We start from the raw sequence: 69,015 nt of genomic DNA, 5'->3' as shown, positions 1-69,015 counted from the left end.
TTTGTTATGGCTCAAAGCTCTGTGAATCACACTCAGACTTGGATGCAAACCCTGGTTTTTTTTCCCTCGCTGTGGATAAGTCCTGACAGCAGTCTACCTACCTTGACAAACAGTTTTCCTCAGCTGCACATCTCAGGTTGTACATTGGGACTCTCTGGGCATAAGCGGAGGCTTGAATGTAGTACGGGTCCGGTACCAGATCAGGCAGACCTAAAACAACAATTATTGATTTATTTTCTAATTATAATACTGACAATAGATATGAATATGACGGTAAATAAAAGTGGTAAATACGACATGAATCAATCAGTAAATTGATATGTTTCATATACAGACAAACACAGTAACAGATGGCAAATAGATGCAGCAATGCTGAACCAAGACTGACAAACGGATTAATTAATAGACCGGGAGCATTTAAGCATCGTAAACACCACTTTATTGGTCATATCTATTTTCATTAATGTTGTTTTGAGAACCCAACTCTTACCATACTGATGATACCTTGTGCCATATCCGGGTCTCGATCTCCGGCTCGGTCTATCGTAAACGTCATAATGATTGTAATATGGGTTGTCACTATCAGTGGACTTGTAGGGGTCGTAGGGATCATCGCCGACCATCATGTCTTCTCTCCGGGGCAGAGGCGGCCTGACAGTGACCTTCTCCTGGGTATCATTGCTCTTCTGCGTCCCCGTGCGCTCACCGAGACGGTCATTGTGATGCTGGCGGTGCTCGTGCCCTCTCACGAGCCTTTGGAGCGAAGACGGGAGCCCGCGGGGGGGGTGCAGGTCGGACGCCGGCCGGGAAGGCTGCCGCTGCTGCTGGGCCACACGCTGCCTCGAGGTGTCCGGATGTCTCACGTCCGCATCACGAATGATGGTGACAGGTCGCGCCTGCACTTGTTCCTGAGCTGCGCCCCTGCGCTTCGGTGGCTGATACTCCGAGCCCTGGCTTAAAATGCTAAAAACCTTGCCGTTGTGTGACCACTGTAGCGTCTGCCGGAGAGCTTCTCGTTTGTTATTTCCCTGTTGGGTCCCTGAATTTGTCTGAGACTGGACAGCTTGCAGGAGGAAAACTAAAAAATAGACGCACGCATATGCGTAAAGTGGCGTGCCAAATATGCGTAATCCCATTATGAACGCAACTAAAGGAGATTTAACATGTGACAAAGCGAATATTTCAAATGAGCTGGGGTTGCCACTTGTCTTTGACTTAAATATCTTTCATCGCTATTTGAAGGATATTCATTGAGAAGAGAGGAAAAGCTAAGTTTAAATGTATCCGTATAAACCTCATATCGCTCTGCTCCTGTAGCCTGCAGTGAGATGATGATGAGAAGGAGGAGGAGGAGGCGGAGTTCAGCATTTGGCGGTTCTGAATCTGTTACACAAGTCTGGTGCTGTTGCTCATATAACCACTGAATGGATCCGCGGTGTGTGATCATTCCCAGCCAACTTTGATAACTGCTCAGTCTGGCTCTTTGAAAAGTGGTTCATGTGTGTCAGTACCAGGCAGTGAGACATATTTTCTTCCTCACAAAGATTATGCATATTTTGAATCATAACAGTTTGACCAAAAAACAGACAAAAAGATGGAAACTTTCTTCCATTAGGATTGGGTCATGAATAGCACAACCCATTTCCACTGCTGTATATTGTATTCATTTTTTCTTTGACAAATCGACAGTGTCATGACAAATAGCTTTTTCCTCTGACTGTTGGATGAACTCACAACCTTATTGCAACACACTCTACCAGACGTCTCTGCACTCCACTTTCTCATTGGAGGTTTTCACAAACCCTAAACATCACTCTTTGATGGCCCTGCAACATTTTCCCTTTTTTTTTTCTGGGAAACCATCTCCCACAAATCCCCCTCCGCCCAGTCCTGTCTGTGTTAAGCTTTGCTGACAACGTGAAAGATTCATCACGTGCATTTCTATAGTAATCTTCTATAAAGTCATAATTTGTCTGTTCTGAGCAATAAACTAAATGAGGCTGCCGTGATACTTGATATCTGCATTACTGCGTCTGGTGCAGACTGGTGACCCCACGCTCCTCTCCTGATGAATCTCAGTCATTTGCTGCAGCCCAGTCAAATTACAGCCCTGCTGTTAACACCAGAGGTATAATGCATAGTTTGGTCAACTTAATCCAGGGTTTCCATTTTCCTCTGTCTGTATCAAACCAAAAGAATCTTTCTAGCATCTACACAACAGACCGCAGGACGGCTGCTGCTAAACCACAGCAAGTGCTCAAAAGGATTTTACAGTTTCTCAAATCACAAAGTTTTTTGAGAGCTACAGACTTGAAAGCAACACATTTGGATGATTTGAGAGTTTTTGTTAACATGTACAATTTGAGATTGGTTATGAGCTACTATGTATCTTTAAAAAGAAAGCAAGTAATGATCAAATAATCCGCTGTGATAACAGATCATCAGGGTCCTATATCCCGACACTATAGGGGCAGATGACTGCAAATAACATTGGAGGGCTGCATACTACCTGAGGGAGTTGTTTGGGAAGTGAGGGATTGTGGTCTTTCCTTAGACAAAGAATGAATAATGTCTAGAATCAGATACTGGAAAAGCACAAACAATGTTAAAAAGCAATAATATAGATGCATTTCTACAGTTTTTGTTGTAAAATTAGATTTATTGTAGAGAGCAATGTGTCCTGTTCACACTCACAGTTACATAAAGTGCAACTTTCGTCTGATCTGTTTGTCACTGAGCAGCAACACTGGAGCAGCAGGGAGTCGAGGGCTTGCTCAAGGGCACCTCTGTGGCGGTAATGAAGGAGGGGAAAGCTCTGTTCTCTCACTCACGCTGCTCAAATGTAACCCTTCAGATTGAACTGACATTATCTCCCGGCCTTCACAAATCTGCTTCTCCAATGTTTAAAGGAATAGTCCGACATTTTGGTAAATCCGCTTGCTCACTTTCTGGTTAGATGAGAACATTGATACCACTCGTGTATGTTAGCTTAGCTTAGCACAAAGACTGGAAAAGACGAAACAGCGAAGTCGGCTCTGACCAAAGGTAATAGAACCACAAATTGTTATTTTTATACTTCCGATTTTGTTGGCTATGAATAATCAAACAAAATATGTCATGAAAAATTGTTTTATCACCTTTGGACAGAGCTAACCACCTATATCTCACCTGTAGATCAGTGGAGTGGTGTGAAACCATTGGTTCTAACGTCTATCATATCACCCACTTGCTGTGCGAGAACATGCTCGAGAACAGACAAAACAGGGGCCCTCTCATAAAAACGCTGCTCCGTAACATTAGTGGCCAAAAACTCCACATGGTACCTTTTAACATCGATTGTTGCATATTTAGTTGTGTATATTTAACACAGATGAAACTTGAGCAATAAAAACACAATGTGGTAGTGATTTATACATCAACACGAGCATTTATGATTGTTGTCTATTCTGCCCAAACAGTAGCCGAGAAAGAGACCAAGAACCCAAGTTGGAGTAAAAATGGTCTGAGAATGGGTTCTATTTCATGGTAAACTGATATCATGCTGGAATTGACAGTTCAACCAGTTGTATTGTTCTTGGATACCGAGGGCGCATTTCATCTCACTTTCATGTGACGTTACATTTCAGCTTGTGCAAGCTCTGAGGGCCAATCAGAGCGGAGTTATATGATCTCCTGAAAATGTAACCACCCTGCAGAAATATGTGAGTTGTAAAGATGAGTGGGAAATGTTTGAAATGATTAAGAAACAGGATTCCAATGGCTCACTATTCCAAAATAAAGACGCTTTTGTGAAACTTTGTGAGACTTGGTTGAACAATAATCAGTTCCTGGGGATTTAAAAAGTGAAAAGAGTCATGAATGTGGCTGTTCTTTTGTAAATGCTCCTTATTTTTAACCAAAATCTGATTGCGCTTGTGCTTGGAGGACCAAGATACCCTCGTCTGAATCTGCATACAGAGAGTGAAAACTATGTGTTCCTGGGTTTCCTCCTGTCTCTTCTTTGGAACACCACACAGACAGAACCAGCTGAACTGTGTCACTGATGATTTTCTCTCGTAATTCATTGAACTTTCTCTATGCGGAGTTCTTCTTCTCTCCAGCGAGGGCAGCACAGTGTTCTCCCAGCAAAGCTCAAGAGACACATCTGCAAGGAATTAGCCGAGTTCTTTTGTCCACGTAGCTGGAATTCAGCCCCATTCCTGATATTCTTTGGGCACTCGGTTGTGTTAAAAGAGTTTGAATACATTCAGGTCTGGGTTGCAGAATACGGAAGGAAAATAGTGTCGAGACCTCCTGCGTAAGACACGTCATTGAGTGAAGAAGGAAAAAAAGAGCTGCTTCCTTTCATGATGCTATATACCATAAAACCAACACCAGTTTTTCAATGCCGTCACTGAGTCGACATCTGGCAGACATTTACCACTTTGCTTGAGACGTGAACCCTACATTTAAACATTTACAGCAGCCGCCTTCTAGATTTAAGGCATACTTTATTAAAATGTGCTCTTGCATCTAATATAAAACCCCCATTGCTGCAGTTTTGGTGGCTTTCTTTTCTCAAACAAGGGCTGTTAGAAATCCAGCTTTAGAGTATCAGTTTGAAAAAAGGATTGTTTTCTCCAGTTCTGATTATTTTCCCATTTAAAACTTCATTTTCATGTCATCATTTTGACCAAACAGGACCACACATATCTCTCAAAAACATCCAGAACAAGCCGACTTCCTCTGGTCTCTTCCGTCAGAATCCTCTACTTAAACCCCACAAATTCCACCTCATTACATCCATTGCTTCTGTAAATTGACATCTCTCTACACTCTTACAGTTCTTTCCAGTTAGTAGATCTTACCGTCTACCCATTTGAAAAGCTCAGCTTACACAAATAAGCTCCGGTTCATCTCAGCGCAAATCTCTACGACAGAAACAGACAATTCAAATATTTTTCCCTCCTTCATAAATACTGGGTTTCCATTACTTTTGGAGCACCAAACTAGGGTTTGCACCACACACACACACACACACACACACACACACACACACAGACAGTCTGGTGGACTACGTGGCACTCTGCACATGCACTGTAGACTCTGCAGCCAGAAGGAGGAGCGCTTTATCATGACACAGCCAAGAAAACTTTACATTGTGCAAAGATTCATGCAGATGTATGTCCTTCCACAAACAGAGAAGAAGCGTACATTCCAGTGATAAAGAGACTTATTACTTTGACTTGTGATACTGTATGAGTCGTTATCTGCAGGGATTTATGTGGCTCTCTGTTTACCGAGAAAATAACAAACTGAACTGCAGGGCCAACTTTCTGATTGTAAAATGGTAAAAGTTACAATGTGACATGATGATTGATCTTCAGTCAAATTCAGATTTGTTTTTGGCCACTTGGCGGCAGTGGAAACAAGCTGTGGAAACACGGAAAACGTATCACTATTTAAAGGAATAGTTTGACTTTTTGGGAATATGCTAATTAACATGTTCCATCTCTTTACTGAGACTATTTGCTGGCCAGGAACAGCAACTTCTTGACGTCTTGGAGCCAAGTAATAGTCCGGTGCAATATAGCTCCCTGTAAAAACGTCTGACGATTTACGAGTGAGGTTTTTGTTTCGTGGTGAGCGTTAGAGATGAGGGCTGAAGAGAGGCCAGCTGTTTCCAGTCATGCTAGCTGTAGCTTTATGTTTAACAGACAAACATAAGAGCTTTATCAATCATCTCAGTGACTAACACTGTCGCCTCTCAGCGAGGTCACGAGTTCAAATCTCAGCACAGAAACGTGCTGTATGAAGTTTGCAGGTTCACCTCCAGTCTCCTTTCGCCCACATAGTATAAATGGTGAAGACAATCAACAAAGGCATTAATGTCTTTTCCCCACATCTTATGAATAAAATGTGACATTTTGACGATGAAGGTAAGTAAGTCCGTTTCTCATGCAGCAACAGAAATAGACTGAGGGAACACTTGTATATTTCTGACCAATCGTCTCTTGACTCACTTCGGGAAGTGTTTAACTGGAGGACGATTGCTCAATAATTAACGAAAGAGATGAAAATAGGACAACCGCGACTTTGATGGAAATATATTTTCAGATGCAATGCTTTCAAGGCCTTGTTGTCAGAATGAAGCAGTTATGCCACAACATGAATCACAGTTATTCTGTTTAAAAGAAAGAACGTCGGCTCCATCTACAGGAGACACTCTTGCACTTCGGCCTCCGTTGCTCCATTTAGGTAACTAAAGTCAATAATAATATCATAAACTAACTGAGCTGTTCTGTTAAGTTTAAATATATTCTGGGATGCAAAGTATCCCAGCTTGATCTTTTTTTCTATCACCATCTCCGCAGAAGTTTTTCATTTGACAAACATGCAATTCCTATATTTTGAAATATTTCCATGAAAGACTTCCTGAAGTGTCAGAAATATGAACACAGATTTGATGCGGCTCAGTTTCTTTAGTTTATTCATAGAACTGAAAATACAACAGATACATTTAAAAGTAAAAAAAAGCCACATAGAGAAGCACAGTACACATTTCAATGCATGCTTAAATTTCATCAGTTCCAACTTTCATCGGTGCCAATACTGGTGAATCCCACCATCAACATTTGCTACTGACTAAAGTTTAGTGCAATAGATTGAACACTGTAACAGAACTGAACAGATTTGCTGACACAAATTTCATGTTCATTGGGCAGTTTTTAAAACCATCGAATATTTGTTCATTTTTCAGCCAAATATAAAACACGTACAGTTGCATGTGCCCCCAAACCAAGGAAGTTAAGAATAATATATATTTGATATGATTAATGGAAATTGAAGATCGGTGCAGGGAGGCTGAGAAATACAATCAGACCCTAAAGCAGAACCATTGAAGGGTAGTGGTTCGGTCTGGAGAGCGCTTGTGTCACCCAGAGAAGAGCAGGTGTCCCGACAAGTAGCTTTTGGTGCTCAGGCCGGTGGTCCCATTGCTGGCCTCCACCCACACTTTGTCTCCCGCCTCCAGCTTGAGCACCGTGTCACCTGATGACAAGTGGTTGCCTCCCTGATAAACCTTGAAACCGTGCAGCACTGCAGTGTCATTGCACTTCAGGTCCACATCTCCCACACTGACAACGGATATGATGAGGAAGCTGAACTCATAGACGCCGGGGACGACGCATGTAAACAGGCCTGTCTGGATGCTGTAAAGCTGCTGTTTGTTGTAGATGACTTGACGGAAATGAATGATTTTCTCTGAGGATGGGTTGTACTCTCCCAGAAGGACAGAGAAGGCATATAGTGGCTGCGTAGCATTAGCGTGGCGTATTAGCTGTCCAGGAGGTCCTGGGGGTCCTATCGGACCTGCAGAGGAACACAAGTATAGATCTTAAAATACATAAAAGACATTTTTGATCTGGTGCTACATTATGAATTATTCAGTGGAGGGAAGTAACTTATTCAAGCACACACATGAGATACTTGAGTATAGTTTATACTTCTACTTCACGACATTTTGGAAATGTTATACTTTTTAACGCCACTACATAATTACTAGTTATTTTGAATATCGTTTTTATTCAAGTAAAAGTTCAAAGAAATTGGTGAAGGATAAAAATGAGCGTAATGTAGATTTACTGTATATGTGAAGATGCCAAGGCTGAGCGTGTTTGTTTTATATGTGGGGTAAATGTGTCTTAATGATGTTGTACGTTTGGTTTTTTCAGCACTATCTACAAGGCACAAAAGGCTGAACGGACGATAACTGAATAGATTACCTCGTTGTCCTCGAGCCCCCCGAGGCCCTCGGCGTCCTGCTGGTCCTGCTGGTCCTGCTGGTCTGGCTGATTCGTCTGGTCTGGCTGATTCGTCTGGTCTGGCTGATTCGTCTGGTTCGCAGTCTGTATGTCAAGATATGGAAGTTAAACTTTTTCAGCCTCATCATTTAGCCAAACTAGCACATTTGTTCAAAATGTGCTAGTATCAGTAAACCCTGAGTGGAGTGAAGAACACCTCACCAAGATGAAAAAACGTTAAGTGTCATGGTCTGAATGTGAACTTTTTCTCTAACGTCATTGTGCTTTTCAAATTTGGCTACTGCATGTTAGTACTTGACCCGACCTCTTGTCCATTGACTTCATTACAGCTATCACCCGGGCCTGCAGGATCAAACACCACATATAAAGAACCATTTCCATACAAGTGATTGAGAAGAAGTAAACACACCAGGTTAAAAACAAAATGAAGAATACAGTAGGTGATGAATGAAAGTCTTCCCCCATGGTCAAAAAGTTAGGCGCCGCGCTGTTTTACCTGTGCATGATCTCTCCCTCCAGGCTGAGAGGTTCAGGCTTCGGAGGTTGGAGCAGCGGACGAGCCGGTTCGCCCGAGTGAGGACGCTGAAGGCGTCAGTGGGGACAGTAGTGATACCGGTGTTGTCACAGATGATCCTGGATAAGGAGGTCGCGGACAGAGCATTTCTCTGGGCCGCGGTGAAGACGCCCTGTTTCTCGTACCACAGTCTGTTTTTTCCAACAAGAGATTAGTGTCAACAGAGACTAGAGGGAGCGTTTGTTTTTGTGTTAGCATCACTTTATGCATCCACACACATACTGACCTGTCACCCTGGCGGGTCTTCTGGAACTGTGACGCGATGAGGCAGGCGAACAGAGGCCCCACTCGGCCGCCACGGACGAACGGCTCTGCCACGCCTCCCATCCAGATGTCGATGTTGTCGGCCGTACCGTAGAGCTGCAGCAGCCTGCGAGCCAGGCCGCCGTTGTTCAAGACCCGAGCGAGCTCCGCCTGATTCCTGGGCTGAGACAGGCCACAGAACCTGCGCCAGGTGTTGTAGCCTTGAGGAACAGCGAACAAGTCAGCAAGGAGAGGATGAGGACAATAAACAAAGAGAAGAATCATTACAAAAGGCTACAAATCAGAGTGAAAGGTTGTACCAGGCAAGCCGTGGTCACGGCCCCTCTCCATGTTCAGAGAGCCCAAGTCCAAAGCCAGATGCATCACAAACTGGAACAACCTCTCCCTCAGAGCGTCCACCAGCATGTTATCCTGAGTGTTTAGCTTAGCGGGACGGCCGATCAAACCACGGAGCAGAGGGTCAATGCCACCTGGAGAGATAGAATAAAAGTTAGGGTGACAGTTTGAGAAAGCGTGATTGATAAGTTGCTGCCCTTCTCTTTGTACAACTCACCCTCGAAGACGAGCCTCCAGGGCGTGAAGAAGGCCTTGAACAAGGGGACACTGGGGAACTGAGGGTTCTCCCTGTAATTTTGATCCAGGCGGCCTAAGAATGGCTGGATGGCCAAGTGGGCGAAGCGGTAAGCGGCTGTTGCAAAGACGTTGGAGATGCTGGGGTCCACGTTGGGATTGTAGCCGGGATAACGGCCGAGCTGTCTACGCATTGCGTCGACACCCACGATGTGAGGCAGATAGTCCCTGAACACAAACACCTGAGAGAGACAGAGCTCTATTTTGAGTAAAAGGGAGCGGAGTGTATGACACATGCTATTGAGATATAACAATACCATCATGAATTCTGACTGACTGGTTTACCTACCTGCGTGTAAGCACCCATGATCTTGCGGGCCTCTTGGTAGAGTGTCTCACTGTCCCACTGTGGGTTTAGTGTCTTCAGTGCACGGGCCAGGCGGTTATGCTCGCGCATAAACAGTGTGTGAATGGACGTCAGAGCGATGTTCTCGTCCACGCGGACATCACCTTACAGACAGAAATGTACACATCAAATAGCGTTCACTTCCTCTTCTGATTCATGTCGTTGGCACCTCTTTCGATTAGGAGTTCATGAGTTGTAGATAATGTTTAGGAAGACAACAGGTTAGAGGCGAGAGCAGGATATACATCAGTTTTTCACAACATAGCAACCCCAAATTCGTATTACTACCCTGAGAGCTTATTACTGATCTTTTAAGATTGAATAGATGATTCATTAAGCTGTTCATTATAGTGAACTTGCAAGATGACTAACCTGCAAGGAAACAGGGCACCTCTTCGGCGTTTGCGTCGTTGGTGACATTTCTGCGAGTGGCACACATGTTCGCCTCGAGTTGCACGAAGGGCAGCAGCTCACGCCTGTTGTCTCTGAACTTTGCATTCACGCGCAGCAGGCCGCCGTCATTTTCGAGGTCGCGAAGAGACAGGGCGAGCTTCTCATCAGAGCCGTACACTTGGCTGAGGTCCAGGAAGGCTGTCAGGGCGTTGATCTGCTCTCTCTTGTTGGGTTCTCCACCAAAATTGAAGGCAGAGTTTCCCGTCCCGCAAACAGGGGCGGATCTGAATGCAGGGATGCAGCTCTCTGGGCCAGTGGGCAAGCGGGGGTCGCCGGGAGGAATCTGTTCGTAGGAAAAAGACAAATGTTTATGGAGGGAATCTTTTAGTGATTACGACATCTCTGTGTTTGGGTTTGAGTTTTCGCACGAACCGCGATGGGGATGCATGGCTCAGATTTCTCACAGCTCTCATCACAGTTGAGCCCGTTGCTGAAGGAGCGGATGCTGGGGGAGAAGGGCGTGAAGGTGAGATCGTGGTCGTTCCACTGACCAAACATGGTCACCATGTGAGTGTACTCTGTGTCGTTGACAACGCCTGCGTCTGTTGTGCGTAGGATGTTGTTGGACACCTGTCGCACCTGAAAGTGGAGTAGAATAGTTATGTTTTCATTTTAAATCAGCATTTACGTGTGTTAGTCAAAGCGTGTTACTGAGATTTTAAGGCTGTACCAGTGGGAGCAAGAAGTTGTTGATTCTTCGGTCTTTGGTCCAGCCTATTGGTCGAGAGACGCCGTCTTCATATTCGGCAGGTAGCCAGCGGGTGAAGGGGGTGTTTGAGGAGCCGCGGCGAGTTTCAATTCTAAAAGCAAAACAGGGGACATGTTTGGAAATACTGCTTGAGAAATCCCAGGGAGGTGAGCACATCTTCTGCGGTGTACTGCCTAAGATGTTCGGGTGTATTTCAAAAGCATTTCCTCTGAATGTTAGCAACACTCAATGTCACAAACCCGACACGGTTTCATTAATTCACCACATTTCTACTTGGAACAAAGTGCTTTTTACCTACGTGTATGTAGGAAACTGTTATTCTAGACTAGAGGCAAAATAGTGAAAGAAAGTTGATAATGAAGACATTTTGGGAATGTTAAAATGTCCCTGGTAAGTTAAGTTGTTTGAGAAAAGGACTTAAATGTGAGGTTTTGTATCATATTTGAAAAATGTTTTGCATGTAAAAGTTTATCTGTGTTTTTCATGTTACAGAAGTCAAAATACAGAAAATAAACTGCTACATGAATTTAAAAAGTGAGTTTTTGAAACAGCATGTTATGTCACTTGAACGTTTTCTCTTACAAGTTGTTGCAGACGCTGCTGGCCGTGCGATACTTGTTCACGTTTGGCGTGGAGCGGCATGATGGAAGGCTGACTCGAGGTGAACATCCAGTTATTTCACCAAGTCTTTTCAGGTCCTCCGTGGTGAGCAAATCTGAAGAAATATGAAAGGCATTTCAAAGATGTGTCGATGTGTGTATGTCACATTACAAAAGAACATTGTGAGCACTTTGTTTGACCTGTCTTACCTGTTGCGTTGAGTGAGCGCTTGTGCACATGATTCACCCTCTCGTGCAGCAGACGGAGGGTTTGTGCCATGTAGTCTGCGGATCTCACGGCCGTGCGCGTGTCACCACGGGGTTGCTTGAGGAGACGAAGAGCATCGTGAGGACGCACTACCTCCCTGCGGACTCGTCTCAGACTCCTGGATGAAAAAAGTCACACAGTCAAAAAATGAAGTACTAACTGTGGGATTGTTTTGGAGCCCCTGTGCTTTTTTTTCTAGCAATTACTGAGCATTTCAGTGTAGATTTCTTTAGAATTAATATAAAAGATGATCTACTATTTTACTGTGTGCGATAAAATAATCGATAAAAGGAACTCACTCTTCTCTGGAGTACTTGTACGCGTCATCGACGATTTTCTTTGCGTCCTCAAAACATTGTTGAAGGAGAGGGCTGCCGAGATATTCTGCTGCAAAGAAACAACACGCTCATCAAACAGTTCATCAATTGGGACAAAAGGACTTAAAACGTGACCATGTAAGTAACACAGACAAATTTAGGTGGCGATCAGAGACGTGTTTACAGACTAAGGGATGTCGCCTACCTGCAGGTTTGGAATGGGCGGGAATCAGGCCGATGCCCAGCACAAGAAGTGCAGAGAAAAGCATGTCTAAAACAAAATAAATAAAAGTCAGTACAAAAACTGAATTCATTGTACTTGTCAACAGGCATGCACGGAAATGATGTCTTCAGCACCGATCGAAAATATCGAAGCATCCAGAGCAAAGAGCTGATCTCGTTACCTGCGTCTGTGAGGCTTTCAGATGCTCCTGGAGATGTGGAGTTAGCGGCGTTGCCATCGTCTTTATATTCTGATCGAGGGGCGAGGCCTGAATAGGGTTGTGTAGGTGAGGCTCCTGTCAGTAAGGAGCAGTTCCTTCTTCCTCCTCTATCTGCTCAAGGAAACCCTTCACTCTTATCAGTTATTGTTGGGTGTAACGTTTGAAAAATAAACAATAATTACCAGTAACAGTGATGGTGGTGATAGTGGTAACGGTAAGTCATAACAGTAAAATGGCATTATCAGCATGCGTAGTTGGCTTTTAAGAATTTTAGTATAACGCCATTTGAAGAAATATGTTTCTTGTTCACTGTTATTATTTTAATGTTGATGTGTTTAAGGAGCATTTCAGATGCATTTTAGAAGTGTGTTTACTTTTTGATATTGTTCCTCTTTGAAGGAATCATACACACTTTATTTTGACATAACTGGGCCGAGTCTTTTTTCACTGGAGAAATCATTTTTAGCCCATTTTTCTGTAACAACTTGTTTTCCTTCCTTTATTGATGGCAAACAGAAAATAGATTTGCAGCATTTGGACGGTTTTCTTTGTGTCACTTGTTTACTGACGTCGCCATGCTGTGGCTGTTGGCCTTCGGTGTTACCACACGCAAACTGATGGACTTGAGAAACTATTTGAAAAGGGGAAGAAATGCACTCTTGTTCCTCCTAACTAATGCACATAAAAAACAAGAGTTTATCTAGCTTTAGCCTCTGAATGGAACAAACAAATCCCTTCACCTCCCTTGGAATTCCCACCAGTGCAGCAGTATCAAATTAAGCCGTCAGCCGCAGAGCATCATTGGTAAATAAGTAATAGGCTGCATATGTGAGCCATGGCTGAGCAATGAGGAAAACGAAAGACAGATTAAATGTCAAATATGAGTTTACCCTGAAACTGTATGTGTGTGTGTGTGTGTTTGGGTGGAAAGCCCTGTGGCTGCTGGAGATACAAAAGCATTTTCATAGCTCTCACGCACAATTGTCACGGAAAACAAAACAAAGAAGAAGCCGTGACAAGCCTGACTTAGCCTGACTTAGCCTGACAAGCCTGACAGTAACTAACTGGAAGTCATTGCCAAGATCAATAACAGGTGTTACATAATGTACTATTTCAGTCCAAAACACACCAGAAGACCTTAAAAGTCGAATTATCTATGAAAAAACAGCATCACCTATTTAATTAATTAAAGATTTCAGCTGTAGACTAACACACACAGCTGAGACAGGATGTTGTTTGGATTTTTTATTTATTTATTCCGACTGTATGTTTTGAATCAGGAGTCGAGTGATTTGAATCTTCAACAACCTGCAAATTGAGTCGTCATCCCACTGATCCGCGGCCTTCATTTCAACCAAGTCAGGTGCTGAAATGATTAAAGTCAAACGAAAAAAAATGTAAATTTGCACACTTCCAAAAATTGTATTGATGCAAAGCTTTGACATACAAGGTCTTTGTAAGGCATACGTAACAGATTTCACACTGTGGACGACCTCATCTGCTTTACCCGGCTGAGGGACTGGATATGCACACTACCCCCTTCTTTTAAAAAACAAAAAACAAATTCTACCTCTCCCTGTAGGTTCTCCCAGTATACGTCCTCTCCCTCCTACCTCCTCTACCCCCTATGATACCTCTGCTCCTCTCCCTGCCTTGTTCCAAATGTCCTCTTTTATTAGTCGATGACCCTCTGAACCCTCTTTCCCTTTCTAATCACTCCTATTCCCATGCATGCCCGGAAACATATGCAAACACACATGCAGACACTTACATACAGCCACACTAACACAGACACGGTTAGAGAAAAAACATAAAACAAGAAGGATTTTTCTTTGCAATGGGCAACTCTGTAAAGTCGCTTAAAATTTTCACCAAGAAGGTAAGGTCTTCTCTGCTGTGGTCTCCTTGAATCCCCTTGACTGGTGCATGTTTGTCTCATGGTGTGTCCCCAACCTGATCAAAAGCTATTTGACTGAACCCTGTACTGTCTGACTGGGTGTCCCTGTGTTTTGTGTTGCTGGAGTCCAAGCACATGGCAGAATAATTCAACAGTTTTTGAAGATAAAGCTTGTGTTTTATGCTGTAGTTTCAGATAATGTTCGGAATTTACACTCTTTATTATTAACTATGACTTTGTGGAAAACTCATTTTGCATGTTTAGGGCAGCGCTAATAATTATTCCGTTTTCTAACATGTCTTTTTGTTCGATACAATTTCCCTCTGTGCTCGTTAGTGCATGTCCGCATTCCCTAGAAACCCATTTTAGCCTTTTCGACAAAGGTCAGAGGAGTTGGTTGGTAGCAACAGTTGATGCCATCTGTGCTAAAAAGGTTGGAGTGGTGGAGAAGGTTTTCTTTTCTTTTTTTGGTTATATAACTGCGAGCACGTGGCTTCATGGTCATTTTTCTCGCACGATATACCCTCAGACAGCCTAGCTCCATGCATCACTTGGTCAGATCACCCAGTGGGCGTTCGTTCCTTTGGTTGGGACTGTAGGAATGCATGACCTGGCATTAGAACTGGCATGGTAACAGATGGAGTGTGAAGGTCATCTGCAGAAAGTATTATACAGTGTATATTTGCATTTAGTATGTGCTTGCATATTCATTTTTCACTATGCATGCATGCAAATGTGTGATATGGTGACTATAAAAGCATCTGTAGACGGGTAGCTTATGTCTGTGAGTTTTGAAGCAGCAGCAAAAATAGTGCCTTGGTAATTCGCTGTGACAGTGAGTCCACTCCACTCGCTTTTAGCTGCATTTTCCTCGACTGAGTTTAATGTTACACGGCGGTAATTGAAGACTTGACCGACATTTTCATGTTTTATAAGCAAGAGATGTTGCTGCCGAAGTAGATAGTAAAAGAATATGCGTTCTGCATTTTGCTTGAGATCAGGCCGCTGCTCTCTCTAATTCAAATACTAGCCAGAGCAATGGTTGGACCTTATTTGGCTTTATTGAGAAAGGGCTTGTTTTGTCCACTGGCGAGCAGCGATTGTCCGTTTTTAATTAACCTGTATCTTTCTCTGTAATTGGGATGACTGCTGTGAGAACTCTTTTAGCCCCCTGGTTAGTCGTCTAATGGGTGATTATAATGAAATGAGTGGCTGGACTTTAGCCTCATCTTCTCGACAACGCCATTATTCTGTAATGTGCACACCAAAAAAACAGAAATTCAAATAACTATCCCAGTCTTGTTGATTATAAATACACTGCATCATTCCTTTGATTCCTCTCCCTTCAGACACAGCACGACCATATTACTACCACCACATTTAGACTGGGTCATGAGTTAGAATCATAATGCTGCCAGTTAAATGTGGACTTATGTGGAGTCTGTTGTTTCTTACCATTATGGATTATGGATACAGTCGCCATTGTTGAAAAGTTGAGGAAGAGGTTGTACGGACATAAAAAAATAATAATCTTGCACATCATGCGAGAGCATCAGTGACTACAAGTGATTGAAAGTACTTTAGTTTAACATGTAAAGGAAATGTAGGATGAACAACACGTTTTTATGCAGAAGAAAGAATATTTTAATTCTCATCAATTTCAATGAGAGTTCAGTTTGCCTGCTTGTTAACAAAGTGCAGGGTCACTTTTCTGTCAGCACATCATTGTGTTTGCAACATCCACAGGACAGTTGCACTCATTGTCTCAAGTTCCCTCTTTGGTGGATGTCATAAAAAACAGAAACCAATGAAATGTTGTTGGTCAACCTCAGAGTTTAGCAAGAAATCCTATTTCTCCAGTGGATTGGTTAGACTGCTGTTTGTATTTGACAAGAGAGTGCTGGCAAATTCAGCTTTCATGATCAAACAATTCTGTATCATCAAAAGGACAAGAATGTCATCATAACCAACAATACATTAAAATTGAAAAACGCCAGGTTTTGCAGATGAACATTTCGTGAGCTGGAGCTTTAAGAGCGCCTCATGCCCTGTTAGTTTTACGAGTAATTACTATGGTCCAGGAAGTAGAGCTGTTCTGGATAATGCATGAGTCATTTATGCCGGTCCCAATAACAATTGCTTGGTTTAGGAATTGAACAATGAACACGATAAGGAAGCAGTGCACTTCGAACAAGAGATTATGTATTCAAGGTGTCTTCCACCAGATTGATTACGCAAAAAGGGGTTTCCAACATGCAGGAAATCTTATCCGATTTGTGATTAACTCCGATCACTTTCATTTAAGGCCATGCATATGAAAAGCTAGAAAAGAACTGCAGGAGATTATGTGTCCATCCATGTGCAAACCTGAACCTCATGAACACAGAGACACAATTTGCACAAAGCAAATGAATATGAAATAGTACGAAACAACCTCAGTTCTTCAGCAAACATCCATGGACAAAAGACAAAGTTGGCAGTAAAAGAGCAAAGAAAAATGCAGCTTTCTCATTTACGGTAATAGACTTCCTGTCTGAGTTCCACTCACCACGGTGAGAGCCAAAACGACTGAGCTTGCACGCACAGCCGAGAAGTGTTTTGGTATTTGTTCTTAAACACGGAAACTCTTTTCTTATCATCTTTACCGAAGCATTAACAAATATTTAGGCTTTTCATGCCATTAAATAATCAATGCATTTTAAGCATTTTGAGTGTAAATACAACTGTGATATGTCTTGCTAAAAGCCAGTTTGAGGAACAAAAGGTCACATTGTTTTTTTCATGTATATTTCCTTTTTTCACACAAAGACCAATTCAGTTCAGAGAGCAATAAGCTTAATTGGAGACATGCTGTATGGACAGCCTATCCGTTTGTCCTCCCTTTTTTCACCCATTTCTGCATTCACATGTTTAGCTTTTAGACCGTAGTGTTGACACCATTGACCATTACATCCTATTACAGAGACGAGAACATTTGTTAGTACTCATAATTCTTCCATCATTATTCTGCTCTCATTATATGAATCATTTCTGTGCATTGAATGTGTTGTAACTCTGTCATGTTGTTCATTCTGTACACATGACATCACACTTCTGTCCATCCTGGTAGAGGGATCCCTCCTCTGTTGCTCTCCTTAAGGTTTCTTCCTTTTTTCCTCCCAGTTTGTTTTGGGGGAGTTTTCCCTGTACCGATGTGAGGGTCCCGGGACAGAGGATGTTGTATGTGATTGAATGAAAAGTTTGGAAAAATGTCCAGCAGAGCTAGGCAAAGGTAATATGATTTTATTTTGAGCAATGGGTCAGCATTTTAAAGAATCAAAATCTGCTGAAATGTCAAGTTCGGAGTTAGAGATAAAATCTAAATATTTACTGTAGTGTCAATATAGCTTTAATTATTGTGTACATACTAAGCTATTCATTTCCTCAGTGTCTCAAGATCCCTGTGGATAAACTGGACTGTGTCAACAATAAGCGGTCAAGTACAAATAGTATTATCACACATAAAAGAGATTTTTGTACTTCGACATTTACAGAGTGAGACTGTAAAGGTAAAGTTTGGTTTTATTTCGTGGGGATCGTTAACAGTCGAAAACAGCACGGACAAAAAGGCTCCAGCACCTCCATGTTGCAGGTAAAACACACTTAGCAAAGAAAAGTTTCTAATTCACCTGGAGCGCTACTTAAACTTGCAGATTCTGTCACAAATTCGGAGCATGCAGGACGCATAAATGCGCAGAGCATCAAAACGTTTTCACAAGCAAAGCTGACACGAACAAAAAGCACCTTTGAAAGTCAGAAGGAAGAAACTACGAGTGGAACGACATGTTGCAATGCTGTCATAGAATTACCGTAAAAACAACCATTGTGACGGCAAATACTTTGAAAAATTCCGTGGCACATGAACAATGCGATATACTGTCAGTCTCTTTCAGCACCTCTTGTTTGTGCTTCCTCTTAAAGTGTGTTATAGGCCGCTTACCTAACTACGCTCAACAGGAAGTAGAATTCTACGTTGCACAGATAGTCACCTCGAGCGGCTTTATGTTACTGTATATTATACAATTTAAGACTGGCACAATCCTCTGGAAGCTGCTGCAGAGATATGAATTACTGGAATGACACACTTGTTCTACCATAAAGTACTGGACATAAAGATAAGCCAAGAGACATATTCCGGGAACATCCCAAACCAAGATGCTTATGAGGCACCAAAACGTACGCAGTTAATCCAGGGCACATGAGGTAATTCGTTTGAGGCTATATACCACTCAGTACACACAAAAATAAAAGTGAGATGGCTTTGTCATTATCAGAACCTCACCATGTGGACAGCAAATGCTAAGGTGAGCCTGAGGGTGGCACCAGAGAAGCAGCCCTGTAAAACCTAAAAACAGGCCCGATCTGAAGCCTGAAACCCTGAACCCTCAGGGACTTAAGTAAAGTCACCTGTAAAACAATTGTGTGAGGGGCTGTGAGGGCCTGAAATGGTGTAAATACCAATGGGACAGCACTTTGCTGCAACATTTCATGCTACCCTGACAACATCATAACATGTCACGTCCAATTTTAGGTATTTAACATACTTTTTACTCTCCGATTTGAACGTCTTCTAGGATTTTGCCTCACGAGATGATATATGTAATCGTCAAATAATCTATTTGCTGCACTAATCTATAATAATAATAATTATAATAATAATCTATGCACGTTGAGGCTGAACGCTAATATGCTACATTTATCATGTTAACATGCCTACATTTGGCATAGTAAATATGTTAACATGTTAACATGCTGACATTCAGCACGTCATGGCAACAGATGAAATAGTTGTTGAGATTTTTCAGTCCAGACCACACTGGTGGAACGACCAGCAGGCCGACCGACAGGTTTTCGGGGGGTAACCTTGGTGTGAGGAACTGAATATGAAACTTGACTAATATTAGGTACAGAGAAAAAAACAGTTCCTCTGTGCTGAAAACAAATCCTGTCTTGGTGGTGGGCCCTGTCAAATATAAGCTTCAGTACACGCACAGTTCCCTGTGCAGACCTCAGGAGGGAGGACATTCAACGAGAAGCCTGAAGATAACAGATGATGGCCTCGCTCAAGATCGCTTTGCTTCTCTTCGTTTGTCTTGAAGCCTGTGGTGAGACGATACAATTAATTGTACTAGGATGATGAATTATGAAGTGAATCGTAAAAAGTCAAGTGATGAGACATTACAATGAAGATTATTATTGATGAATATTTCCCCCTGCAGCTCTGACTTCGGCTTTCAACATCGATGGTTTGCAAAATGTTCCAGATGCCCCGAAAGCAGCAAGTTGACTATTTTGATTTCTTGTTATATTCTGCATTCAAAACATGAACAACAAACGACACAAAGTATAATGTGTACACACCTTATCATACCGATAAGATCGCACTGAGACACGACTTACCAAACAACAAATATAACTTCAAGTAAAAAATACATTTAATGACAAGAAATTCAGGAATCTTCCATTAATTCTGAGAAAAGGTTTATGAAAGTATTTTGTATATTGAGTGCTAAAAGTGTGTATTATCATCAAAATGTATTTAAAGTATCAAAGTAAAAGTATATGCAAGTATAAACGTATATGTTATGATTACATATATGTAAATACATGTCATAGGTTGAGCTAGTTTAAAGATAGATGCAGTGTGGGAGTTCAACCGTCACAACTGAGATTTGCATTTCTTCAAAATCAGGAAGTGTCTTCAATTTTGCACAGTTCCACTCGTAGAATATTTAAAACTGAAAAACAACTTTCACATGTCTACTTCCTCATGAAACACTGTACATTCATGCATGCCAAGAATGAGGCAGCCAGGGTGCGTAAGTGATTACATCAGTCCATAGAGGTTGAAGTGTTCATTCGTTTTTCATTATGTGACTTCTATTTATAACCAGACCGGGGACGTCTGCCAGGACTGCACCCAAATATTTGAACTCCTTGCTGACATGTTTTCCAATGCAGACCTCCAGGTGAGTACAATAGTGGACTAAGCAGCAAAGACATTGCAGAGGACTAATATTAGCTCACTGATATTATTATTGATTCTGTTTATGTCTATATGCATAAGGCAAGATTAAAATGCACACTGTGAGAAGCTCTGTGGCTGAATAGTTTTCATTACATTCCACCTGTTCTTTTATTAGCTGAGGCCCGTTCGTCACAGTCAGTGGTGCATTCAGTGCATTCAAGCATGCACAATAAAGTTAAGGTCCCCTTTTCTTTTTGGTGCAAAGCCACTTCCTAGTTTCTGTCGAACAAAAAGTTGAAATGAAATGTTGAAATGAAATGTTGAAATGAAAGTTTCTCGCCTGACCTCAAAGATCCTCTTTCCTCTGAACTTCATCGGGTCTGTGAGAAATCCCATCTGAGTCCAAAGAGAGAAAAATTTAATTGGTTAATTTCTGATTGTTTTCACCATTTTGAACCACATATCATCATAGAAAGACATTTTACCACTCACCGTATCCTCTATTTCACCGTATCCTCTATTTTGCTGGAAACCATCAGTTTGGATTGCATAGCTGCGATTAGAAAAACAATGATCTCCAAAAGAAGTCACAGTTCTTAGATTATAAAAGCAAAGTGGAATACAATATACAATATATAAGACATATTACTTAGTATGGGGAACATGGGATTTGAACAACATATAAGACAATTCATGAAATCTTGGCAGGAAATGATTTATTGAACTACAAATGTAGTATGTTATCAATAATAGCACTTCAACTGTTCACTCAAGCCTTGGATAGAGGTTGAAAAAGGGAACGCTCAATAACATTAATATAATGCAGCTTTGTCCTGAGGTTTAAAGAACACACAGCACATAATTCAGCGCTTCTTTTCAGAGAAAGATGATGGATGGCATTGAACATCTGTGTGACTACCTGCCGGGACCAGCTAGTACTGCTAAACTCTGCAAAGACGAGGTGGAGAAGATGCTCCCACTGGCCATCAACGTCATTGCTGGTATCGTAGTAAGTTGCATGCTGAATTGATCGTCTTAGTTGAGGTTCATAAAGTACCAGTGCATCCTGTAGTCTTTGCTGTCGGTGTGTTCCTGAGGAGATGTCTATCCTCAACACATCGCTTTTCGCTGCAGAAACCAGCAGAGGCCTGCAAAGTCATTGGACTCTGTGGCTCCTGTGACAAGCAGGAGAAGATGCTCAGCTATTTCGTCAAGGAGGCCCTTCAGGTTGCTGCGAAAAGTGAAAATGTCAGTAAAGTACAAGTTCGAGGAACACATTTGAAGATATGTGTTTATATGCGTGTGTGTTTGTGTTGTGCTTTACGCCCTCTGCTGTTTGACTCAATCAGCTGCAGTCCACAACACAATGCACCTTCTGTGTTTTCCTGATCAAGACTTTGGAGGACTTGCTCCCTAAAGAAAGGACCGAGGTGAGTTACGCTCACGCAATATCTCTCACAGTATCTCTTTGTCCTGCACAACCACCGACACACATGCACGCAGATACCTAAATGCCTCCAGATGGCACTGATAACGTTTTGGCTGACACAATGCAACTTCCTCTCTGTCACTTGTTGCAGCATGCCTTGATCAAGCTGCTGGGGGAGATTTGTCATATTTTGCCCTCCGCCTACCGAGATGAGTGCCAGGACGTGATTGGCAAGTTCAGCAAGGCGGTGCTGGATGCGATCCTGAGCTACGCCACCCCTCAGGCCATCTGCACTCTCATCCAGCTGTGTAAGGGGCAGCAGGCTCCTCTTGTAGGTCAGTCTGCCTCTCCTTCAGTGTTGTGTGCAGAGCTTCATCTGCAAGTAACTTACTTCATCCATCCTCCAGTTTGACCATCGTTTTTTTAGTAAACCGTGCCAGTGAGCAAGCAGGACAGACCCCAAGTCTCCCGAACTAGTACGCCTACATTGAACGCATCATTCGTGTGACACGTTTGATTATTTAAAATGGCCACAGTGAGAAAGCTCTTTTCAATTTACAATTATATAAAACAGAACACATTCGGTGGCATTTTTTAGAAGCTGGAAGCAGCAAATGTTTACCTGATGAAGGACGATTCATCAGTTATCAAAAAAGAAGTGACCTGCTGTCTTTCAACACATCTATTAACATTCTAACGCCCCTGTTTTTGGCACTCTCAGACCCATGCACTTTGGCAACCTACAGGTGCAGAGACATGACGACTGCCCTCAAATGTGGAGTAAGTAAAAGACGATCAAGCAGTGAACTTGGTTAGCTTCTGAATGCTAAGTCGTGATCCTATTTGTCTTCTTTACGCAGACTCTGTTTTACTGTCAGAAATTTGCCTGGAAGCCTCTCGACACACTTTAAAATGTTACGGTGGGTAGAATTTTACGTCATTTTTGTGAGAACGTATCTTAAAACTAGAACACACAACCTCACGTAAAATGTCTCCAAATGTTTCTATTTCAGGGTGGGCCTAAACAATACGAGTCAAACTCAGTGTGCCCTTGGACGACCCAGATCTTTCAACATCAAACTGAAAATATTACGCGTACTGCTTGACAAATGTGACATTCTGTCTCACGGCATTTCTTTCTGATGCTGATTTGATATCTTACTGCATTTTGCTCCGTATTTACCATCTGCTTTGAGTGATGAAGACCAGGACGTAGCTTGACAAAATTTTACAAGATTTCACAAATATTCTGTATACTTGATGAGAATTTTCTATTTTAAACCTTTTTACTGTTTTGTACTAACCACTATATAAAACGTTTCAGGGCTTCATCCCCTACATTGAGTCAGATTATCTGACTAACTGTAGTAAACATCACTGGATGAGTCTTTTATTCTGCCAAATAAAGGAGCATTTAAAACAAATTTGCATTTATCTTCTCTGTATGAACTCGTCATAAACTGGCATTCTAATACAGTTTCACATCAGCACTCTGTATTTTTGAAGGTAACTGTTTTTGGTGGTCTTAATCCCAAACCTGGTGATAGTAAAAGTCCAACTTCCACGGTAAGGGTTCTGAACCTGAACTTCAGTATTTGCAGTTTTAACGTAAAGAAGTGAACGTGAATTATTGAGCGTAAAGGTGTGTAGAGAGTAATCACGGCTGTTACTCAACACAAGTATAGAAAACTAGAATAGAAACTACAAGGTTGTGTGTCAATTTATATTCTACCCGAGGATGTGATCATCTTTAGAGCTTAATCCTATTGATCCCTACTTCTGCCATCTTGTTTTACCATTTTGGTTTCCATATACACAACATTGTTATTTGTTGTTGGCCAGAACCGTGTACACAGACATGAAATCACTCGAATCTGCTTTATGATACCAAATAAACAGCCAAAAGCCAATGAGCACAAAGAAGAGTGCAGTTTATTTAAGTTTCAGAGAGAAACAACAAATCCGACTCCTCAGTGTGTTATTGAAGCGCAACCTCAGGGTAGACACCGGGGGAGAATTCAGCAGGTCAGGCGTTAGATATTTGGGGCAGGGGATAAGGGCGTTGCAGAAAATGAGAAAAGGCACTTTTACACATTCAGCAGCCACACTAACAGACTTACTTCTGATTATTTAAAAAAAATGATTCAACAAAAATATGCAGCTCGACACACCCCCCAACCCACAGGAGACCATGTAAAGAGGCTGGTTTCTCTGTACAACACCAACCGATCATTTGTCTCTTTTGTGGGTGAGCTAGAGGATGCAAACATATTGTAAAAAAAAGAGATCTTTGGGAGGTTGAGTCACCTCACCAGACCACTCAGACTTGAAATGCTCTCAGCACCACTCCAACGGATCCTATCTGAGCTTTCTCTGCAGTACACTCGAGGTGAGAGTCAAGACGAGACATCAGTGTTTTCAGAGTCGAAACAATAAAATCTTAACTTCAGAATTTTATGTGAGGACACAGTGCCACCTAGCTACACAATGAAGACTTCTTTAGACACACTGACTGCAGTGATTTTAAGATACCTCAAAGCTGGCTAAGGCTCATCTCTGCAACAATATTGTGAGGATGCATGTCAAGGAGGAGGGCAACTGGGGAAGCATTGGAGGCATATGCTGTGTATTCAAGTCCTTGGCACACATCTTTTAGTCGATCTGAATTTCCTCACTCAGCTCTCGACAAAAAGCCTTAAAAGGAACAACGGCAGGGACAACCCTGACAAGTCTGCGTCGCTTTAAGTGAACTAATCAGGAAGTATCAGACTTGTGCCATCCATTGGGTATAATGTAAAGAATGTTTATTTAAAAAGGACTTTACTAAAAATGTAAATGAATAAATTAAAAAAAGAAAAGCTTCAGCTGCAAGCTCAACATTCATTTTGGAACTGCTATACATTGCACATCAAAATAGAGGCCTTTTCCACTTTTGGTGACTGTGAGAGCAAATGTTGCCGTTCAGTTCCAGTGGAAGATTCAAAATCCACAAACGTAACAGAAACATATTCCATTATGTTTGTGAATCATTTCACTTGGTCCCATGTCCTCATGAGTACAAAACTGAGTCTGCTGAGCAGTAATACGATGCGTTACATTCACTACGCCGACTGTGTTGGTCGGTCTTTGGCTCTACTCGTCATGTTCTTCCGTGCCAGTCCACCTTTCACGTCGTGTGCAGGTGAGACTGAAGGCGCCAGGACAGCCTGATTATGAATCACACTGCTCTTCTTGGCAAGACCCGGCCTGTGCAGCGTTCAAGCGGTAGGATTGGCCAGGCGTCCATGCTCGACGAGGTACTTGGTAACCGGATTTGTTCGGGTCCTATGGTCTGACCAATTGGTTATCCTGACCCTAAATCCTCGAGGTATATGCCAGACCTCAACTAATCATCTCCGTCTAAACCGGCTTCACAGGGCGGGTCTTGCCAATAAGTGCAGTGACTCATAATTACGTGTCGGGACACTAAACATGTGCGACCGTCACTCAGTTGGCCTTCCTTGCTGGTCAAACCGCTAGTTCCCACTAACAGTCAAACACCATTCTCCAAATTAAAATACGATTTTGCCGTATGATGAAGGCAGCCCCTGTCCAGAGGCGACTGAGCCGGGCTTCTCTGTAGCTACACCCAGAGTCAGTCCCAGGTAGGGGGAAGCGAGTACTGCCCCGTGCCTTTATCTTGGTCAGTAGATTGACACATTCAACATTGTATGGAACATTCACATGACATTAAACCGACAAAATTAATTACAAAAACGGAGTGATTTCATCGCGCAGCCCAACAGAACCACACGGTCATTAGCAGCTTCTGACTTCTCTGTAAAACGTCAGAAAAAAATGGCCTGAAGGGACAGCACAAATTATGAAATGTTTCGTATGAATTGAGAAGGGTTTGGCCCTCTTTGTTCCATCAAAATTTCAAAAACAAAGGGGAAGGGTATGAGGGGAAGGCATCTTATGTTTCTGTAATGCTAAACTGGGAAATAACATGTTGCCAGTAAAGAAAAAGCGACAGAGGATTCCAACCACTGATCACTTATATAACTAAACTTCAGTGAGATTCTGAATTTAAAAAGCTGAGGAATACCAGAAATGTCTTACAAAACACCATCAATACTCGTATGCTTGTTTTGGAAATCTTGCTATAAATATGGTTTAAATGTATCCTGCAGAGATCCACTCATTCAACTTAATGTCTGCAACTGAAATACTTTTCTCATCTCATTAAGATGTGTAGAAAACTAAGAGGTGGAGAAAGGGCATTGTTTTATGAAGTAGAGTCTGTGGTGACGTGGCTGCAGAAAGGGGGGGGGGGGGAAGAGGAGAAAGGAGGGAAGTAGACAGACGGGTGTATCTGTAGTACACCTGAGGCCCGTTCAAGGATAGGAGGAGGGGTTCAGTATTTCAGCTTCTTGGGCACCTCCCATGAAAAGAGGTCACGGCCAAAGTGACCATAAGCTGCTGTGCGCTGGTAGATCGGCCTCTTCAGGTCAAGATCCCTGAGACAGAAAAAAGAAACAATTTAAAGAAACCTGAAGCATATGTTATACGTTTGTTGGCTAACATCAAAAATTAGACGGCACAGGATACCTCACGATGACTCCTGGACGGAGGTCAAAGTTCTTCTTCACAATTTCCAGCAGCTCCTTCTCGCTCCTCTGGGAGGACCCAAAGTGGAAGATGGAGATGGAGAGTGGATGGGCAACTCCAATAGCATAGGATACCTGAAACAGAGTATGTGCACATTATGAATTTAGCTGAAACGGGAGAGACATTTTAAAAACTAGCAAGAAAAAAAAACCTGCTACAAACTACTGTAACACAATGATTTGGGGCAAGTTATCCCGTCAACACTGATTGATTGTACGCTCACCTGGACCAACACACGCTTGCAGAGCCCAGCTTTCACCAGAGATTTGGCCACCCAGCGGGCAGCATAGGCAGCAGAGCGATCTACTTTTGTGGAGTCCTTCCCAGAAAAGGCTCCGCCTCCATGAGCACCCCAGCCACCGTAAGTATCGACAATGATCTTACGCCCAGTCAGACCAGCGTCGCCCTGCGAGAAGAAACACAGGACTTTGAAGTTTATGCACATTTAAAGACATATTTTTGATTGACATGATTTTGTTCTGTCTCAGGACAGCATTTTAAATATTTGTCTTGTGAATGTACCAGAACATCGTAAGATGTCAAGACTTGGACAACATTTGTTCACTGAAAATCGGTTAATTTCACTTATCCTGGTGCGACTTAAACACAGTTTAAAGACGTTCTCGTCTCACCTGCGGTCCTCCAATGACAAAGCGTCCACTGGGCTGCATGTGGTATACGGTTTCCTCATCGAGGTAGCGGCTGGGAACCACAGCTTTCGCCACCTGCTCCTTCAGACATTTTCGCATCTCATCCAAACATACAGCCTCATCGTGCTGCACCGAGACCACAATGGTGTGGACACGCAACGGCACCATGGCTCCTTGATCCGGTCTGTACTGAATAGTCACCTGAGGGGGAAAAACAGTCGTCTACAGTAGGTGAAATATGTCTCTGCACGATGTCTTTAAAAGTGTATATTTGGAAAGAAAACATACAAATCAAATATTCGTCAAATTGCTTGAGTGAGCACACATACTTCGCCAATAAAAGGTGATTCTGATTCAGGGTTTTATCTTCTAAACAAAGCAGGTGGACGTGGAGGTACCGTTTCCTTGTCCTACCTGAGTTTTGGAATCAGGTCGGAGCCACGGCAATGTTCCATTTCGGCGCAATTCAGCCATCTTGGCGTTGAGCTTGTGAGCCAGGACAATAGTGAGGGGCATGCACTCCTCCGTCTCATCAGTGGCATATCCGAACATCAAACCCTGGGACAGGTGCAGTCACAAATCACAGCATTAATAGAGGTCAAAAATAACATCAAGAACTTGGTTACCACCCCATTTCTGGCTACAGGTACCCAAGCTGTGGATCAAACACAAACATATGAACGCTCCGACCTGGTCACCGGCTCCCACGTCCTCCTCTTTTCGATCCAGGTGAACACCCTGAGCAATGTCGGGGGACTGCTGCTCCAAAGCCACCAGCACATTGCAGGTCTTATAGTCGAAGCCTGCAGAACAAGACAACTGAACCTCAGTAACCGGTTACACCTGTCAATCCTCACCAAGCCTCCTTCACATATGAACTTCAACTTAAAAGCCGGCAACAGGACATCACCAGGGAAAAGGTACACAGCTTCCAGCGCATCCTGACAAAGGTGTTACCTTCACTTATTGACGATATAGGGAAATAAAACAGCGATTTCAGATCACTCACACCCTAAAGGCTTCTAGAATGTACATTTTTTTTCGGTCTTCATGGTGCATAATGATAGTGAACTCTTGGTTATTGACTTTCTACTTTTCATAATGCAATCTGGGATCATTCTCATTAGATATTCTGACAGCTCTGCTACTACTTTCCTAGAACTGCTGAAACCCTTTGGAAGATTTAATGCAATCCTGTGTGTAAATCTTAATATTCACTGACACAAACTTGAATCATTGCACAGAGCAATGCTGAAGTTTGAAGCGAGACCGTCTAAGTGTTATCAGTGTACCTTTGGAGGAGTCGTCATAGCCTATGTGTTTGATTGTGTCCCTGACAATCTTCTGGTAGTCAACGTTGGCCCTGGAGGTGATCTCCCCCGCCAGCAGGATCATCCCCGTCTTCGCAACAGTCTCTGAGGACACAATGTCATACAGTGTGAGGGATAAGACTAAGTATAATAGACCATTAAGAACACAGCGGTGGAATTAAGGACACGTCAGTTATCAAACTTATTGGTTATTCATTTTCTTTCAATTGATTAATAGACTAAATGTTGCAGCTCCATCACTAAAATCTTCAGCTTATGTTGCATGATGTCAAACAAGCCTTTCCAGCTTTCATCCTCTCTATCGCTGGTGTATTCACGTGTGCACAGCACAGTCATAACGAAATGTTCCTCCATGAAATCAGAGAACATATGCAAAGGGAAGTGTGCTTCCAGAAGCTCCCAGTACAATTTGGTTGAAATGGGCCTATATCTTACAGCAGGGATTCCCAAAGTGTGGTGCGCACGAGATGCCTCCTTCAAAATAATTTTTTTTTTGGGTCAGTCAAAGGCCCGCGACCCACTGAAAACGGGTCCGCGACCCAACCCGAGATTGGGGGTGCGTGAACCCGGCCGGGATGTAGAAGTTTGGGAACCGCTGCCTTACAGGAACCATAGGATACATCAGAACATATTTCTCAAAAACTAAATATGCAACTGTAATTGAATACTTAATAAACGCCCAGCCTGCTTTGCTTTCTAAAGACTTACCACATGCTACTTTGGCATCGGGGTCTTGTCTGAGGTGAGCATCCAACACGGCATCACTGATTTGGTCACAAATCTTATCTGTGGAAAAACACACCACAATGTTTTTTTTCAGAATTCTTGTAAACATTTTTCTCATTGATAAATATGCACACATTGTTGGAAAACGTATTATGAGTTTGGTTAATATATAATTAAACTATTCTTAAAGTTTATCAATCTTCTTGAATGGAAAACTTCTCTTCATATTTATTCCAACCAGTCAGGCTGATCCGCCCCTGTACACACCTTGCTAGTGTAAAGGGACAATGACGTAATTAGTGGATAGCACTTCAGGCGCTGAAACCGTGAAGTATGTGACTGCGTTACACCCAGTTATATAAACTGCCAAATCCGCACTTTACATGTCAAAGTGCAGTTATTAAGCTTAACTCTGAACACAGGAACTCAAGAAACTAATATTTAATTGTACATCATGAGGCTTATTACTCACTTATGAACATGGTTTTGATTGATTTTTGACAGCAACCACTGGGCAGAATAACACAGAGGACATTAAAGCATCGCATATGTTTGTATTCTTAAAGTCACACCCATCACAGGTGATATACACGCGGTACGCTAGCTAGCTAGGACAGCAACGTTGAGCTATATGTGTGTGAGTGACAGGCACCAACCACGCTAACGAGTTAGCACGACGGTGCAACTCAACGTCCACAGTAGAAACATTAACGATATCCCAGCCTGTGAATAGTACGTGGTTCTTCTGGGAGTGTGTCTAGTCTGAATTAAATGCAGCGATGAGACTTCCACACCAGGTGGACGCACTTTACACTTGACAAGAGGCACAGTAGAGGATGAGCAGGGACTTAGTGGACAGCTGACAGTCAACAACACGCTGAGCCAGTAACCTGCAGCATGACCTTGTTTCAGAGGCTAACATGATGCTATCTGGCTAATTATGATATGCGGATTGAGGAAACGTGCAGTTACCTGGGTGTCCCTCTCCGACTGACTCGGACGTGAAGAGGAAGCAGTCTTCATCAATGAGCGAGTTGTTATGGAAACCGTTCATTTTAGCCAATAAACACGCTGTTAGCTAACGAAGCTAGCCGTTCAGATACCACGGGGTGGAGAAACCGGACAGCTGTTCCAGCCTTCTTCTGGGGGTCTCCTGCTTACGCACACTGTGCGAGTACGTCGCGTCAAAGTTTCAGCTCACAGGGGTGCAAGTGTGCAGACTGTACCAGGACAGCTGTGTTTATATGACTGAACAACTTCTTCAGACCCTCCGAGGCTTTTCTCTGCAGCCAATGTTGTTGCTGAGCACAGACCATGTGGTACACATGGGCGTGTCTCGAGCTAATTAAGAAAAGTCCCAGAGGGGTAAACGAATATCCGGCCACCGCAGCCCATAACAAAACACAAACCCATTTTTCCTTTAAAGGTAAATTATAGGATATATAAAACAGACTAAATGGAACACATTTCTGAAAATATTTTCTCAATACTAGGCTACCTCCTAGAGCAGCGGTTCCCAAACTTTTTAGGCCGCGCACCCCCTTCTACATCCCGACCAGGTTCGCGCACCCCCCCCCCCTTAATAAAAAAAAAAAAAAAAAAGAAGCAACAGAGCCTTTTAAGCCTTCATAGCCGCATAAGAATCGGACCAATGAGAGAACAGTTTGCTCGCGCGTGGCATTTGTTTACAAGATTTAGTCCGCTGTTAAATGTTGCAGTGTGAACACAAACCGAACAAAGGAGCAACTGCAACAAAGCAAACGAACTGAAGGTGTGAAAACGCCCTGAAACACTGTAAACAAAGTTTCAATAACTTTCAGTGACACAAGGCGTCACTTTTAAAGAGCAATACTGATGCGAGCACACACGCACAGGCTCAGAGGCAGATTGTCACATTTAATTTACAATTAATGAGCGACTAATGTAGCCAGGATGTCTTCGGACAAAGCATCGATGCGGAGATACAGTGTTGTTGGACACCGGGATCATGTCCAACGTTTTTGCTTCTTTCTCCCCAATCATACATTCCACCATCTCTCTGGCAGCTGGCAAGCTCACGTCTTCGGCGATTGTGTGCGGTAGCCCCTTTCTCGCTATTCTGTAACCAGATATGAAGCCCGTAGTGCGTCATTTATAGACCCAACACATGAATGAGACTGCAGTTGTTTTTGGCTGTTTTGTAACTCCTCCAATTTTGATATAAACAATGTAAGGGGCTTTTGACTTGCACTGGCATGCTTGGTGTTCAGGTGGCGACGTAAATAAGAGCTTCAGACTGTTAGCCAGAACCTCACTGCACACCACGCACTGTGGCTTTGGGGAATCTGCGTTGCCAATCCAAGTGAAGCCCAGACACAGATACTTTTCATCATATTTCCTCTTTTTTTCCCAGTCTGATGCTCACTCTCGTTTCCTCTTTTTTCACCTTGACTCCGCGATGGGCCGATGTGCTCCCGATTTGTCTGTGCTATCCCTTCCTCCTTTTCGGTCTCCTCCGTCTCATCTTCCTCTGACTCTGGCTCGATTTCTTCTCCCGGTCTCTCCCCAACGCACCTCTCCGTTCCCCTCGCCTCCGATTCCTCTCGCTCTCTCTGTCCCTCTCCTCTTTTACGACTGATAGCTTCAGATGTCCCACCTGACAGTTTTTAAATTAAAATTACATTTTTTTTTTATATTTAATATTATTACACCATCAGACCGCCATTACACTTTTCCTCTCGCGCACCCCCTAGAGGCAGCTCGCGCACCCCCAGGGGTGCGCGCACCCCACTTTGGGAATCCCTGGTGTAGACCTATGTGTTAAAAACAAATGTGTGAAACATGCATTTTGGACCAGATGATGGTTTCAACTTTCAACTCTATAGTTCTTGGTCTGTATTCATGAAATGAATCGGATGTATCAAAGAACAGAGAGAGAGAGCATTTCAATCTGAAATGTACATGTGTCCGTGTGACTTGAACAGTCATCTTAGAACGATGCTCTTTTCAGCAGCTGTTCTATAGAGATCAGTGAGTGGGTGTTAAGGCGAATGTGTTTGTTTTGCTTCAAGAAAGATACGTGTCATGTGTTTTGTGTGAGTGTGCAAATAAAACTGAAATCAACAAAAAAACATGTTTATTTGAGAAATAGTGTGTACCGGTATATGTGGACTCCAGTCATATAATGACACAGTATTCACTACAGTGACAGCAGCAGAGGGAAAACAGCTTGTCCAGCATGAAATCATTGATATGCTGATGGCGTTTCATGCAGACAAATGCCATGAAAGAATTTGACAATTTTCAAACAGGAACAAGATAACAAACTGTCAATCTCTTGGAATATCCATGCAATTAGTTTTAGACAGAGAAGATCTTTAGGTTTCTACTGAGACGTGGATAAGCATGCACAGTGTAGTGTTCGCCCTGATTTATTCTTCAGAGAATCCCTCTGGATTAGAAAGCGATCATAAAACCAAAGATGTACACAAGAGAGAAGAAGACAAACACATTGCACACAGAAAGTGGGATCATGCACTGATTAATGCAATCTGATGGGCAGCCAGAAATAAGGCTTCTAATCCCAACTGCATAGTTCACAAGTAGCTGGCTGCAGAAAGTTAAGGAGGCAAACCTGAATAATCGTTACAGATCCCCTCAAACAACTGCCACTAAGGGTTTTTTTCCTCTCCACATACTGAGCAGAAATTAAGTTTAATTCCTATGATGTTTGGTAGTGAAGGAGTTAAATACTGATGTGAGATATGAAATAGTGAGCACTCTCACCTCTTCAGGCCTCTAAAAACCCTTATAATATGAGATACTTTTACCTCTTTCGGCCGTTTACGATCCTTAAAATAAACAAAACACTTGATACATTCACCTCTTTAGGCCTGTAGAAATCTCTAAAATAAATCATGATACTTTAATGTTTGCAGGCCTGTGAAATTCCTCAAATAAAGTGAAATTCCTACACCTTTATTTCTTCAATTGTCTAAAAATCCCTACAAACCTTAAAATGAGCAAAATACTGTGTGCTGTATCATAACGTTATATCCTGTCTATTCAGTTATATTTGTGGCCTATCTTATCATCTTTTTTTTTGCTTTCTGGTTTTGAATGTCTTGAGATGTAAAGCATGCACTTGCTACACTGCCTTGCCTTCAGGCCCCCATAAATTCTTAAAGCAAGTTTATACTTGCACGTCTCGTAAAGTACAAGTAAAACTCACAATAGTCTCATGGACCCTTCAGGACTTTTAAAATCTTCTTCATGTTGCATTTGGCAACAACTTACTGCAGTGTAACTGTTTTTCCAATTTATTTAAAAAAAATGTTTTATGTATTGTTTTTCATTTGGTCTCGCTTTTTAAATCTTTATTCTACATTAATAATTTTGTATTTGTTTTTATTGCTTCTTGAAAGCGTTAGGAAGACAATTATAAAACCAATTCTTTGCAAAGCACTTTTGAATTATCAAAGTGGGCTTTGAATAAAGCTGCCTTGCTTTGCCTTCAGGCTGCTACAAAACATCCTCAAACAATGAAATACTTGATACTTTCACCTCCTCAAGCCTCTCAGTCTGACCTTATGTCAGTGGTTCCCAAACTTTTTAGGCCGCGCACCCCCTTCTACATCCCGACCGGGTTCGCGCACCCCCCCCCCCCCCTTACTAAAAAAAAAAAAAAAAGAAGCAACAGAGCCTTTTAAGCCTTCATAGCCGCATAAGAATCTGACCAATGAGAGAACAGTTTGCTCGTGCGTGGCATTTGTTTACAAGATTTAGTCCGCTGTTAAATGTTGCAGTGTGAACACAAACCGAACAAAGGAGCAACTGCAACAAAGCAAACGAACTGAAGGTGTGAAAACGCCCTGAAACACTGCAACAAAGTTTCAATAACTTTCAGTGACACAAGGCGTCACTTTTAAAGAGCAATACTGATGCGAGCACACACGCACAGGCTCAGAGGCAGATTATCACATTTAATTTACAATTAATGAGCGACTAATGTAGCCAGGATGTCTTCGGACAAAGCATCGATGCGGCGACACAGTGTTGTTGGACACCGGGATCATGTCCAACTTTTTTGCTTCTTTCTCCCCAATCATACATTCCACCATCTCTCTGGCAGCTGGCAATCTCACGTCTTCGGCGATTGTGTGCGGTAGCCCCTTTCTCGCTATTCTGTAACCAGATATGAAGCCCGTAGTGCGTCATTTATAGACCCAACACATGAATGAGACTCCAGTTGTTTTTGGCTGTTTTGTAACTCCTCCAATTTCGATATAAACAATGTAAGGGGCTTTTGACTTGCACTGGCATGCTTGGTGTTCAGGTGGCGACGTAAATAAGAGCTTCAGACTGTTAGCCAGAACCTCACTGCACACCACGCACTGTGGCTTTGGGGAATCTGCGTTGCCAATCCAAGTGAAGCCCAGACACAGATACTTTTCATCATATTTCCTCTTTTTTTCCCAGTCTGATGCTCACTCTCGTTTCCTCTTTTTTCACCTTGACTCCGCGATGGGCCGATGTGCTCCCGATTTGTCTGTGCTATCCCTTCCTCCTTTTCGGTCTCCTCCGTCTCATCTTCCTCTGACTCTGGCTCGATTTCTTCTCCCGGTCTCTCCCCAACGCACCTCTCCGTTCCCCTCGCCTCCGATTCCTCTCTCTCTCTCTGTCCCTCTCCTCTTTTACGACTGATAGCTTCAGATGTCCCACCTGACAGTTTTTAAATTAAAATTACATTTTTTTTTAATATTTAATATTATTACACCATCAGACCGCCATTACACTTTTCCTCTCGCGCACCCCCTAGAGGCAGCTCGCGCACCCCCAGGGGTGCGCGCACCCCACTTTGGGAATCCCTGTCCTAGAGCCAAAGATGTGAAATGTTATATATGTCACAATAGGCGTTTAAATTCCGTCAACCATTTGTTTAGTAACAAAGACATTCCTTTTTATTTGCATAATAACTTCTCTCGTTAGGTTTAACCATTTGTTTTACATGACAACAATGTCTTCTCCTTGGATGAGCTTCATTGCATCCTGAACACGGTATCTTTCATTCTTATCCTGCAAAACAAATAATTCATGAAATTACTTTGAAATAGGACCAAAGTAGGATTGTTAAATCTTGTTTGTTTGTGCATTTTATTTACCAATATGCAACAATTCTTTCATAATGCATTTGACAAATAATTGATTGAATGTTTACATTAGTTTAAATGTGTTTTGAATCAACAACAGAACATTTTTTAATTAAAAAATAATTGAATCAGCTAAACCAATTGAGCAGCTCATTATTTTATTTTTTTATTGTGACAAATACATCACACACAAATTAACTCACTGTCACATGACCTCACCAGGATGTTCAGTGTGTGTCACGTTGGGACTTCAAGAGTTAAAATCAGGAACTTTTCAGGATTTAATTAAAGCGTCTGTGACAACTATTGCTCAATATTGTAACTTGGAAAGTGGGTGACTTGTTTAAACAAGTAAGCTGTAGGTTACTCCTTATTCCAGCACCCTCTGCTCCATTATGTAAATGCAGCCTTCCACCGGCCTTAAGGCAAGGCAAGGCAAGGCAAGGCAAGTTTATTTGTATAGCACATTTCAACAACAAGGTAATTCAAAGTGCTTCACATAAAACCATTAAAAGCATCAAAACATAAGGCAAAAGAAAAGGAGATTTAAAAACAATTAAAGAAACAGTGTAAGAAATAAAATTCAGTAGTAAAAAGTAAAGGAGATTTAAAACATACATTGAAACAATAATTGATGTCTCCCTGAGACATTACGCTGCACGCAATCAACCATACACTGCCGCAATTCTGCAATTACTCGCACACAAACCACGTCTGGAAAAGATCTCTGCCGATCTGCGTTTTATAGTGTACGCCTTGCACGAACTCGGTCCCGGAGGAAATGGCGATATATTGTGCAGTCCTTTTAAAACCATTAAAAGCATCAAAACATAAGGCAAAAGAAAAGGAGATTTAACAGCAATTAAGAACAGTGTAAGAAATAAAATACAGTAGTAAAATGCAGAAATGCAGGAAATTGATTAATATATTAATTGAATGTGGTTCAATTAAAGGCAGCAGCAAACAGAAAAGTCTTCAATCTTGATTTAAATGAGCTGAGGGTCTCAGCAGACCTGCAGCTTTCTGGGACTTTGTTCCAGATATGTGGAGCAGAAAAACTGAACGCTGCTTCTCCATGTTTAGTTCTGACTCTGGGAACAGATAGTAGACCGGTCCCAGACGACCTGAGGGGTCGGGATGGTTCATAAGGTAGTAGCAGATCAGAGATGTATTTTGGCCCTAAACCATTCAGTGCTTTGTAAACCAACAGTAGGATTTTAAAGTAAATTCTTTGTTGGACAGGAAGCCAGTGCAAAGACATCAGAACTGGGGTGATATGATCCACCCTCCTGGTCTTAGTGAGGACTCGAGCTGCAGCGTTCTGAATCAGCTGCAGCTTTCTGACGGACTTTTTACAGAGACCTGTAAACACACCATTACAGTAGTCCAGTCTGCTGAAGATAAATGCGTGGACAAGTTTTTCCAAATCCTGTTGAGACATAAGTCTTCTAATCCTTGATATATTCTTCAGGTGATAGTAGGCTGATTTTGTAATTGTCTTGATATGGCTGTTCAGGTTGAGGTCTGAATCCATAACTACACCTAGATTTCTGGCTTGGTTTGTGGGTTTTAACATCAGTGACTGAAGCTGAGCGGTGATTTTCAATTGTTCATCCTTGGTACCAAAAACAATTACTTCTGTTTTATCTTTGTTTAATTGAAGAAAATTCTGGCACATCCAGATGTTGATTTGTTCAATGCAGTTACCCAGCCCTTGTACCTTGTCGTCTGCATAATTATGATAACACACTTTGTTGCTTTCCATAATCTGAGCTAGTGGAAGCATGTAGATGTTGAACAGAAGAGGCCCCAGTATTGAACCTTGGGGAACACCACATGTCATTTTAGTCAGCTCTGATGTGTAATCAGCCACAGACACAAAGTATTCTCGGTCCTTCAAGTAGGATTCAAACCAGTTAAGTGCTGTGCCAGAGAGTCCCACCCAGATGTTTAGTCTTTCTAGGAGTATGGCATGGTCGACCGTGTCGAATGCAGCACTGAGATCCAGTAACACTAAGACTGAACTTCTGCCATTGTCTATGTTTAAGTGGATGTCGTTGAAAACCTTAACAAGAGCAGTTTCAGTACTGTGGTGCTGTCGAAAGCCTGACTGGAAAACATCGAAGCAGTTATTTACGGCCAAGAAGTTGGTCAGCTGTTGGAAAACCGCTTTTTCAATTATTTTACTTAAAAATGGGAGGTTTGATATTGGCCTATAATTTTTCATCGTTGCGGAGTCTAAACTAACCTTCTTTAGGAGTGGTTTAATAACTGCAGTTTTTAGGGCTTGTGGGAAGACACCTGAGAGAAGGGATGTGTTTACAATTTGTAAAAGATCAGTGGTCATGCAGTTTGAAATATTTTTTGAAAAAGTGTGTTGGTAGAATATCCAAGCAGCAGGAGGATGACTTCAGATGTTGTATAATGTCTTCTAGGCTTCTACGGTCGATTGAATGAAATTGTGTCATGATATTTGAATGGCTGTTATTCAGAGATCGGGACAACACATATCCTGTGGTTGGTGTGGAGGCACTGACTGCTTGTCTAATTTTCTGAATTTTGTCAGTAAAAAGGAGGCAAATTGATTGCATGCCCAGGTGGATTGGAGCTCAGCAGCTACCGACACTGGAGGGTTTGTTAGCCTGTCGACGGTAGCAAATAAGGCGCGTGTATTGTTCTTGTTTTTGGTTATGATGTCAGAGAAGAATGACTGCCTTGCATTTCTAAGTTCCAAATTATAATTGCGAAGTCTCTCTTTATAGATGTCACAGTGAACCTGGAGATTAGTTTTTCGCCACCTGCGCTCAGCTTTCCGACACTCTCGTTTCTCTATTTTGACCAACGTAGCATTTCTCCAAGGAGATCTTTGCTTACCCGAGACAACCTTCACTTTAGTGGGTGCAATGGCATCAATAATATTTTTAACTTTAAAATTGAAGCCATCTACAAGCTCATTGACTGAGAGGCAAGAGAGGGCTGGTGTGGAGGAGAACTTCTGAATAAATAGTTCACTGGTGTTTTCAGAGATGTAACGCTTTGTCACAACCTTGGTTTGGACATTTGTGTGCAAGGAGATTGCACTCTCAAAGAAAACACAGAAATGATCAGAGAGTGCAACATCAGTCACAGCAACCTTGGAAATGTTTACACCTTTGGTTATGATTAGGTCCAGAGTGTGCCCCTTGTTGTGGGTGGGTCCTGTCACATGCTGAGTCAGATCATAGTTATCAAGGACACCACATAGTTCTATAGACTCTCTGTCCTGGGGATTATCAACATGGATATTAAAATCACCAACAATAACAACACAGTCAAAATCAATACAGATTACAGACAGCAGTTCAGTAAACTCATCAAAGAAGGTTGCACAGTATTTAGGCGGTCTGTAAATGTTTAGGAATAAAGCTTGAGTGGAATTCAGAGCCACATATTCAAAAGAACTAAAATGACCAAAGGACATCTGCTTGCATTGAAGAGAATCATTAAATAAAATAGCAACTCCACCTCCTTTCTTATGCGCTCTTGTTTCGCTCATGAAACTGAAGTTGGGAGGTGTTGATTCAATAAGAACAGCTGCACTGTTATCTTGATTTAACCAAGTTTCAGTTAAAAACAAAATGTCCAGTTAGTGCCCAACAATAAAATCATTGATTAAAAATGTTTTTCCTGACAGAGACCTGACATTTAATAAAGCTAAGTTTAATGTGGTTAAAGCTTTCTTTGCCCAATTTATTTGGACAGGCTGACGAGGAATGTATGCTAAGTTTGATAAGTTAGCATGTTTACTAAGGTAGAAGAATAAAGTGTTACATAAGGTCAGACTGAGAGGCTTGAGGAGGTGAAAGTATCAAGTATTTCATTGTTTGAGGATGTTTTGTAGCAGCCTGAAGGCAAAGCAAGGCAGCTTTATTCAAAGCCCACTTTGATAATTCAAAAGTGCTTTGCAAAGAATTGGTTTTATAATTGTCTTCCTAACGCTTTCAAGAAGCAATAAAAACAAATACAAAATTATTAATGTAGAATAAAGATTTAAAAAGCGAGACCAAATGAAAAACAATACATAAAACATTTTTTTTAAATAAATTGGAAAAACAGTTACACTGCAGTAAGTTGTTGCCAAATGCAACATGAAGAAGATTTTAAAAGTCCTGAAGGGTCCATGAGACTATTGTGAGTTTTACTTGTACTTTACGAGACGTGCAAGTATAAACTTGCTTTAAGAATTTATGGGGGCCTGAAGGCAAGGCAGTGTAGCAAGTGCATGCTTTACATCTCAAGACATTCAAAACCAGAAAGCAAAAAAAAAGATGATAAGATAGGCCACAAATATAACTGAATAGACAGGATATAACGTTATGATACAGCACACAGTATTTTGCTCATTTTAAGGTTTGTAGGGATTTTTAGACAATTGAAGAAATAAAGGTGTAGGAATTTCACTTTATTTGAGGAATTTCACAGGCCTGCAAACATTAAAGTATCATGATTTATTTTAGAGATTTCTACAGGCCTAAAGAGGTGAATGTATCAAGTGTTTTGTTTATTTTAAGGATCGTAAACGGCCGAAAGAGGTAAAAGTATCTCATATTATAAGGGTTTTTAGAGGCCTGAAGAGGTGAGAGTGCTCACTATTTCATATCTCACATCAGTATTTAACTCCTTCACTACCAAACATCATAGGAATTAAACTTAATTTCTGCTCAGTATGTGGAGAGGAAAAAAACCCTTAGTGGCAGTTGTTTGAGGGGATCTGTAACGATTATTCAGGTTTGCCTCCTTAACTTTCTGCAGCCAGCTACTTGTGAACTATGCAGTTGGGATTAGAAGCCTTATTTCTGGCTGCCCATCAGATTGCATTAATCAGTGCATGATCCCACTTTCTGTGTGCAATGTGTTTGTCTTCTTCTCTCTTGTGTACATCTTTGGTTTTATGATCGCTTTCTAATCCAGAGGGATTCTCTGAAGAATAAATCAGGGCGAACACTACACTGTGCATGCTTATCCACGTCTCAGTAGAAACCTAAAGATCTTCTCTGTCTAAAACTAATTGCATGGATATTCCAAGAGATTGACAGTTTGTTATCTTGTTCCTGTTTGAAAATTGTCAAATTCTTTCATGGCATTTGTCTGCATGAAACGCCATCAGCATATCAATGATTTCATGCTGGACAAGCTGTTTTCCCTCTGCTGCTGTCACTGTAGTGAATACTGTGTCATTATATGACTGGAGTCCACATATACCGGTACACACTATTTCTCAAATAAACATGTTTTTTTGTTGATTTCAGTTTTATTTGCACACTCACACAAAACACATGACACGTATCTTTCTTGAAGCAAAACAAACACATTCGCCTTAACACCCACTCACTGATCTCTATAGAACAGCTGCTGAAAAGAGCATCGTTCTAAGATGACTGTTCAAGTCACACGGACACATGTACATTTCAGATTGAAATGCTCTCTCTCTCTGTTCTTTGATACATCCGATTCATTTCATGAATACAGACCAAGAACTATAGAGTTGAAAGTTGAAACCATCATCTGGTCCAAAATGCATGTTTCACACATTTGTTTTTAACACATAGGTCTACACAAACCCACACACACACAAACACACACTCTCTGATGTAAAATATGACACTACGTCAATACGTCTGGTCCAGGGTCCTTACTTTGATATGAGACTGTCTATGGATCCATATTGCTGTCAGTAATCACTGGTCACATCCGTCACAGGTCTACTCTGACTTTGGTTTCACATTCAACAGGTTTGTTTACGTATATGATATAGCTGGGGCTATGATGGGGCGACCGTGGCTCACTGGGTTAAGAGGGTCGTCTGGGAACCGGAAGGTCAACGGCTCAATCCCCGACTGGGACGTGTCACATGTCGAAGTGTACCTGAGCAATACACTGAACCCCCGGCTCCCCGGGCGCCGATCAATGGCAGCCCACTGCTCCCTATATACAGGGATGGGTCAAATGCAGTGGTCAAATTTCGTGTATATATGACAATAAAAATGGTTTCTTCTTCTTATGAGTCTATAAAAGCACTTGGCGTCGGGAGTCTGGACACATCTTTGACTCCAAGATGTAGATGGTCGATTGAGAAACAGATGTGCTATGATGTAGAATGTTTACAAACTACATGAGGAGTCACTGAATGTGCTTCTTCTACGAGCACAGCGACGTCGTGGGATCAGACACTTAATGCATGGATATTGCCGTTCTCCTTGTACAGCGCCTCCTTTTCGCTATTGTTGTTTACAGTCTATGCCAGCGGTTCCCAAACTTTTTAGGCCGCGCACCCCCTTCTACATCCCGACCGGGTTCGCGCACCCCCCCCCCCCCCCTTACTAAAAAAAAAAAAAAAAGAAGCAACAGAGCCTTTTAAGCCTTCATAGCCGCATAAGAATCGGACCAATGAGAGAACAGTTTGCTCGCGCGTGGCATTTGTTTACAAGATTTAGTCCGCTGTTAAATGTTGCAGTGTGAACACAAACCGAACAAAGGAGCAACTGCAACAAAGCAAACGAACTGAAGGTGTGAAAACGCCCTGAAACACTGCAACAAAGTTTCAATAACTTTCAGTGACACAAGGCGTCACTTTTAAAGAGCAATACTGATGCGAGCACACACGCACAGGCTCAGAGGCAGATTGTCACATTTAATTTACAATTAATGAGCGACTAATGTAGCCAGGATGTCTTCGGACAAAGCATCGATGCGGCGCGACACAGTGTTGTTGGACACCGGGATCATGTCCAACTTTTTTGCTTCTTTCTCCCCAATCATACATTCCACCATCTCTCTGGCAGCTGGCAAGCTCACGTCTTCGGCGATTGTGTGCGGTAGCCCCTTTCTCGCTATTCTGTAACCAGATATGAAGCCCGTAGTGCGTCATTTATAGACCCAACACATGAATGAGACTCCAGTTGTTTTTGGCTGTTTTGTAACTCCTCCAATTTCGATATAAACAATGTAAGGGGCTTTTGACTTGCACTGGCGTGCTTGGTGTTCAGGTGGCGACGTAAATAAGAGCTTCAGACTGTTAGCCAGAACCTCACTGCACACCACGCACTGTGGCTTTGGGCAATCTGCGTTGCCAATCCAAGTGAAGCCCAGACACAGATACTTTTCATAATTTTCCCTCTTTTTTTTCCCAGTCTGATGCTCTCTCTCGTTTCCTCTTTTTTCACCTTGACTCCGCGATGGGCCGATGTGCTCCCGATGTGTCTGTGCTATCCCTTCCTCCTTTTGGTCTCCTCCGTCTCATCTTCCTCTGACTCTGGCTCGATTTCTTCTCCCGGTCTCTCCCCAACGCACCTCTCCGTTCCCCTCGCCTCCGATTCCTCTCTCTCTCTCTGTCCCTCTCCTCTTTTACGACTGATAGCTTCAGATGTCCCACCTGACAGTTTTTAAATTAAAATTACATTTTTTTTTTATATTTAATATTATTACACCATCAGACCGCCATTACACTTTTCCTCTCGCGCACCCCCTAGAGGCAGCTCGCGCACCCCCACTTTGGGAATCCCTGGTCTATGCAGTGCCTGTTTCCCCCGTCTTCCCTATCTGTTTGACCCCTGTGGGGCTAATCTGAGCTGGTCTGTGTTCACCTAAGATGGCAGCGACCAGGGCCTCCGGTGCAGTCACCCCGCCACCTGGAGACACGGGGCTGCGGGGACTGAGCGGGCTGATGGCGGGGGACACCACGGCGACGGGGGAGACCAGTCGCTCCTTCTTAGCAGCAGAGCAAGGGGAGCGGCTGCGAGTCTGGCATTCTTTGGAGCGAGGACAGAGGCTGAGGCCCTGCAGGGAGGGCAGGGGTTTGGTGGCGAGAGCAGAAACAGCTGGGCTGCGGCTGCGACGATGGCGATGGTTGTGTTTTCCAGTTTTGGGGCTCGGGCTGCGGGAGTTTGGGGCCAGCAGAACCAGAGTGCTGTCATCTTCTGAGCTGGCGTCTGAGCAGTCGGAGCGATGCGCGGTGGGGCTGTGGACTGGAATATTGATCTGTTTAGGGTGGAGAATTCAAGACAGGATAAGGGTGTTATGAGCGACGTTGCTGGCAGTTCTTTCCTGTCACACTGGTTTTCCCAGTTTGGTGTGATATAACGTGACAAGCCTGCACAGACCCCTGACTTACATCAAAGTATTAGGGGAGTGACTTGACTTGCTTGAGACTTGGACCAAATGACTTCAGGTCGGGTGTCTGCTAGATAACCATAGGTCTGCTGAAACGTACGACAACTCTCACGTGACTCGCTGCCCAATGACCTATCCTAACCACAACCACTCCACGTCAAATCCCTCACCACAACCAGCTCACGAGAGCTTTGGAAATTAAAGGTAACTAATTTGACGTGACCCTCTTGTCCCTGCAGCCCGGTCCAATAAAACTTTCCCAGAAGAGTGAAGGTTCCTAGTCGCATATGTCTGTAATGCTTGGGTGTCTCCATACTTATACCTACCATATGTGCATACATCCATTCATGAATACATCATAAGAAGCAGTGAGATCTGACTTTTGTTACCTGTATTGGCGTTGACAGTCCAACAATGCTGTTCATATTATGACTGTAGTAACCCAGGATGTATTCACAGTCATCTCTCGGCAAATCCTCCTCTGAAAATGTCACCTGGTGAAGAAAGGAACGTAAAGAAATGAACCCTGAATTCTGCTGCTGCACAAATTAAATGTGTGAATTTGAGTGTCTGACACACCTGTGTTGCATGCTCTCCCTTGGCCCATATGTATGCCTGGTAATCTTTGTGATGTCTGAATCCAACCTGTGCAGAAGTAACAAATGGAAATCATTTTAAACACTGACGCCGGCCATCAAATTGTAAGAATTGACCCTGAGCTGTTGAGCAAAAACAATCAGACAATTACCTTGTATATTGCTACCCAGTCCCATGAGCTGCGCTGATAAGTTGATGCAACAGTGAATCTGACTGTAGCATCTGAGACTTTACACCATTCCTTGTTTAACTGCAGCTCCACCAGAGGCATATCCACCTTGAATGGGAACTAGAAAATAGAGCACAAGGCAGTTGAATAAAACGTAAGCAAGCGATACAACGAGAGATGTCATTCAAAAATTGAGTACAGCGTATTTCAAGGAAATATTGTCTCACATCCAGTGAAAACACGGCAGAAACAGGCTTGTGGTCGCTGACGGTGTAGCCCATGTGACTTCGGTACACATGCTGTGTCACTTTAGTCGCCCCGCCCAACCACGAGGTCAGACCCCGCTGCAGCGCTGCATTGTGGGTAGGAACTGTGGAGCCGGTACGACGAGGGCGCCAGAGGATGCGATCTGTCCACGCAGGTTTCCTCTTCTTTGCACTGACAGAAAAGAAGCAAATAAAGAACAGACTGTCATGGTGGGCAGCAACAATTTAACAGGCCTCGGCCTCTAGAAAAATACAATATGATAGGGGGAAGTTTACGATAAAGGCGAGTGGACGAACCTGGTGTCGTAAGTATGAGTGCCCACATCAAACTTATAGGTGGGTGGGAATTTGAGTGGTCCCTCAATGAAGCCCTCAAGGATGGACTCTGTGTTTTTAGCCATGTTGAGCTGTGGAGTAGACAAATGATGGGAAAGGAAGAGCAGGTCACACACCTGGATGACTTTTATTCCCCCTGACATAAGGGGATGTTTGTTCACTTTGTTTGAGAGCGCTCTCTGCTGGTCGTAGTTGATGACCAAAAAGCAGGTGTCGTAAAGCCTTCAAGAAAAGGTCGAGGGGCGAATGATTTAAAATGCCTCACCTGATCTCGCTCCCACAGAAGTGGCAGTTTATTGCTGTCGATGGCACATTTCACCACATGGATGTCATAGTCTTCAATACGGAAATTTAAATCCCCAAACCAAAAAACGACACTGGGGACAGAAAAGAAGAGGGACACATTTCAAAATAAAAAAGGAAGGATGCCGTTACTTTTTACTTCCAAGAGGCAATTGTAAAGGCGCTTTTGAACAATCTATTTTACTTCATGTTCATTGCTATCCCAAGAAATCAGTAACATTCTTGGTCAAATAAAATGTGAGGCTTGAAGCTCAAGACACATAAAAGATCATATCCTGAGACCTTTAAGATAGCTGAGCTTCTCATCGTGTAATATGGCATTTAGGTGCAAATAAAAACGAAATACAGAGTATGCTATGCATGACTGAATGCAATATTTATCGATGGACAATCTTCAGCTAAACTAGTCAAAGTCATACATAAAAAATGATATCACCCACTCGTGGTCCAGCACACCAGTGGCAGTGCCTCCTTCAAACTGCTGCTGCTGCAGGATGCTTTCAAAGTCCTCCATCCGCTGTTCCAGGTTCCTCATGTGAGCTGGCAGGTGACAGTTGAGAAAGCACACTGGGTGGCCAAACACTGTCATCCTCGCGCTGACACCCCCTTTATTCCCCTTAGAATGAGAAAAAAAAAAAGGGTGAAGAGAGGACAGGTTGGGAAAGGGATCCCTTCAGGGGGGGGCTGTGGTTCAGGAGATAGCTCGGCTCGTCCGCCAACGGCTCTTTTAGTGTAAAGCCCTTTGAGTGGTCCGAAGACTAGAAAAGGCGCTGTATAAATGCTAGGCCATTAGCGTGAATAATTAAATATTTTCATGAATACGTTGAGCCAGCGTGTATCAACTGTGTTCAGGGACAAAGTCAGGATGGTTGTTTTCTGACCGAGTCACAGAACCAGAAAGCCAGACAGCCTGCTGCTGCACTGACCTCAAAGAGAAGGAGACTGCACCAGCAGCAGCCAGGGGTGATGCTGACATCAACACGCACAGGAAGGTCACACACTGACATATGCACCCAGGCATGCACGCGCCTGCTGGCAGGAGGGAGCACACAATACCCCCATCCCCCTAAATTCCCACTGACACAAACCCGCCACAAATTTAGTAACGGAACAAATCTCAGAGTTAAGAGCAGATCACACGTACCCAATATCCCCCAAGTCCTGTGCGTGTGCTCTCAGTCTGCACACCTCTGAGGAACGGAAGATGGCAGAATTTAGAGAAAACCAGCAGCAGCACTCCCTGCATACGCTGGGATGCCACCTAAAGGGATGGGACAGATGCAAAATATGACATCAATACAGTAAACTAGAGTTTATAATGGCAAAGAAAAGGGATAGGAGTAAAAACAAAATCTACAGTATGACAGATATGATGAGATTTAACTCCTTACTGACCAAAACATATCCGAAAGGACTCAGCTTGTCCATGCAAAGCTCACTCCACTGGTCTGAGAAAATAGCATCCTTCAGTCGCTTGTTTATCATGGAGTTGACTTCCTGGAGTCTGCGTGGTGCCAGAGAAGTAGAGAAATGTCATCAACAAGTGAAAAAAAAGAGGACAGTGATGGGTAACAGGCGGAGACGCATCAAAATGAACACAGATGACTGAGTGGGCACCCGCAGCTGTCTCCCTGGCACTGCTGAGCCTGGTGGAAATACTTGCTTACCCGATGATAAACATGTCAACGCTCCCATCTGAAACATTTGGTCCGAACAGAGATGTGATGTCATCTGGAGGGACAGCTGATCCCACATTCCATGTGACGATGTACACCCTGTCAGGGATGAGAAACAGTGAAAAATGCTGCATTCGATTCAAGTACTATATGTTGTGCACTGTGAAAGAGGAGATAATCTGTGCTGTAATCCTCAGCGCAATAGCTGTTATCAGCTTTGTGTATATACACTCAGCATATAAAGGTAGGCACAATTACCTCGATGATGACTAAGGTGTGTGTGTGTGTGTGTGTGTGTGTGTGTGTGTGTGTGCTAGAAGAGAGAAAGAGATGGAGCTAAACACCAGAGGCAACACAACTCAGAGCTGCTGCTAACATTTATAGAATCAGTTGATCATATTGTCTATAAAATGACAAGAAATAAATGGAAAAAAAGATTCATGATTTTTGCCATCACATAAAAACAGTTTTCGCAAAAGAGATATAGATATAGCGTTTTTGTTGCATATTTCAGCAAAATCAATACAAATCAATTATTTACAGTCCTGACTTTTTCAAAAGCATAACATGGGATTTGAGATTAGTTCCATTCATTTTAAATGCATATAACATGAGAGTCAATGTACAGTAATTGGACATTTGGAAATATAAACTATCCCAGGAAAAAGTTACATTTGTTTGTTTTTGTCAAATGTTTGCTTAAAATCATGTTATTTCTGAACACAACCTGTTTTGAAAACTTCAAGAGCACTTTCATGAATAAGATCTGAGAGCTGGCTGTTTATTTTAATGTCAGAAGTGACCTAATTCACATTTTCCTTTTCAAAATGTTCTTGTTTTCTTCGTGTCTTAGTCTCATTTCCACATAACATAGCTCAGCAATGTTTGCTGCTCAGCTTTGAGCAGCAAACTCCCAAGTCTTAAAAGCCTATCCAGAACACATATCTTCTCCTTCATCTCCTTCTGACAACAAAATGTGTCTGTGTGACTTCACCAGGTTCACAAAACTCAAAGTGAAATTTGCAGCTTTGATTCATGTGACATGTAAAGGTGTTATAAATTGTCTCACCTGAAGTCATTGCTTTCTGCACCTGGCTTCTCAGACTGCACTTGGTTCTGGGTGGAGCTCCCGGGTGAGGGGGTCCTCTGAGGCTGAGGACCGAGGCTGGGTTTTGGGCTTAGGCTAGAGTTCAGGCTGGGATTGGGATGGGGCAGGCCAGGGTTAGGGCTCAGGTAAGGCTGGCTGGTGTAAGACTGAGGGCTGCGGGGACTCTGAGGACTGTGACGGCAGAAGGGGGACTCTGTCGGGGAATGTGACAGGACGTTGGCACTCTGAGGTCCTGAGATAAAAACTGGGATTAAATCTATTTCCTTGGAGGGGTCCACTGAGATTCTGGTCGACTTCGGAGCAGGTTTAGTTGCGAGAGCAGTCGGTCTTGGCCGGCTTATGCTTACCAGTGTTGCTGGGGTGGTTCCAGACTTTGGCTGCGTTGACTGCATTTGGTCCGTCACTATTACAGGTGCAGCTGCAGCCTGCATGATGCTCAATCCACACTGTTTCTGGGGCTCCTCTGATGGGCTGATGTGAGGTGGTTCCTGGACTGCGAACTGTGGCAGTGACGCCGGACTGACTCCGATCCACGCGCAGGGTCCAGGTTGCACTTTGGGTCCACAAGGGTCAGTGCTGATCTGTTTCTGCTGCATGCGATCCATTAACCTGCAACAGGCAGCATGTGGTTAATTATTACACATTCATCTTCAAAGACAAGTCAAACATTAAAGCAAGACAATGAGAGGAGAGCATTCTTTGCCCTTTATCGTGTCTTGAATCAGACTGCACCCAACAATCAGTCAGTGAGTCCTGAGTACACCAGTGCAACAGCAAAGGGTTTGCAGGCACTGAGCGAATGCATCCCATTACATTGAGCACCTGTCCACATCATGCTGCTCAGGCATCACTGGTGACGTTGGCGTGAGTAGGCAATGGGGCCGAGGCAGTGACGGAAGAAGTATTCACATCTCTGTTACATCATTGGTAATCATTGGATTATAACAATGGATGCATTAATGTGCAAGCTTTACTTCTTCTGTTGCAGCTGGTAACTATGTACTGCTGAGTGGCTCAATCTAATCCATCATAATTGATTTTGTATTAGTAATTTGAATCTGCTGTTAAAATGATACTCACTTATTGGGCTAAGGAACAAACTTTGTACCTCCTTCCTCGAATATATCCTTGTTGCCTAGCAACTTTAATTAGCCTTCTGACCCTTTCACAAAGCAAAAGGCAGAATTGTTCATCATGAGATCTCAGTGTGAGCCGGGTTACTGCCTGTCTCAGGGATTATCCCTGGAGGTTATAGGTTATATAGGTTATCCCTATCTCAGAGCACAGTTCACACACAGCTGCAGATCAAGAAGCACATCAGACAATGTCAACAGACTCTGTAGGTCACAAGGAGGAGGACACGGGCCTCATGATAGGAGGACAGGGGCCTCTCTCCTCCCACCATCTTGTTTACGTGCTCCCTGCACACAGAAATTATACACCTCTTGTTAATCATTCATGAAATGCAAATTAGGGTATCTCAGTAACAGAGCATCTCATGTGACCGCAGTCCTAAACGGAGCGTTGACTAACGGCGATAAGCAGGTTTGTAATTAACTCACTTTAAAAGTAAAAAAAAAAGGCAACTTTGAGAGCAGCACAGTAGTGGGCCGTCTTTCACATTGCCATCGTCCATGAGCCTGAATGACAGCTTCATTATCTTCAAAGGTGCGAGCGTGGACTCGTGAAGAACACCACAAAGCACAACTACATGCGAATTAAAACACAAACACGGAGCTGCAGTGAACACGTCCTCGTGAAAACATCCGTCTTACCGTTCAGGCGTTTTTTTCAAACCATTATTTCATTTCCAAGGTGAACCGCAAAGGTGATCTCTCGGTTTCACGGAGGGGAACATGCATCAGTCCGCTTTCTGTCTCGCACGCCAATCAACGCGACGGAGATGTCACACAAAGGCCAACCACGATTTATAGTCTCCGACCCAGCCAGCCTGCAGGACGGACGCGACCTGTCGGTGTAGCCTGAGCGGACGTCTCCGTCACGGTGTGGACCGCGCCGCGGGGCTGTCAAGACGGGAGGCGGTCACGGTGGATGCGTCCGGACTCTTTCATGTTGATGTTTACACTGAGATACAACACCGCTGATTGTTCCTCATCCTACACGTCACTGTCTATAGCAGAACAGCTGGGCACTTTTCGGTCAGCATCCCGCCTGCACCTCCGGAACACCGGCCGTTCAGCGACCCGTCACGCGCGCTCTCAGTGCAACTCGCTATCTCTCTCACCCCCCTAGCTCTCCCTCCCTCTCTCTCCCTCTTTAATCATCTCTCTCTCCCTCCCTCTCTCTTTCCCTCTCTCTCTCTCTCTCTCATCCTCTCTTACACTCACCCTCCCTCTCTCTCTCATCCTCTCTCTCTCATCCTCTCTTACCCGCACCCTCTCTCTCACCTACATCTCTCTCTCTCACAAATATCTCACAGAAATAATTGAGCAGCTGTCCTCTCAGTGACGCATTAATCTGGCATGAGTGAGTCACTGGTGGGGGGAATTGATCAGCATGCCAATATTTAAATTCCGGTCTGGCAAAGCTACCCATCTGTGAAATGCAATCAATGAAGCTTATAGGCCTAAAGTTACATTGGTCACTCTGTAAAAATGTGTTAAACAGTAATTTCATTATCAAGTTAAGATTTTCCTGATTTCTTGAAAAGATAAACTGTGATTATTATTATTACTATTATTATCGGGATCGGGCATATATGGATGGATGAACTGTGCAATGTGTCAATATGCCCATTAAAAGAAATATTAAAAAATTATAATAATTTAAGGAATTATTAGCATAAAAATGAATTATATGTACCTCCATAAAGTCTATAATAAAAGCAGAGGCAGAGAATCTCTCACAGAGAGCCCCTAATGTATGTCAAGCTCACCAAACACTTTTTGCACATTCCGGTCAGTAAACACTCCGTGTATTCTAAACTCAATGCCCCAAGATTGAAACAGGTTTTGTGTTTGTGGGGCAGCAGCAGCTCAGTTCGTGGGAACTTGACTCAGGAGCCAGAGCTCCAGAGGGGCCTTTGAGCAAGTCACCGAATCCCCGAACCCTGTATCGTAGCTGCCTGCTACTCCTAATGCTGAAATGGGCTAAATGCAGAGACTAAATGTCCAAACATTGTGCTCTGCTGCGTTCAATTGTGTGCGACAATGAAAGTTGAAGTCTTGAGCCCAAGGCAAACACAAACTGTATCCATGGCCATAGTTTTAAATAAAACGTGAAGAGCCGCTGAATAATGTATCAGGCAAAAAATCACTTCAGCATCTACAGTACCATTTAGTTTAATCATCAGTTATCGGTAGACAACAGCATGTTAATGGAATGGATATTTATTACATTTGCCTGCAATACTCACACTGGCAGGCTCTCAACAGCATCATGATAACATTTGTTCCCAGATTCTCTACGGCTCTGACGGGGATTCATGCAGATGTGTAATCTCAGTGGAATGTACTGATCCTAAGAGCCAGCTGTCCACTGAGAGCACAGACACCCGCAAGTCCCCGCTCATACACTAACCAATGCAAATACTGCATTTACAGTAACATAATGCGTCAGCCAGATACATGAAGTACTAAATAGCAACTCTAAGACCAAAGACAAAATGTAAATATTAAGTTGAAAAAGGTGAGCAATATTATCTCTCAGACCTCATGCTTATCGGTGCAATAATTGTAAAAATTGAAAGTCACTGCCAATCATGAAAGCTGTCAGACTCTACGGTCGCTTTTTGGTTTTGACCAGGCCTTTCTCCACCAGGCAGCGGTAGAACTCCTGGATGTACGTGTACACACACTTCCAGTCGGGCTCCTTCATCCGGACTAAGTCGTCGGCGTCCAGCAGAGGGGGGCAGCCAGCGAGCCTCCTGCAGAGAGACAGAGAGAGAGCGAGAGAGCGAGAGAGAGCCACTGATAAACAACTTGAGACAAGCTATGACACAGAACTGTGAAGTCATTCTTTAAATCTGCACTGCTTGAGTTTGTTCCAGACAAGATGCATCTGCCTCTTCATATAAGGAATGACAGCTCACTCTGCAGTGTTGAAAGCCAGCTGGAAGTTTTCCCTGGGCTTGTTGGGGTTGAGGATCGAGTACTCAAACGCGTCGGGGAAGAAGCGGTGCACCAAGGCGCAGAAGGCTATGCCGTCTTTCCAACTTGAGGAGAAGTTACGGATGTGCACCCCCTGTTTCACACCAGAGGGGAATCAGTTTAGAAGAAATAGTGACACAAAAAAAAAAGAAGCCATACGAGGCAGAGCTATGCATAGCTCCAGTGGGCAATAATTCAAAGACACAGAGAGTCGGGGCATGTTTACCTCATATGGCTCGGTTTTGGCTCTGCACCAGTCCAGAAGCATCTGTTTGACATTTTTAACGTTGGGTGCTGCAGCAGGAGGACATTTCTGAGCTGAGGCTACAGCGGGACTGGCCTCGCTGAGGACACGAGACAAAGACAAGGAGGTACACACCGCATGTACAGACAGTATGGCTTCTCTCATCTTTTTACTTGGGAAAAACGTTTTTATTTCCTTTCTTGGGTGGATTACTTAACACACAGGAAGACTTTGTTCTGCAGCAATAGAGCTCCTATTAGATGTTTAAGACACTGATGCTGGCAGGCTTCAGCAGGGGCACCACACGAAAACAGGATTTACCTCACACCATGGAACATTTTGTGGACATGGCTACTTAAGTTCCAAAAGGAAAGTCAACATTGTTTGAATAAAAAGTCATTAAAAATAAGAATATGATTAGGGCATATCTGGGATTACATTTTTTTGAATCTGTTTTGTATAGTTAATGAACCCAAACATGCCAAAACTGAGCAAATCATAGACTCACCTGCCTGCCGATGGAGAGGGCTGACCTGACGGCCCTGAAAAGATGCAGAGAATCAAACCAACATCAAGAAGCTGAAATCCTTTCAATGAAACACGAGATATCACAGCGTGTCTTTATAAACGCACTGTTCGCTGGTGGCTGCTGGGTCATGGATGCTCTGCCTATGCTGACAGCCCCGCCTGTTTTCCCTCCTTTGCTCAGGCCCTGCTGCCTCAGGTCCTGCTGCCTCGACCCCCGATCCTGCTCCCGTTTATCTGATGAGAGATGACGTTGGATTTAGAATACGGAGACAGTATTATGGTAACTTGCATGCGGGAGCAAGTATCAGATTTTACCTCTCTTTTTCTTGAGCAGCTCCCGTAACGCAGCACGTATCATTCGCCTCTCTTCGAAGTCGGTTGCATTATCCAGCTAAAAAAAAAGACAAACCGCTGGTTAACGTTAATGACCGGGTTAAAGGTCACCTAATTTGAAGTGAGAAAGGTCTCAGTGTCAGAGTGATGAAAGGAGATCTCACCATCTTGTTGAGAACCTCTTCATCCTCAACAGCAGCCAGTTCTTCGCTGGTCACCGATGCGGATCCAACATCAGTTTTTGACTCCATGTTTGAGGAGCAAATCTACTGGATGGTGCAAAAAAGAGACACAGATTATTCACATAGAATTGAAAATGTTTGAATTATCTGCACAGACCGAACAGACCAGATACTTTTTGTTATTTACAGCAAACAATGAGCAAATGTCACAGAGCATAAAATCACACTGCAGTGATTCAAATACAAACAGTTGTGAGAGTCTTAGGAGACACAAACCGAGCAGCCGTGCAAGGAGATGTTTGTCTTGCTCAAGTAGTGTATCTCAGCAGCCAGCAGAAACAGAAGGGGGGAAAAAAACACGTACAAATATAGTAATGCAGTGGACCGAGACCATTCCTAAAATAATCTGATAACAGCGTAAAGATATGTGCTCAGACGCAGCGAGAAAGGAGTCACAGTCGGGCCTAATGGCACAAGACAGGAAGGATGAAGTGATGAACGGTGACAAACACACATTGATAACGTTGATTTGTGGCTGTTAATCGCTCACCTGTTTTCAGGATGCAAACGTGTGCGTCTGGTGGACGTCTTTGAGCTTCTTGGAAGTTTTCAGCCTCTCGGCAATCCTCCTCGAGACTGATCTGGGGAGCAGTGAGAGCTCGGCGTTGACATCACACCTCACGCTTCGCAAGGACGCATGTTTGGAGAGCAAGTGGAGGTTGCTTACACGAATCACCCAAGATGGGAAGGAGGAGGAGGAGAAGTCTCCGTCACCCTCAGGAGAGTTTCTCCTCCTCTTGTCACTGATGATTTCGTGTGAAACTTTATGGCACCAAACTCGATATGAAAATACAGATTCTCACTTGGTAACACTTCATTTGGAGGGTGCAGCAGGCGACTCTTTTGGGCTGGAAAACAAAGAGTTAACAGGGGGGGGGGGGGGGGGGAGAGTGAGGAGCACTGCCTTATTCAGGCAAAAGGCTGACCAGTAGCACGGTGTTTACAGAAGTAGAGGAATCTTTAGAAGAGAGAACAGAGCGCACACACACACACACATCTGGAAGAAAACACCATTAGCAAAACACACTCTTCAGCTTCTACTGTGATTGTTTATGTTCAATAGTTAAGGCAGATTTAGGGAACATCTAACAAATCAGAAAGCAGACAAACTGCTCCACCAAGTGGTGAACACTGATAACTACATCTAAATAGCCTCAATGTATGACAACATGGACTTGTACAGGCCAGAGTAAGACCCGTCTTTGTTTCTGGAGGGAATTGCTGACTCCATTAGTGGATTCATTGATTAGTAGATTGACAGTGTTTTGTGAAGAAAAAAAGATGAAACATTTAACTGGTTCAAACTTTCCAACATAAGGATTTGCTGATTTACATAATTTCAAAAAATTGTTGTTTCGAAGAAATGGCAATTTAAAGTCTAACTGTGAACTTTCAATGGAAGCCTTCTTTTTCTACAGAATAAATGCGTTGTCATAATCTACAGATTTTTCGACAATAAAAATAAACTTTAGTTGCAGCCCTGAAGGCAACTTTGTCTGTATGGTTTTCACCATCACAATGTGTTGTATATTCCCGAATGTTAGAGTCGTTTTACATGCACTGAAAATGTTAACAATTAAGTTAAAAACATAAGCGGTAAAAATAGCCTTTTATAGCATCAGAAAAACACCCAAAACATGTACTTGTCCATTGTTATTTTTATTCAAGCAATTGCAGATCCTGTGTACATGAATCACCCATATATTTGGCCCTCAAAAGAAGCACCTGCTGTTGGCATTCAAAGTATAAATCAAAAAATCTGATAAAATGAGAAATAAGATCACTCCGTTCTTATCTACAGTATGTCCAAATAAGGCATGAGGCAAATGTTTCATTCTTAAATCAGTATAGTTTAAACCAGCCACATACGACTCTAAAATACATTATCATAAAACGTCTATTTACGCCAAACTAGCTTTGCAAACAATCAAAACAAGTCCGTACGAAGCCTCTTCGTACCTTTTAAGTGCAACAGTTTCTCCGCCCCACACTCACAATCGACATGTGACCCACGAGAACAAGCAGCCAAACTTCCACCAGCTGGAGATCGTTTGAATGAGACCGAACGATGAATTTGATGAATGATCAATAATGTGTTTTAAAATATTTTGACCCACTGAACACAGAGAAATCCATCGTTCCCATGTTGTAGTTACTGAAAGGCTGCTTGATCTCAGTCAAATAGTTCATAATAAACCAACAAAAGGGCGTAACAGCTCCTATTTAACAGCTGAGGTATTCAATAATGTAAAACGAGTGAAGTGATCTGCTGTACATAATCTTTAAACCTGTAATTGAGAATTATTAAACTGCAACCTAAAACCGTTTCATACCTTTCTCTCACTATTTTTAATGACCGAAAAGCACCTCGTGGTTATTTATGATGCTTTGGAGAATGATATTTTATAAATGATCAGTTATACGTCAACTGAAATCTTTCAGCGTACAATCCTACTGGTAGTTATTCTTATGGAAATTATGGCGAGTGTCATTAAAATAAAAACGTTGACGTATGGCGTTGTTATTGTTGTGATCTTGTGAGAGCTCAACTGTATGTGAGAAGTGATCAAGTCAGTATTTCGACACAGTGTGACCAAAAAAAAAAAAAGCTTTCAAAAGACGTTTGGTAAACCGTGAATGTAGGCGGGAGTGCACAGTAACAGACAACCTGGATGACATAAGACGCTTTCAGGAGCAGCGACATGCAGCCTTCTGCATAGTATTCATGACTTTCCTCTAAAAAGAGAGACTAGTCTGTACTAATATTACATGTATGCATGTACAAGACACATGAGGACCAGAAGCTACAAGCATAACAAAGCCAGTGACTGCTGAAGTCGTTCAAAAATAAATATTTTCTTCCACATAAATATATTTTTTTTTAAAGGAATAAAATGTGTTTTGTCACCAAATAAATAACAAAAATCATATTAACAAAATGTTTCTCAAATACTGAGAACATTGTCCAGCAGAGGTCAGTTTTTCAACTTAAAACAATGAACCTAACCGCTGACATTGGCTGGGATTTAAGAAGCAACCTTAAAGGACATCCTCTCGTTCCTCTTCTCTTCCACAGGGAACAGACCGCTATAGCTGCGTGACACTCCTTAGAGCACTCGTGAACCTAATTATCGAGGAGAGCTGTTGTAAAAGATTGAAAATAATTGGAGTAATTCTTCAGGGAGTTGCCCGAGAACAAAATATAAGCCTTAAGTGGGAAGTCACACTGAGGTTCATAGAGGGAGGACGAAATACACAGATTTAAAAATGTGCTCCGGTGGAGGAAAAGACGAAATCTCCTCGTTAACTTCTGCCTCGAAAAAGTTTAAGCGTCCTCATTTAAACAAGCTTCGTGGTTCAAATGCCAACAAAAAAAAACAAAAGCTGCCAAAAACCCAGTCCCTTACCATGACCAGGTGAATGTCAGGGACCAGTACCATGAATAAATATCTTTCATACTAATTGTGCCCGTTCAGATTTGAGGCGGAGGTCTCTCTAAGCCTTTAACGTCACACTATAGAGCCCTCTGCCAATGAGAACGTTTTCACAGTGTAGTATGAGTGACAGTGTGAATACCTTGTGAGGTATTAAACAGTTTAGTGTGCTCACGCATGCATATACCGCTAAAGGCTATGGATGAGTGATTTACAGATGAAGGAGAGAGGTTATCCATCACCCTGACATATAAAGGCTACCTTTAGCTCTCCGCGGACTCCACTTCTGTGGAGAAATAAAAACTGTCACATCATCACTGATGACGGCCTTAAAAAGTCACTCACCCTCACATAGCCAGGATTTTAATCACTTTCTTTCAAAGTTTTATCCTCTCCTTCATCTTCTCCATTCAGTCCATCTTGTCTTCCTGTTTCTCGCACGTTCTCTGCTGCTGATGACACGTCGGTTCGGATGCACTAGCTTTGTCCACCCGTCCGGACTTCTCCGCTTTGGCCCTGCGCGCGTCCAGGAAGCTGACGATGAACTCGGAGTTCTGATAGATGAGCATGCCGGACAACGTCAGCACGGCGCCGGCGCAGCTGAGGGCGGAGAGCTCGGTGCCGAAGAGCAGCTGAGACAGCAGCAGGTTCCCCACCACGCTCAGGTTGCCGAGGATGTGCAGAGTGACGGCGGAGGTGAGCGTGATGACGCAGCAGCTGGCCAGGTTGTACATGACGGAGCCCAGGCAGCTGAGCAGGATGAAGACCCATAGGTGGCAGTCGTAGTGAAACGGCGACTCCAGCAGAGCCCAGTTCTCCAAGGCCAGAGCCGCCACGGCCAGGATGCAGAAGCTAGGAATGGACATCAGGTAGAGCAGGAACACGGAGTTGATTTTCTCCTCCTGGAGTAAGACGCCTGAGGAAACAGAGAACGGTATGCGACGGTTACAAACATGACTTTGTGTTTATTGACATAGACATGACTCATATGTAAAACAAGGTTTAGTTAAGCTTGAGGTTCTCTCGCTGAAGTAAACATAGAAGTGTAAGCAGTGGTTACAAACATGACTGTAAAGCAAAAGAACAAAGAGAGATGTCGAGAACAAAACTTGTTTTTCTTTTACTGCACTTCCTACTTAGAAGAAACATCCGTTTCAGCAACTACAAGACCTGTTCCTACTGGAATATACAGTATTAGACTGTTCAGGTGACATAACAAGGTTCCTGTGTTTCTTAGTCTGAATAAGAAGGACAGACTTTATCCTGTTTACTTATCTGCTCATTCAAAAGTTTACAACAAGCTCTTTACAGACAATTATGCAAAACTCCTGTTTGGAAACTTGAACAGAACACGGCTTGATGTCTGACATGTAGGGAGCTATAAAATATTTTCATGTTTCAGAAAGAGCTAAGGCAGCTTGAACACTACAGAGTACCGAACCTGTAACAAGTTGTAACCTGTATGAGGGAAACTGTTACAACAACAAGTGGAAGACGATGAAAATAGGGTGTTGAAACTTGAGACAACGTCGCCCGGCTAGTTTGGCACTTCAGGATGGACTCACATGTTTAGTCATGATTAAAAATAAAAGTAATGAGCAGCAGCTTCGACCTGCTGGCCGTCCATTACTAATTCTGCTCCAAATGCAAACGCAGAAATAAATTTTCCTTTTCTGTATTCATCCATTTACACGGAGCAGCGCTACTGGAGTATTTGAACCGATGACCCGATAGTCACAAGCCTGACCCAGTAACCACGAGGTGCTCCTCTGTATGCAGCATTACATCCTTCTGACGAAAAACTGTAAGAAATTTCAGTGTAGAATTGTATGTTTAGAAGTTATAATAAAAGTGTTTAATGATTCATAATTAGTCACAATCATAAGTGTTTTGGAAATGCATAATTAAGATAAGCATAAAGATGTTTTAGGATTAGTAGCTAGAAGTAGAATTTGAGACATGAAGCTTTTGCCAAAAGTCGCAACGTCTTATCTTTTATATAGAATGTATTAAGAACGAAGGGACAGAGAGACTTTTAGACAGGCGATTACAGGGTGGACCTGGGAGTTAGCCAATAGGAATTGTGATGGACAAAAGGGGAGGGGTTTCAAACAGGATGTGGGAGGTTTTATTTAAGTCTTTTTTTCTCGTCTTGGTCGGGCTCTCGGCAGACAGACATGTTTTTACGGGCTGAAGAGCTAAAGATGAGTTTTTTTGCGCGAGGGTTTTCTTTTGTTTAAATATTCCATAGAAGTCGTGTACTTCACTGTATAATTGTATTTGCTTCAGTAGGATTAAATTCCTTTTAATTGTAAACCAGTTTCGGTATTGTTATTGCGATGCCGCGCTGCATGGTACAGGCTTGCTCTCATGGTGGGGCAGTTCTGGCCCTCACAAAAGCGAATATCTGCTTAAGTGTTATGTAACGATTAAATACAGGGCCTCTACTGTATATATTTTTAGAATCTCATAACCTTCTTTCCCCCCCCCCCCCCCCCGTCTCTGACAAAGTTGTGGAGACTAATGACATTATAGAAACTAATCCTCTGGACACTGAGGCTAACTAAAGAAATTCCTTCCACGAATGCTTCCCTGAGAGCAGGGAACATTATGTTATGAGGACATTGGATACATGTGTACTCATCCCATCTGACATCAGTTCAAGAAAGGAATCCGTCTCTTTCCCAGGTCACGTTCACTAAAACTGACCAGACGATCACTCTTTTAAAAACAACACAACAGAGCAACACATCTCCAGGATGTGAAACTCCGCCCATTCTTACTCATAAACCATCAATGTTTGTATCGTGCTCCCTAAGAAACCAGAAAATATGACACTGACTTTCCACCTTAACGTATGAGTGTGTTACTGGACTGAGGAGTGAATCACTAAAAAGTTCCAGGACCACAGACTGCTGCGGTGTACTTGGGGGGGACACTAAAATAACCTCTGATGTCTGAGCTATGAGATGAAATTTCCAGTAATAAAAAAGGGTATTTAACTTATAAAAGGCTACTTTTGACAGCAAAGACAACAGAAAATGTGACTTACTCTGCTGAATCGACTTGACGCCCCTCAACATGGTCGCTGCAAACACAAAGAAGCAACCGGTCTGATCAAACTGGACTTCTCCCATGATGCTGAAGGAGGCTCCCAGGCAGATGGGCATCATGGCTGTGTATTTGAGGATGTGATGTTGCTTGCCCAGGATCAGCGTGGAGATGGCCAAGGTAAAGAGCGGGGTGGTGGTGTAGATCATTTGTGCAAACGACAGCTGGACATAGTTCAGACCCATGTTGCCGAAAGCAATACTGGCACAAAATGTCAGACTCAATAGGAACACCTTACATTTTGCGCTGGGGGTCAGGTCCTGTTCCCAGGCCCCTCTGTGGCGGATCACCTGCAGCTTGATCAGCCCATAGTCCACCACTATGGCGGTCAGCATGTGCAGCGCCGACAACAGCAGAGGGTACCTGAAGTTGTAAACGGCAAATATCCATTTGTTGAGGCTGGAGATGGTGGTCCCCGTCACGAGCCAGACAATAACAGCTGACAGCAGATGGAGCATCTCTGAGGGTGGCCTCCTCCTCCCGCCTCTCTCTTGCTGAGTCGCCTCGCATTTTGAGAAGCCATCGGCGTTGATCATGTTCGTATCATTGTCCTCTCTACAAAGAAAACATGTTGAGTCCGCGCCTCTCATCCTCCATTTGAAAAGCATTATCAAAACCGGACACGCCTCGCGAAAACAACCTGCGACACAGCTGTTCGTCTCCTCTGCGGCGTTATTATAGCCAGTTTTTGTTGATCAGTAAAACCTGCATTTTATTTAAGCACCGCCCACAGACACGTGTTTCTATTTTGGTTGTGTAACTTACCCCGCACAGGCGAAATTAATGACATATGCCGGACTATGGCAGACAGACAGATGAGACCACGAGCACAACAGATCCTTTGACAGTATAAAAAGGTTAAAGTTAACCGACCTCTGCTACGGACTGTCACGTGACACTGTCATGTCTCGAGCTGTCATGCTAACGTTAGCTAGCGACCCCTCTCCGAAGCTAACTGTTATGTTTGTATCTAACGTTAACAGTCACTCTGGCGCGTGACGCGGTGTTAGCTTAACGTGAACGTTAGTCACAGTGCGGTCAGTGGCGTGTCTCACAATCAGCGCGTCGTCGTCTTTACCTTGTTCTCCGACGTGTACCTTGCAGTAGGAGCTGGCTCAAATCGTGGCAGCGGCAGCTAGTACAGGCACTTCCTGTTGCAAGCTCAGTTGCCACGACTTTCCGTGGCAGCTGGGCCTGCAACAGGAAGTTGTCCGTGGCAGCTGGGCCTGCAACAGGAAGTGATTGCCACTGTATGTGACAGCTGCCACTAGCATCTTGTGGCAGCTGCCAGCATTTCGGAGCGGATTCCGCCGTAGTTTAGCCTTTATTTTTTCGTTATTTGACATTATATGACAATACATTAAGGTCATTGAAGGCATGACTGTTGGTAGTTGTAATTAGTTTATTTAAAAAAGGCCGAATTATCATGGTATGGCCACTCGTTTTTGTCAACAAGCTAATTGCGGGCTAACTTCCCTTGAAACCTGTTACCCATGGCAACGATAAACACTTTCACGCTGCAGACTAAAGGAATGCAAATTATAAATATGGATGGATATGCAATGTACTGTTTAGAGTGATAGCAATCCATATAACATGTTGACTTGGATATATATACGCAGTATATAGATATATATACAGTATGCAACAAGTTGTTGCGACAGTTAACACCGTTGTGTGGTACCTGCCACTACTTTTCGCGACAGTTTTCACTGTTTGCGACTGGTACCACTAGCATCTTGTGGCAGCTGCCACTGTTTCGGAACGGATTCCGCCGTAGTTTAGCCTTTATTTGTCGTTATTTGACATTATGTGACAATACATTAAGGTCATTGAAGGCATGATGAAGGCATGACTGTTGGTAGTTGTAATTAGTTTATTAAAAAAAGGCCGAATTATCATGGTATGGCCACTCGTTTTTGTCAACAAGCTAATTGCGGGCTAACTTCAATTGGTACTTGTTGCCCAAAAAAAAGTCATGTTTGTTCCAGCGAGCAACTGGGACAACCAGGTATGTGCAACATGAGTGGCAACTCAACTCTATTTTATTTATATAGCACTTCACACACAACACAGTGAAAAGTTCAGTTTTATGTAAGTAACTTATGATTCGAGGGAAAATACATTTTGGAATATTTGCAATTGACGAACCTGATGAAATGATTGTGGAATATTGGAAGTTGTCCCACCTCTGTTTTTTCATAGGGTTTTCCATGACCACATAAAGAACTACCAATGGGTTCAATGCTCAACTTGCAAAAATTGGCTGCATTTTGAGTGTGCTGGTGTGGAAGGTGACTGGACATCAAAGGATTTCTTTTGTGGATGCAACATTGTCCAAGATGTGTAAGAATCATCTCATTCATTCGTTGATTGATATAAAAGTGACAATTGTTTTAGTTGTGTTTGATATAAATTAGGGAAGAATTTCCCTTAGTATCTCCAATAATTTTCAGTTTTATGTTCTATATTAAAGTGTCATATATTTAACATAATTCATGGATCACTGGAGTTAACACATAATAACATTGTAAAATTAACAAATAAATAAATAGACAACGTAAAAAAGACTGTTAATGACAAATAAATATACGATTACCCAAACAACATTCATAGCCTTTAGCGATTTACAGTATATACTGGCAACAAGCTAGTTATATATACAGTATAACCAATGTAAAATTTGATACATGGTAATTAAAGGTGTATGTTGTAAAACTACAACATGTAAAGATTTTCGTCAAATTCAGGCAATGCTTCTGTCTTAAACAGAGACAACATCTTGGAGTCTGTTAAAGCAGAAGAAATTCTTCAGGATGAAGAAATAAAGGTAATAACATACATTGTACATTTTCTCCAGTGAGCTGTACAAAGGTTTTTCACATAAAAATGGTATTCACTAATTATACATAACACTGAATCTACAACTACATATACATCTTATATTTCAGGACTTGGAAAGAAATCTGCAGAGTGGGCATTTTCTCTCCAACAGAATGTATCTGTGGAAACACAGAGGATTGGATGCAGCCCTGCGAAAATATCACAGTGAACATTTCACTTTATTCAGTGACATGAAGGTAGAGTGTGCTGTTTTTGTCTTATTTGTACACACAGCATTTTAGGCAGAGGAGGGGAAAAGGTAGGACTAGATTGATAGAGAAATGTTACCGTGACATTTTCTTGTTCTCCTCTTTCAGGATGGTATACAAAAAGTGTTTTATTTGTTTCTTATTTACTTGTTTTCCCAGACAGAACAGATTATCCAACGTCTGGAAAGACTACTGTCAGTGCCTGGAACTGTAGCTGAGAAGCAGCTATTCATCACAGAGGTCATTTTGCCAGAGGTGAGCTATTGAGGATGTGTACCAAATTAACAATTACCGGTAGTTTAAGAATTACGTTTACAGCAGAAAATTAGTGAGTTATTAATGGCATAGGCCTCCGAGAGATACAAGTGTCAATAGACATTTGAGAACACCATTTGGAGAATATAAACCAAAACTACAACTGGAAGAATAACTTAGTATCAATGTGCTAACTTAACTGGGTAACCTGGTACAGGTAAGTATCAATTTAAATGAAATATAAATGTATGTATGTAATGACTGACAATTAACATTTGGTAAAAACTGTCAAATTGATTTAACATACTTTATAATTATTATTATCGATACATTTTTGTAGGTTGTGATTCAGTGGTTGCAAAAGACCAGCAACATGTGCAGATACCAGGCAGAGTCTGTGCTGCTGGAGAACACATATAAAGAGAAAAGGTAGACCACATGACTTGTGTTTGAATTGTGGGTGAGCATGCATATGTGTAACATCACGAAATCCATTATGCTAATCCTGGCTAAGAGTGGTTTTGCATGTGAAGTTGACATAACTGTAATGACTGAATGTGGCAGTGGTTCATTTACAGATAATATATTTTTTTTCAGTGCTCCAGAGTTGTCAACAAGTGACAGAGAAAGCACAGAAGAGGTAAGAAATGTTAAAAATCTTTGCAGTCAGAGACACAGATGCTGGTGCGTAGTTTGATTTACAGTGGCTTTATTTCTGCATTAAACAACAAAGCAGAGTATATTTGATTTACCGTAATCCACAAGACAAATTCTATTTTTTGCTGAAATAACTTTTAACGGATTCATGTGCTCAAGGGCGACACCTGATGGCGGAAACCATGCAGCACATTCACAAACATCAGAACTTCATATTATGTATTGCATGCATGTACAGGAATAACAATTAAGCTGAATATAAACCGATTAGATGAATGAAGTAGAATCCAAAAATAAGAAATAATAGATTTTGGGCTGCCTGATAAACAATAAAAAAAATGGATTAGCATGAAATACTAAAACTGTAAATATAAATGAATGTCATTTAGCCTTTCACATAAGATCCATCATGAAGGTATTGTCTGTTGCATGATCATAAGACAATATATTACATTACAGTCATTACAGCAATTTTGGGGTTAAGTGTCTTGCTCAAGGACACATTGACATGCGACTAGCAGAACCAGAGCCAGGGATTGAACCGCCGACCCTCTGATTGAAAGATGGCCCTGCTATCCCCTTAGCCACAGTCGCCCTATATAGAATCACTTCACTACTTAAATTAAGCAGCTTTTGTGAACTCACAGGATATCTAATAAGATTGGTGCTTAATTATGTGCATGGATTAAGCTCTGGCTAGAATTGGTTTGCAACTATTTATTGTCAGCATTAATTTACATAAATAAATACAGGTAAATCTTATTATATACTGCCATTCAATTTGAAAGGCTCTCGATGGAACCCATCCAGCATTACTGTTTGTTCTTTGTTGCTTATTTCTCTAAATAGAGATTTGACTTTTAGATGTTGAATGACACATATGTTGACAAAGACAACATTTGTTGTTACAAAACATCTATTTGTTAATTAGGTACTGTAAATGCTGTACAAGTTTGAAGTATTAGTTGGTTACAACACCAATATACAATAAATACTTTGAGTACACTTTATTCTTTACTGCAGGTAAATGTTCTTCTGAGAGACAGCCTGGCTGCAGCTGACTGGTGTCTCAAGACACAATTTGATGGAGGGTTTAAAGTTCCCGCTGTCCTTTCCATGGATGAAAAGGAACAACAGGAAGCCCTCCAGGAGCTGCACAACTGTGATGACCCGAGTGAAGAGTCTCCAGCAGAGCTTTTCACTTTTGTTTTTGACAAACAGAAGGACTATAACAAATTCTGCACAGACCTTATTGATGAAAACAATTTGAAAGTGTTTTCGAGGTTTGAGGAGAAATAGTTAGTCTACATGTGCTTTACAAGTATTGTAACTCACTAATCTGTCACTGTCAATGTATGTTCGTTTAAATGTCTGTATTTTGTTGTGTTATTATTGACAATACGTCAAATTGTTATTGTTTGTTCAATACATTTTTTTTTAAATAAACCATCGACCAAACAGCCGTGTCACCTTTCCCAAAACTTGTGACAACCCACACGTTATATGGATTGCGGTCAACGGAAAGGAAGTGGCAGTAGCGGGTCATTTGTAGGTCATCTAAACTGGATATAGATGTTTGGGGTCTATATCTGTGATTGGTCATCTGTGGTTTACAATAGCTGGAATGATGTAGATCAAGCTTCATGTGATCAGGTTCTTCTTACTGCCTCCCCCAAACTACTGTCCTGTTGAGACAGACAGGACAAACAGAGAAAAAAAGTTGTACACAAATTGTATTAATATATCCATACATAAAAATATATTGATATAGATACATACATACACATACTGTATATATATATCCAAGTCAATAGGTTATATGGATTGCTATCACTCTAAACAGTACAATGCATATCCATCCATATTTATAATTTGCATTCCTTTAGTCTGCAGCGTGAAAGTGTTTATCGTTGCCATGGGTAACAGGTTTCAAGGGAAGTTAGCCCGCAATTAGCTTGTTGACAAAAACGAGTGGCCATACCATGATAATTCGGCCTTTTTTTAATAAACTAATTACAACTACCAACAGTCATGCCTTCATCATGCCTTCAATGACCTTAATGTATTGTCACATAATGTCAAATAACGACAAATAAAGGCTAAACTACGGCGGAATCCGCTCCGAAACACTGGCAGCTGCCACAAGATGCTAGTGGTACCAGTCGCAAACAGTGGCAATCACTTCCTGTTGCAGGCCCAGCTGCCACGGACAACTTCCTGTTGCAGGCCCAGCTGCCACGGAAAGTCGTGGCAGCTGAGCTTGCAACCGGAAGTGCCTGTACTAGCTGCCGCTGCCACGATTTGAGCTTGCCCTTTCTCGTACCTTGGCAGCATCACTCGCCTAAAAACAACCGAATGAGCCGGTCAGACGAGGCGGTGGACGCGCTTCAGTGTGATTGGATGGTTTATTTCAAGGGCGATGCCACTCATTATCTGTGGGCGGGGCTATGGGCATGGTGCAGGCTGAATGTAACCTCTCTCTGCTGGGCAGGGTTTGAGCCTCACATGGTCACGAACAGTGGTGTATAAAGTACTTGTTGGAGCTATTTATTTGATATTGTAGTTTGTTATGTCATTTATAAGTAGTATTGTTTAATTATTGCAGATGTTTCATATATTAAGATTATTTTTCTCTTTAATAGTAATTTGTTTAGTTATATTATATTTTGGGTAATTACTGTGGGCACCTGTTGCACTGCACAGCACGACAGAAGTTTGTTTGCTTGTTTTATTTGCTTTATTCAATAAATACACAAAAATGGAATCCTGCTTGGACATTTTACTCTCTTCTGGCTGCGTAAGGATACCGACCACGGTGCATCAGTGGCGTTTGATTATTATTTGTTTAAGTTTGATTTAGCCGACAAATGGCCACTACAGTACTCAAAAGCCATACTTGAGTAAAAGTAAAGATACCTTACTGGAAAACTACTCCAGTAAAAAGTCACCTATTAGAATACTACTTGAGTAAAAGTCTTAAAGTGTCTGATATTTATTGTACTTAAGTATCAAAAGTAATTTTCTGATATTAAATGTACATCATAACCTGAACATTAATCATCATATCGGAACACATGAAGTGTTCAGGGTGAGTTAGTACGTTAGCCAGCAACAGCAGGGTTTAATGTTTGAAATGCAAATAATTAAAAGACAGTTAATCAAATCGGAGACATCAGTGCAACATCACCACCACATACAACTCAACAGTGGACCTGTACAGGCTTTAAACAATGTAAATATTTACAAGAAATGGGAACATCACCATAAAAGTTGTGATATTACTGAATTAGCATTTCATATTATTTATTTCTTGTCAGATGAGACATTTCTGTTTTCTGGTTGTTTATTTTCCACTTATGACAGCAGTGATCCCAAGATAAATATATTGTTGGCATCATGACAGACCCTGCTTCTCTGGACGTCTTCTGTATCATCTCTCCCTTGTGAGTTAAACGGCGTGAACAACATTGGTTTGACAGTAAACAACAGCAGGTCTCAGCTTTACGTTTTTATTCGAGCTCACAAATATAACATTTCTGAGCTCATTGGGCACAAAAGGTGAGTTCACATCATGTTTCAGTAAGTGTCCACAAACTACAGTACTAGCTAGGTGAAGAGGCTTTCCACTACAGAAGTGCTGAAGCACTCTAAAACCATGCATAGCTATATGATGCCATGGAAACCTTTGAGATTATGTAGCATGTACCTGCAGGAAAACATAACATTGTGCTTTATTCAAACAACACCTTATTTGCATCATCAATATTACATATCGTATTCATAATTTCATTTCCCTAACATCTCAATAACAGGTACACAATCTCAACTCCATTTAAGCTTATGTACACACAGACAGAGTTTAAGTAGTGCCCACAATGTGAATGTTCAAGTAATGTGAAACAATATTTTCATACAGTGAGTATACATTAGGCAATTCTATTTCTATTATATTCTTGCTATATACAGGCGAAAAGCAACCAGGCAATTATTACCACCCTATTATAATACACAACAAGCTACAAACTATAAATAATAGGTTAATATCCGTTATTGTGTAAATGTACTACCAATGTACACACAAAACATCAGCATATGTAATCTTCTTTAATTGTTTTTCTGGTCCTTGACCGATGTGTATAAATCTGATTTCTTTACATAACTATCATTCAGCTCATGGAGAACTGTCACCAAAACATACTTTTTGTGCTGCAGAAAAGTATTTTCTTCTCAAGTGACATTGTGTGCAATTATGTTATTGCTGACATATCCAAACAAGGGGAAACCGCGTTTGTTGCTACTTATCAAGATGACGAGCCCTGATCATTTGAATAAAACTGGAACAAAATATAAATTACCCTGACGTATACATAGCTCGCCGGATTTCTATAACCTGCACAGAATCTCAGAGATTGGTTGTGGTTTGTGATTTAGTGCTTCATTACATAATTAAGGCTGAACCTACCATTGAGCACCAGCATATTTTCTTGCTGAAGTAAATATCCCCCAGGCTAAGCAGACTTGTACTTCAGTGGGTCTTCAGTCTTGAGATATTTTAAGTGGTACTCCAGTGATTCACTGTAACATTAAGTTTGGGGACTTGTGAGAGACACATTTAAAAGACAGTGGTCAAAATAGATACAGCAGAGATCAAGACATCCTCACTTTTAGTCCTTAGTAATGGCGAAGCTCCAAAAATGCTGGATCCTACATTTCCCATAATACAAATCAATGGTGTCTTTAGTTGGACCCTCCCAGCTTGGTTAACTTTTCAAACTCCAGCCGAGAGTAGAGCCTGTGAAAACCCTTCACAACCGTTTTCACAGGCTGTGGTAATCTTCATACTCGTAAATAGTGGAGTGTCCCTTTAATGAAAACAAGATCACGTGGAAGCAGCAGTTGTCTATAAAACAGCGTGGTGTATTCAGTCAGTCGTCCATCCAAAGAGAATGAGCTCAACTTTGGTTTTCATGTTCCAGTACTACCTGCCAGTCAGACTGGACAATGACTGTAAATCCTTCAAGATACAGTTTGGGCAATATCGTAAAAAAAAAAAATCCCAGAAATCAAGGGGATCAATACATTAAGTTCTGCTGTGAAAAAGCCTTTAAGCGCAGAAGAATGCGTAGTCCTGCTACAGTCCTTTAAGTGTCTGGTGTCTCTGTCAGAGCCCAGCATGAGGAACAT

The 69,015-nt window shown here is 42.4% G+C and overlaps 8 protein-coding genes across 12 annotated transcripts in view; 2 read left to right on the top strand and 6 right to left on the bottom strand.

Annotated features, from left to right (window-relative positions):
* loxa (lysyl oxidase a) overlaps positions 1 to 1,339 on the bottom strand; it is a 5,334-nt gene extending 3,995 nt beyond the window's left edge. Inside the window, exons 1-2 of the mRNA XM_079289001.1 lie at positions 491 to 1,339; positions 102 to 210 (exon numbers count right to left, since the gene is read on the bottom strand). Coding sequence (XP_079145127.1) covers positions 102 to 210; positions 491 to 1,136 — 755 coding nt within the window. The 5' untranslated portion in view covers positions 1,137 to 1,339. The remainder of the gene's footprint in view (positions 1 to 101; positions 211 to 490) is intronic.
* Positions 1,340 to 7,210: 5,871 nt separating this feature from the next.
* On the bottom strand, positions 7,211 to 12,383 carry mpx (myeloid-specific peroxidase). Of its 2 annotated transcripts, none has more exons than XM_079288910.1 (16): positions 12,367 to 12,383; positions 12,168 to 12,233; positions 11,945 to 12,029; positions 11,588 to 11,763; positions 11,361 to 11,493; positions 10,740 to 10,869; positions 10,442 to 10,648; positions 9,989 to 10,352; positions 9,560 to 9,720; positions 9,194 to 9,452; positions 8,940 to 9,110; positions 8,603 to 8,840; positions 8,299 to 8,507; positions 8,107 to 8,144; positions 7,764 to 7,886; positions 7,211 to 7,350 (listed from the first exon to the last, which is right to left on the bottom strand). In XM_079288910.1, exons 2-16 carry the CDS (start codon positions 12,229 to 12,231, stop codon positions 7,342 to 7,344), a joined length of 2,367 nt encoding a protein of 788 aa, XP_079145036.1. In that variant the 5' UTR covers positions 12,232 to 12,233; positions 12,367 to 12,383; the 3' UTR covers positions 7,211 to 7,341. The 2 variants fall into 2 exon arrangements, with proteins under 2 accessions (XP_079145036.1, XP_079145035.1); XM_079288909.1 differs by having other exon boundaries at positions 11,945 to 12,032; positions 12,367 to 12,382.
* A 6,951-nt stretch (positions 12,384 to 19,334) lies between these two features.
* sftpba (surfactant protein Ba) lies at positions 19,335 to 23,110 on the top strand. The gene is made up of 10 exons (XM_079288997.1): positions 19,335 to 19,446; positions 19,561 to 19,619; positions 20,236 to 20,310; positions 21,190 to 21,318; positions 21,444 to 21,557; positions 21,659 to 21,739; positions 21,890 to 22,073; positions 22,460 to 22,518; positions 22,599 to 22,658; positions 22,752 to 23,110. Exons 1-9 carry the CDS (start codon positions 19,392 to 19,394, stop codon positions 22,647 to 22,649), a joined length of 807 nt encoding a protein of 268 aa, XP_079145123.1. The 5' UTR covers positions 19,335 to 19,391; the 3' UTR covers positions 22,650 to 22,658; positions 22,752 to 23,110.
* A 538-nt stretch (positions 23,111 to 23,648) lies between these two features.
* Positions 23,649 to 30,343, bottom strand: mat2aa (methionine adenosyltransferase 2Aa). The gene is made up of 9 exons (XM_079289115.1): positions 30,068 to 30,343; positions 29,078 to 29,155; positions 28,331 to 28,453; positions 27,729 to 27,841; positions 27,453 to 27,596; positions 27,021 to 27,239; positions 26,612 to 26,794; positions 26,329 to 26,462; positions 23,649 to 26,237 (listed from the first exon to the last, which is right to left on the bottom strand). Exons 1-9 carry the CDS (start codon positions 30,147 to 30,149, stop codon positions 26,135 to 26,137), a joined length of 1,179 nt encoding a protein of 392 aa, XP_079145241.1. The 5' UTR covers positions 30,150 to 30,343; the 3' UTR covers positions 23,649 to 26,134.
* Positions 30,344 to 42,768: 12,425 nt separating this feature from the next.
* inpp5ja (inositol polyphosphate-5-phosphatase Ja) lies at positions 42,769 to 49,672 on the bottom strand (the record flags this gene model as incomplete). The annotated part of the gene is made up of 13 exons (XM_079289043.1): positions 49,602 to 49,672; positions 47,788 to 48,435; positions 46,710 to 46,817; positions 46,438 to 46,546; positions 46,187 to 46,303; positions 45,483 to 45,658; positions 45,005 to 45,116; positions 44,701 to 44,810; positions 44,365 to 44,575; positions 44,120 to 44,257; positions 43,951 to 44,016; positions 43,761 to 43,865; positions 42,769 to 43,239 (listed from the first exon to the last, which is right to left on the bottom strand). Exons 2-13 carry the CDS (start codon positions 48,429 to 48,431, stop codon positions 42,769 to 42,771), a joined length of 2,367 nt encoding a protein of 788 aa, XP_079145169.1. The 5' UTR covers positions 48,432 to 48,435; positions 49,602 to 49,672.
* Positions 49,673 to 51,223: 1,551 nt separating this feature from the next.
* Positions 51,224 to 54,071, bottom strand: smtna (smoothelin a). 2 transcript variants are annotated; one of them, XM_079288898.1, is made up of 9 exons: positions 53,950 to 54,071; positions 53,773 to 53,858; positions 53,205 to 53,306; positions 53,023 to 53,098; positions 52,813 to 52,941; positions 52,688 to 52,721; positions 52,162 to 52,279; positions 51,878 to 52,029; positions 51,224 to 51,712 (listed from the first exon to the last, which is right to left on the bottom strand). In XM_079288898.1, the coding sequence occupies exons 3-9, from the start codon at positions 53,289 to 53,291 to the stop codon at positions 51,565 to 51,567; spliced, it is 744 nt and encodes a 247-aa protein (XP_079145024.1). In that variant the 5' UTR covers positions 53,292 to 53,306; positions 53,773 to 53,858; positions 53,950 to 54,071; the 3' UTR covers positions 51,224 to 51,564. The 2 variants fall into 2 exon arrangements, with proteins under 2 accessions (XP_079145024.1, XP_079145025.1); XM_079288899.1 differs by lacking the exon at positions 53,950 to 54,071 and having other exon boundaries at positions 53,773 to 53,892.
* Positions 54,072 to 54,922: 851 nt separating this feature from the next.
* On the bottom strand, positions 54,923 to 66,173 carry slc35e4 (solute carrier family 35 member E4). 3 transcript variants are annotated; one of them, XM_079289316.1, is made up of 4 exons: positions 66,155 to 66,173; positions 60,906 to 60,924; positions 59,769 to 60,382; positions 54,923 to 57,632 (listed from the first exon to the last, which is right to left on the bottom strand). In XM_079289316.1, exons 3-4 carry the CDS (start codon positions 60,361 to 60,363, stop codon positions 57,127 to 57,129), a joined length of 1,101 nt encoding a protein of 366 aa, XP_079145442.1. In that variant the 5' UTR covers positions 60,364 to 60,382; positions 60,906 to 60,924; positions 66,155 to 66,173; the 3' UTR covers positions 54,923 to 57,126. The 3 variants fall into 3 exon arrangements, with proteins under 3 accessions (XP_079145442.1, XP_079145443.1, XP_079145441.1); XM_079289317.1 differs by lacking the exon at positions 66,155 to 66,173 and having other exon boundaries at positions 60,906 to 61,066; XM_079289315.1 differs by lacking the exons at positions 60,906 to 60,924; positions 66,155 to 66,173 and having other exon boundaries at positions 59,769 to 60,485.
* LOC306792245 (uncharacterized protein) lies at positions 61,909 to 65,817 on the top strand. Its single transcript, XM_079289318.1, has 8 exons — positions 61,909 to 61,921; positions 62,033 to 62,173; positions 62,600 to 62,657; positions 62,779 to 62,907; positions 63,079 to 63,174; positions 63,515 to 63,603; positions 63,772 to 63,814; positions 64,855 to 65,817. Coding segments are annotated over exons 1-8 (834 nt in total). The 5' UTR covers positions 61,909 to 61,919; the 3' UTR covers positions 65,131 to 65,817.
* Positions 66,174 to 69,015: the final 2,842 nt, after the last annotated feature.

This window comes from Melanostigma gelatinosum, assembly GCF_949748355.1.
Source record: "Melanostigma gelatinosum genome assembly, chromosome: 18".
NCBI lineage: Eukaryota > Metazoa > Chordata > Actinopteri > Perciformes > Zoarcidae > Melanostigma > Melanostigma gelatinosum.
The sequence above is the reverse complement of the archived record's forward strand: the minus strand, read 5'-3'. Positions and strand labels throughout refer to the sequence as shown.

Bases quoted from the DNA above. Each gene is read 5' to 3' on its own strand.
- mpx (XM_079288909.1), bottom strand. From the start codon at position 12,231: ATGCTTTTCTCTGCACTTCTTGTGCTGGGCATCGGCCTGATTCCCGCC. The intron at 10,870-11,360 runs GTAAGAGAAAAC...TTTTGCTTTTAG, and splicing joins AGCAGCGTCTGCAACAACTT to AATTGAAACTCGCCGCGGCT. The intron at 8,508-8,602 runs GTCAGTATGTGT...TGGAAAAAACAG, and splicing joins AAGACCCGCCAGGGTGACAG to ACTGTGGTACGAGAAACAGG.
- sftpba (XM_079288997.1), top strand. From the start codon at position 19,392: ATGATGGCCTCGCTCAAGATCGCTTTGCTTCTCTTCGTTTGTCTTGAA. The intron at 19,447-19,560 runs GTGAGACGATAC...TTCCCCCTGCAG, and splicing joins CGTTTGTCTTGAAGCCTGTG to CTCTGACTTCGGCTTTCAAC. The intron at 19,620-20,235 runs GCAAGTTGACTA...ATTTATAACCAG, and splicing joins TTCCAGATGCCCCGAAAGCA to ACCGGGGACGTCTGCCAGGA.
- mat2aa (XM_079289115.1), bottom strand. From the start codon at position 30,149: ATGAACGGTTTCCATAACAACTCGCTCATTGATGAAGACTGCTTCCTC. The intron at 28,454-29,077 runs GTAAGTCTTTAG...TTGTGTCCTCAG, and splicing joins CGATGCCAAAGTAGCATGTG to AGACTGTTGCGAAGACGGGG. The intron at 27,240-27,452 runs GTAGGACAAGGA...TTTCCCCCTCAG, and splicing joins GACCTGATTCCAAAACTCAG to GTGACTATTCAGTACAGACC.
- smtna (XM_079288898.1), bottom strand. From the start codon at position 53,291: ATGGAGTCAAAAACTGATGTTGGATCCGCATCGGTGACCAGCGAAGAA. The intron at 52,280-52,687 runs GTGAGTCTATGA...TCGTGTCCTCAG, and splicing joins CCCTCTCCATCGGCAGGCAG to CGAGGCCAGTCCCGCTGTAG. The intron at 52,030-52,161 runs GTAAACATGCCC...GGTGTGAAACAG, and splicing joins CCAAAACCGAGCCATATGAG to GGGGTGCACATCCGTAACTT.
- slc35e4 (XM_079289315.1), bottom strand. From the start codon at position 60,435: ATGCTTTTCAAATGGAGGATGAGAGGCGCGGACTCAACATGTTTTCTT. The intron at 57,633-59,768 runs GTAAGTCACATT...CTGTTTCCTCAG, and splicing joins CGTCAAGTCGATTCAGCAGA to GCGTCTTACTCCAGGAGGAG.
- LOC306792245 (XM_079289318.1), top strand. The intron at 62,174-62,599 runs GTAAGAATCATC...TGTCTTAAACAG, and splicing joins TGCAACATTGTCCAAGATGT to AGACAACATCTTGGAGTCTG. The intron at 62,658-62,778 runs GTAATAACATAC...CTTATATTTCAG, and splicing joins TTCAGGATGAAGAAATAAAG to GACTTGGAAAGAAATCTGCA.